The sequence below is a fragment of the Pan troglodytes genome, chromosome 12 (assembly GCF_028858775.2).
Source record: "Pan troglodytes isolate AG18354 chromosome 12, NHGRI_mPanTro3-v2.0_pri, whole genome shotgun sequence".
Classification (NCBI taxonomy): domain Eukaryota; kingdom Metazoa; phylum Chordata; class Mammalia; order Primates; family Hominidae; genus Pan; species Pan troglodytes.
In genome coordinates, this window is record NC_072410.2 from 1613544 (window position 1) to 1685632 (window position 72089).

Here is a 72089-nt window from a genome sequence, read left to right on the forward strand (position 1 = left end):
CTATTCTAACATTGATCTTTGGATTAAACACAATGACCAGGGAATAGAGCACAACTGCACCATTGCAGGACATGATCCAAAATTACTTTTTTTCTAAATTGTTCTTTGACTCCAGTTCATTGTCCTACTTTGGGGACATTGTAAGACATGGCCTTTTAAAACTCTTTGAGAGAGATTTGTAGAGTGTTATTATTATACTGGACTCACCCTCTTGTAGTTTGCAGCATTTTACACTGAATTGCGGTCAGTATCCCCCACTAAACAACACTTTGTTAGAGCAAGCATGTGTTTAGGTTGTTGTCACTATATTCCCTGCATCGAGGACTGTGATCAACACACAGTAGATAAGCAATATATATGTGTTGAATCGTAGGTATAATGTTTACTTTGGTAATATAGCAAGCACTCGGGAGAAGTCTCAGAAGAACTATTTTCAGTTTTGTTTATTTCTCTTTACTTCCTTGAATCTGAACCACATGTGGCCCTCTCTGCATTGGCAGACTCAAATATGTAGGCTGGCCCTCATAAACTTTACTTTGGGATCCAACCTATCTCTGGTTTCAACTACCTTTGTCCTGACTTTCTCATTCATATTTGTAAAACAATCTATGAATTATCTTTTACTGAAGGAATATTAATGTACTTGCAAAACAAGTTGGAGAATTAAAAACAAAAGAAAGATCAATAGATGAACATACAAACTAACTTTGAAAGCAAAAGCTTCATATTATCCATCTTCCTGTATTTAATTGTGAAGTCCTAAAAGTAAGAGATTATGTTACTTACACAGTAACTCAAATATGAAAACTCAGAAAATATTAGTACCCACATTAATCCCCTTCATACTTTACATTTCCTAGTTAATTGTAAACAGTAACAGCATTTCAACAGCAGTAAGATAGAATAGCTTTGGGCTCCCTCGTGTTCTGTTTGTCCTATCTTGTATTTCAAGGAAAAATGCCAATTTTCCACTAGTGGCTGAAAGGACTTTTGAAGCATAAATTAAAGTCCGCATCTTGAACAATGATTAGCTGCAAGAACAATTGTCCATGCTGATGGCATGTGTTGGCCACATATAAAGTACAAGGTAATCCATGCAAAATGGCCCTAAAATCATGCTGTTAGAAATGGCAACTCACGAGAAAGCTCAAGTTGCTTTAAATTCCTTTCAAAAAAAGAAAAAATTCTTAACTGTATTAGTCTGCTAGGATTATGTAGGAAAAAAAAAAACCATATAATTTCAGAAAATGAAGGCTTTAATCATATCAAAGTACCCCACACTGGTTATCTCACTGCTTGACTCTACTACCTTATAATGAAGAACATTGGTTCCATGAAAGCATTATTATTAATACGTTCCAATTCAGAGGATTGGCTAGATTTTCCAGTTACCCAAGAAGGTAAGAATTTGTTTTGTTTGCTTATTCTGTAACTTTTATGTAAGAAAATATCGACCGGGTGCGGTGGCTCACGCCTGTAATCCCAGCACTTTGGGAGGCCAAGGCGGGTGAATCACGAGGTCAGGAGATCGAGACCATCCTGGCTAACATGGTGAAACCCCGACTCTACTAAAAATACAAAAAATTAGCCAGGAGTGGTGGTGGGCACCTGTAGTCCCAGCTACTCAGGAGGCTGCGGCAGGAGCTTGCAGTGAGCCCAGATTGCGCCACTGCACTCCAGCCTGGGCGACAGAGTGAGACTCTGTCTCAGGAAAAAAAAAAAAAAAAGAAGAAAGAAAGAAAAAGAAAATATCACATATTGCCACAAACTTATTTTAAAAATTCATATTATAGTCTTAGAAAAATCCTGAGAACCTTAGCTATGTGTATCTCAGACTATCAATAAAATTCTCCTACAGTCTACTCCTACTTCCTAAACTGGAAAGCATTACAAAGTAACTCAAATATCCTTCCGGCTAACTCAAAGACTCCTAAAATTCAAGCACATAGAGGAAAGCGTGAAAAACAAATATCTATTCTGGCAGTCTGCAGTGGCAACTTGAAACAGTCTCAGTTTTTCAAAAACCAAGGCAAACCATTAAGTCAGTATCCATAGCCTTTAGAGATCAAAGCCTTGGTTTTGAGATAAACTACCAAGCACCCAAAATGTCCATGACAGCATTTTCACTGAGACCCCACCTAAATAACAACCCAACCCCAACTAAGTTACCAATTTAAGCAAAAATTAAGTGTCCTCAAGTGGAACCAATGATAAACTGAAACTCAATCCCAGTGACCACAAATCAATGGCTATCGGGAAGCATACAATGATGGGAAAGGTAGATTACATTTTAAAATCATATACATGCATATGATTTCTCAGTGACTCTAGGTGAGTCATAGGAATTTCTAATACACTCTTAATATCTTCAAATTTCTGTAAAGCAGGCAGAATTAACACATCATATTCCTTTACATTCAATTTTTCTATATATCTAACATTTGTGATCTCATCACTTTAATGTATGACCTTGAATTAAATCTAAGTTAGCTTGTACTTTCAAAGAAGAAGTGCTTCTGGAGTTTCCCCTCAAAAAAAAAAAAACACTCTATATCTATCTTTCTCTTTTTCTGTCTATCTTATAGGATTTAATTAAAATAAAGAGGTGGGAATGGGTAAAAGGCATTTGGATAAAATGGAAATGGAGACCAGGCATTTGCTTTAATTCTTATTCTCACAAAGAAATGGGAAGAAAAAAACACAAAAGAAAGGAAAAGAAAGTATCTTTAGGACTTTAAAAGAAAGTATCTATGGACACCACTATTAAGAACTCAGGGAGGGGGGAGGGGGGAGGGATAGCATTGGGAGATATACCTAATGCTAGATGACGAGTTAGTGGGCGCAGCGCACCAGCATGGCACATGTATACATATGTAACTAACCTGCACAATGTGCACATGTACCCTAAAACTTAAAGTATAATAAAAAATAAAAAATAAATAAATAAATAAATAAATAAAATTTTTATTACAAAAAAAAAAAAAAAAGAACTCAGGGCACTCCCACTTAGACTTATACCAAACTGAAAGTATAATTAGGTTTATACCTCGGAATAATATGTCATTTATCACCAGGAATGCCCAAGTAAACTGCTCTAACACTACACTTACAGGCAATGAATTTACTGTGTGGCACTATTGATCTCTTCATTATTTTCTGATAAGTAAAGACGAAAAAATTAGCTGAAATCCTAAGGGCTGAGAGGCATGTTGGAGCTCTCAAAAGGACTGAAAATAAGACAAGCTGAATACAGACCTCTGATTTAGGTGTTACTTTTATGGAAAGCAAAGGAATTATGTTTACTGAATTAACATTATATTTGGTACATATATACCAATGTTTGGTACAAACATTGTTTACCTACTATGTACCAAATATTTTGCCAGGTGCTTTATTTAATCACATTTTAATCCTTGACATTATTCCATATAATCGTGTATGCTTCCAATGTAAACGCTGACATTTAATCCATACAATCATGTATGTTTCTGGTGTAGACACTGAGTCTCAAAAGGAATATACAATTTGTCTGAGCCACAGTTAGAAAGTGGCAAAAGAGACTTGAACCAAGTCTAACTAGTCCATCCTCTCTAATATGCTGCTGAAATAAAATGGGTATTTCACTCCTTAGTTTGTGTTTGCCTGGCACCAGAGGACTCATTTAAAAAACTCAAATTTCAGTAAATATAATCATTTCCATTTGTCTTTCTTTCAACAAACACTTATTTAACTGACTTTATTTTTCTCAATGTACATTGTTGGCCAAAAATTTTGGCAACACGTATCCACAGCTTTAGATTATTGAAATGACTGTGTGAAAAGAATATAAAATAACAGAAAGCTTTAATAGCCCTCAAAAGAATGGTGCCAGTTATGTGTTACAAATGGTCTTCTAGAAGGACATAGCATTTTGTGTTGAAATAGCGCATGTAAATCTCTTAATTCATTATTAAAGTGCTAGTAAAACATGGCGGGCATTTACTAGCAGAGTAACCCAAGCTCAGCGATTTACAACCACAGAATGGCCAGTGGAAATTCAGAACAGTTGATTACCTGACATGGGGTAGAGGCAGTGAGCAATTTTGTAAGAACAGGACTTCCAAGCTTGGCCACCCCGGGGGAGCGCTGTGCCTCCAAATAAATAAACGATCCTGCAAAAACAAAGGGAAAGTCATACGGATGCAAGTTCTCTTACACACTTAGCTGTTCTTTGCTCCACAATCTTATCCTTGCACATGCTAAACTATCAATTAGATAAAGAAAAGTACATTTTTGACATATTTACTATTATGGTTTGTAGAAAACAAATAGCATTTATACCGGTATAACATTAAATACCTAAAATAACATTTAATCAATTAAAACAAGGTCTTGATCCAAATCACCTAAACAAACATTTCTGTTGGCTTCATTTATGTCATAGAGTTTGACATCAAATTAAATGAAGCTTCTAAGCTGACAATTAGATATTCAACACGCCCTTATGAAATACCCACAAGAGCTTTATTTTTTAGTTTCCTCACAATGTACCGAAGGATATGAGCTTATGGAATGAATTTTAGTTTCTCCCGGGTCTTACGTGTTTGACATTGTTGTCTGTGCTAGAGGGGATCAAAGCTTAATTAAAGATCTAATCTGAACATTAACAAAATCACCACTTTTAGATTTTAACTACGACGGATGTGCGCATGGCAAATGTGCAGGGGATAACATCTCTCAGCAGCTTAAAAGATCACAGGTTCAGAGCTGCTGTCTGGGGTAATTTCATTGAATATTGAAGACTTACAAGGAAGGCTATACCCAACAATGTCAAGATCTGATACTGCCCTTTGATCATCACAGTGATAGGCAATTTGGAAAACCAACTATTTTCATTGGAAAATACCGTATTCAGAGAGTGATTTTCCTAGATACAAGTCAATGCCGACTGCACACAAAGGAAAGGATTTAGAATTAGAATGTATTATTTTATAGACTCCATCACATGTTTAACCAAACAACCAAGGATGTGAGTCAGCAGTGTCATCTTTGAGCGGGAAAAATAGAACCCAGTTTATATTGTTTTTAAATCTCAAAACCTACTTGGAAAGATAAAGTTTACTGTCCCCAAATTCCAAATTACAGGTAATGGAAACAGTGCATGCGAGCAAGTTCATTAAATTCTCTATGCTTCACCTAAAAAGGAAAAGAATGGGAAAAGTTGATTTTGAAAAATTCTTCCACCTAAAAATGCTCAGGTTTAGGTAAAATTCAAATGAATATTTTTAAAAAGATGATCAAAATTCTAAAAACAAATGAACCAATATTCAAAGACCTTACTCCTCCAGTCATTCAAAAGAATATACACAATTTCAAACAAGCTGGTTAATGAAGGTGAGAACATGTACACATTAAGACGCCAAAATCTAAATGAAGCAAAAGGCCTGAATAAATCGTTTAGACAACAAAAGTAACTGAAAAAGTAATGAAAAGAAAATCTAGAGAGAAATGTATGGTCCCACATCTGAGTTAAATTTAATTTTCTTTTCTTTTTTTTTTTTCCTGAGACAGGGTCTGGCTCTGTCACTTAGGCTAGAGTGCAGTAGCATGATTGTGGCTCACTGCTGCCTGGAACTCCTGGGTTCAAACAATCCTCCAGCTTCAGCCTCCCACTGGGTGTACAGGAGCACACTACCAAATACATTTTAAATTTTTTTGTAGGGGCAGAGTCTCAAACTCCTGGCCTCAAGCAATCCTCCTGCCTTGGGCCTTTAAAGTGCTGGGATTTCAGGCATGAGCCACTGCATCTGGCTCCCTATTTAATTTTTAAAAAACAAATATTTGCAACATTATTCGAGAAACCTCAGATCTTAGAAAAATATGGAGAGCTCCCTGATTCATATTAGGTTGCCAGAATATCTTTAATTTTTAATAAAATGGATGAAAATAGGACAAAATTTAAAACTCTAGAGAGCAATCTCACTTGTGAGCATAGGAACAAATATTCTAATTAAAATGATGTCGAATAAATTTGAAATTGTTATCCAAAAATAGTGTGTCTTGATTAATCTGAGCCTTCCAAGAATGTAGGTTTGGTTTAATTTAGGAGCTCAGTCTCCATATTCAGTTACAACAACAAATGAAAGTGTCAAGTCATAGAATCCTATCTAAATGTTGAAAAGACTATGAAAAACCAGTGAACAATTTCAAGTCACAAATCTTAATAAAATAAAAGGAAATAATTAAATAAAGACTAGTGAACAACCTCAAAATAAATAGCATTCTAAATGGCAAATGATATAACAATATTAATTAAAATGGGAAATGACATATTTCTGTCACAACTATCAATTAGAGATAATATTAGGCAATATTTATAATCTTAGACTAATATTATCTTAAAGGTCTGGTGAGTGTAGAAGTCAAGGAAATAAAATATCTAGTAGACATTATAGAAAAAGAGAAGTAAATTTCCCATGTTTTACCAATAATACAATTGTAAAAATAGAAAGCCAAAGTATTCCATTTTTTATAATTATAGTATCATTTAGAAAATTTGGTAAGCTAAATGGAAACAGATATATTACACAATTACTTATCTTATCTTAGCAGTAAGTTTCCAGATACATAAACAGCAAGAAATGTCCAACTCCTGATAGCAAAATTAATTTTTTTAATGTAGGAATAAATTTAACAGAAAAGGGACACGATTCATATGGAGAACATTATAAACTTTGTGAAAGACTGCAAACTCTCTGGTTAGGTGAAAAGAGATAACATGTTTCTAGATGGAAAGATAATAGAATTAAAATATGAAGTTACTGACCATTGATTTGGAAGCTAAATGCTATCCTATGATAATTTTAACCAAATATTTAGAAAGTTGACAATATTGAGTTAAAATTAATATGTGCAGGTAAGGGGTATAGAGAGTCTAAACTCTGACCACAGGCCCACGGACTTCTAGGAACACGTCCCTTGATTTATCTTTCTATCAGCCTGCTCTAAACAATGAGCCAAGTTAGAGAAATGTGGAATTTACCAGTTTTATTCCTGGTCATGGCAAGGAGTTTACTTCTGGTAATCAGAATTGTTTATTGTAAAACTCTTTCACACCCACATACCCCAGAGTGGCTATGTGACCAGCACAATATAAAAATTAAAGGACAGAGTGAATAGTCTCCCTGGGTTAAAGTGTTCACATCTGGCTCGACCTCACCTTCTGCAAAACAGGTACCTTGTTAATGCACTGGCCTAGAAGTAACACCTTACATGTCTTAAGAACGTTAGAGGCCAGTCTCTATAACTTTCACAAATGCAAAAGTTATAAACAAGCATTACCATATAGAATAAAGAAATGAATAATAAATAAAATTACTCCAGTTAGGTTTGGTTCAGGAGTGCAAGAGGGGTTTAATATTTTAAAAATCAATTTACCTTATAGACAAAAAAGATAATCTGACAATCATATCATAATAGATGCTGAAAAATACTGAAAACTTTTAACATACATTCAATTTCTTAATTTTTTTTAAAAAGCACACTCTTGAATAGAAGGGAACATTTTTATCTGATAAAGAATACAATTTTTCAGTAAGCATGGCACTTAAGGTTCAACTATTGACAACTTTTCCTCTGAGAGAGAAATAAGACAAGTCTAGCAGCTACCACCAGTTCTATTCAACACATTCTAGAAATTCTGTCCAGTACATAAAACAACAAAAGGAAGATAGAACTGTTAATATTTAGAAAAAAGGAAATAAAATTGCCATTATTTGCAGACAAAATAATAGTGATCCTAGAAAATAAAATATATATGTATAAGTTCCTAGCTATGATAAATAAAATTAGCAAGGCCACTGGATACAAGGTCAATATTTTCTATAAAAATGCATTTCTATACGTCAGCAATAATCAAAATCAGAAGTTCTTTAAAAGTAACACAAAAACCTAGGAAAATATTAGCAAAAGATTTTCAAAATCTCTACCCTGAAAGCTGTAAAATATTACTTAGTTAAATTAAAGAACACAAATAAATTGAGACACTGGAAACATTTGAAAAACATATTTTTCAGTGAAATGCAAATAAATATTACATATGAGAAATCATTGTACACCCATTAATTGGAAATTTTTATAGAGAATTATAATGCCTCTTGCTGGTAGGAAAATAGGAAAAAGTAGTCCCATTTTGTCACTAAAAATTGGAGTACTAAAGTTTTAGGGTAAATGAATCTATAAATGTTTATTGAAAATATAAATACATATCTTGCTTAAAAAATATAGAAGTCTCACTCCTAGTTATTATCTATTGCATAAAATCGAAAGTATCCTACAGGAGGAAATGTGTACAAGAATAAATTTGAAACATCGTCATGATATTGATGTCACTGGATAGGGGAATAGCTAGATACATTATGGTATATCCAAATCAAATAAATTTAGCTAAATAAACAAACATGAATCCAGTATCACAGACTGGATTTTATCTTCTGTCTTAAATGAGCAAAAGAAAAATATTAGAAAAAAAGCATATTTAGCATGGACTGTCAAATATAGGACAATGGGAATGTAAGATAGTGATAGATCACAGGATAGTGATCTCTGAGAGAGAGGAAACAAATGAGTTAAGTCCTGTAATTCCCACAGCTTACTGCCTAGACAGAGTTTCCAGGTGCCTGTGCAGAGGGGAAACACAGGAGTGTGGTAGTCTCCTCAAGTTGAAACAGATAGAGTCGGTGCTTTGGGGAGACCCACATGGGTAGAATTCATAAGACAGAGTGCCAGCTGCCCCTTTCAGGTACTGGAGCTTTGAAAAGACAGCAAGCTCCCGAGATCTGCAGACAGTCCCCCCTAAATTGCCATGTAAGGACCGATCGTGTGCATGGATTGGAGAAACTACCTGAGTCTGGGGGTAAAATCACCTGAAATGAATAGCTGGAACATTTCCCAAAGGTCACAGAAAGTCAGGAAAGGTAGAGTTCTCTCACCAACCAGAGTGCAAAAAAAAACAAAAACAGACATAGGCATTGGATACAGAACTCAAACCTAATAAACACTTATGTCCAGACGAAAACACGTATGCAAATTTAATGGTGTTTTTACTCATATTTGACAATATTTGGAAACAATCTAAGTGTCCTTCAGCTGGTTAGTGGATAAATGAAGTGTGGCTCATCCACACAATGGACCCAACTATTCAGCAGTGAAAAAGGAAGGAATTGTGGCTGAAGCCAGTGACATGGATGAGTCTCAAGTCCTTTATGCTAATTGAAAGAAGGCAGAATCAAAACGCTACATATGATATGATTCCATTTTCAAGACATTCTGGAAGAAGCATACACTAGGGCTAGAAATCAGATCATTGGTGTCAGTGGTGGGAGGTGGGAGAATTATTGAGTACATAATGGCACAGAACAATGTGTTGGGCAGGAATAGAATTGTTTTATATCTTCATTTTTGTGATGGTTACACAATTGTGTATGTATGTCACAACTCAGTGAACTGTACACTAAAATGGTTGAATTTTACATTTAACCAATACTTTATCATAAAAAAATGAAAAAAAATAGATAGTATTTGATGACTTCGAGCAACTGCCATAAGCTATCTTTAGTAAGAAGATAGGGACAATAGTTACAAGATAATATATTTCTTAAAAAACAAACAATCACAGAAACACATATAATTTTGAATATGTATGTATCTACTATATATATATCTGTGTGTGACTATATGAACATAGATAAAAGTGGAACATAATTAACATGAGTTGCCTATTTCGATGGAAACTTAACAGAGTAGGAATAGGAAGGTAGAAACGAAGCAAAAAAAGGCAGGAAGGAAATTCGAGGCTTAATTACACACATACACACAAAAACTACATAATATCAACATATCCAGCCTGGTCAACACGGTGAAACCTCCGGCTCTACTAAAAATACAAAAACAAAAAACCAGCTGGGCGTGGTGGTGTGCACCTGTAGTCCCAGCTACTTGGGAGGAAAAGGCAGGAGAATTGCTTGAACCTGGGAGGTGGAGTTTGCAGTGAGCATGGATCACACCATTGCACTCCAGCCTGAGCAACTAAGTGAGACTCTGTCTCAGCTAGTTAGATAGGTAGATAGATAGATAGATAGATAGATAGATAGATAGATAGATAGATTTAAAAACTGCAATCTATATGTTCAAGGCCCTAAGAACAAAATGAACTAGAACTCCACTTTCTTAGATATCGGAACTATTAGGCTGCCTCTGACTCTACCAGAAATTTCCATTTCACTTTCCTTTCCCTTCCTGGTCCTTTTTCATTTTTTTAAATTCTCCTCCTCACTTGCAATTTAAAACCACTACTGATTCTCTTTAAGGTTTGATCATGGCAAACATGGGTAAAGAGATGTTGACTCCGTGATCCAGATAGATAGATAGATAGATAGATAGATAGATAGATAGATATTTTTTTTTCATTGGCCCTTTCTAAAATGAGAAAGACTGCGTTTTTGTCCCTCACACTCTGGGTGAGACCAGCTGCCCCTAGTTTTATCAGTCATATTGTTATCTTTCACTATTCTTCAACTCACCGGAAAATAATGGGTCTTTCAACATCTAACACAGGGGCTCTTTTAGAATCTTTTTAATGCAAATCATAGTTATGTAGTAATTATAAGATGGCAAAAGACTAAAGGTGAATTACAAACATATTTTCTAATTGTCTTATCTGGTGTTTTTCCTAGTCTTCTTATTAGAATGGACAACAAATATCTATTAATATTTATGGAGCTCTTACTACATGGAAAAACCTTCACAGGTGTTTTCATTTAATCCTCATGACAACTCCACAGGGAAGCTACTTTTCTTTTCTCTATTTTCTATCTAATAAAACTGAAGCACCCTAATATTTAGACATGGGTGCAGTGTCAACATCGTGTCGGAACCCTGGGCAGCCCGTGCTCTTCCCTAACTGGTTATGGTATGCTCACATCAGACCATCATGACACACTGCCCACACAGCTTCCCTTTGAGAATCACTGCCTTGGCTTAGGCCTTCATCATCTCTCACTGATATTTCTTCAGCACATCCATGTTTTTTTGACTCCAGCCTTTCACCCTCTCCATTCTCCTCATCTCAGACAGAACAGCCCTTTAGAGCAAATTTGATTGGTCACATGCTTTAACATGACTACCTGGGTCACCATCATCCTGCAGACACATTTCCAATTCCTCAGCACTCTCTAGAGTCCCCTTCCTTCCTCTCCTGTTTCATCAGTTCTCTTCTCCCTGTCCAATCACACACGTCTTTCATCCCTAACTACTCCCATCTTTCTGCCCTCTTTGGGGATTCTTCCCTCCAATTAGGACATGATCCCTCCCACCTCTCTTTGGTTCCGTCTTCTCTCAGTAATTCCTTACTTCTGGCTTCCTGACTACTTTTCATTTCCCTTCAGTGCTCAGTTCAAGAGTCATCTCCTTCAACAAGGCATCTCGAATCCATCTGAATCACCTTCCATCCCTCTTAAAGCATCCTTCATAACCGATTGCAATTCCTTGCTTATCTACTTAAGCTACCAGACTGAGACCACCTCAAAGGCAGGGATCGTGGCATCCATCTTTGTGCATCCAGGTATCGTCTATGCTATGTATTTAATAATTGGCTTGAACAGAGAAAAAGAAGTAAAACATTATATGAGTTTAGAGAAAATGTGTTGTTAATACATAGTTCCAATGATTTATAGTCCCCTTTCTATTTTAAACTTTAAACTTAACTTTGTCTGCTACAAAATGTTAAAGAAATGAGTCATGGCACAAAAGCAAAAATTAAGAACTTACCACACTGTTAAACAATTAACTAGGTTTATGGCTGTAGCCAACAGATGGATGGTTGAATTTTCCCACCCCAACCCCTAGCACCCTTACCCACTACCACCAACCCCAATTTCCAATGGCTGTAATTAAAAATATGATCAACACTTATTTTTGGTATAATTCTTTGGAAGTCTGAAAGAAGAAACAAATAGGATAATGTTCAATGAGGTTGAAAGATGATCTACAGTACAAGTACAGTTGTGCTATTGTAAGGTTTGCCAGGTGTGGTGGCTCCCTCTTGAAATCCCAGCACATTTGGGAGGCTGAGGTGAGAGGATTGCTTGAGGCCAGGAGTTTGAGATCAACCTGGGCAACATGGCGAGACACTCTTTACTTAAAACACATACATTTAAAAAGTAAAGTTAACACGATGCTAACGTATATGGGGGATGACATCCGATGATAAATGTGAACAAAAGAAAAAAGAGAACAAACCCTTTCTGTTTTATTGGAGTTTCACAGACACTTATTGGAATACCACAGGTAGTTATGGTTCCTCTATTTTAAGATGATATGTAAACACTGGAATGATGGTTAAAAATATATATGTGGAAGAATAAGACTGTTTATTATAAAGAAGCCCGAAGACTGATTAAATTGCATTCAAGTATTTGTAAATTTATTTCACAGATAGTGCTAAATCTCTGTTCTCAGTTCCCAGAAACAAGATTAGACTATTTTTCTTCCTGTTTTGAAAAAATTGGATTGCTCTAAAAAGAAGGCAAGCCTACTGTACTTGATTCTGGGCAACTTGAGAAAATGATCAGAAAACTTTTCCACCTCTTTATGCCTTTAACCCAACTTATAAAAATTGCAACAACAAACATGTTGGTGATTAAAACAATGCTCCTTTCAGGGAACTCAATTACCCGCCAATTATTAACTTGGTCAGGAGGTTTTAAAGCAAGACAAACCAGAATTCCATGTATACAGTCTACAGAATAGAAATGAAAATACACAGTATCATCATTCCACAACATGCAAGAAAGAAAACTATTTTTTTTAAAGAGGATAATGTCCTACCATGATTTATGTTTGCTGTGTGATCAGCTGCAGGAAAGTGGTGCTCTCCATTATTCAATCCTTTCATCAGCTTCCAGTGGGAATCTTCTGTGAGAAATGGCTCCCAACCGCAGAAACCCGACTCAAAGTCACAGGTGAGATGCTTTGCTGTTACACGTAGAAGAGAAAACAGGTGAGGAGAAATGAAGAGCATGCAGGCAAACACTGCTCTACGCTAGCTAATCATCTTAGGAGGCCTGCAAAATTATTCTGCTTGGTAGTGAATATTCTCTAATGATCGGAATAGCTTTCCTTTATCTAGTCACACACAATATCTCAGGTGCTGTGTGAGGCATGACCCTTCCACATGCTTCCATCTGTAAGTCTGGTACATTTCATTCTGGTTGGCCATCTCCATTTTATTTAATGATGCAAGGTGGAACTCCAAAGCTTTTCAGGGAGTAACTAATTTGCTTGCCCAGTATAAACCTGCTGAGATGGTAGTTTAAATGAAAAAAATCCACTGGGAAGGGGGAAGTTTAAATTAATTCTGGACACACAAATAACTTGAGGCCAGCATCTCAGTATGCATTTTATTATTCTATCCTAACACTTTCTCAAAAAAAAAAAATACCTAGCCATTTTGGAATTGCAGGTAAATTAGATATTCGGAACTGAGCTGGTGTTATCTTTTGTCTTTTTTTTTTTTTTTTTTTAAGGCAGAGTCTCGCTCTGTCGCCCAGGCTGGAGTGCAGTGGCGAAGTCTCAGTTCAATGTCTGAATGCAATCTCCACCTCCTGGTTTCAAGCAATTCTCCTGCCTCAGCCTCCCAAATAGCTGGGATTACAGGCACATGCAACGATGCTCGGATTTTTTTTTATTTTTAGGAGAGACAGTGTTTCACTATGTTGGCCAGGCTGGTCTCGAACTCCTGACCTCAAATGATCTGCTCATTTTGGCCTGCCAAAGTGCTGGGTTTACAGGCATGAGCCACTGTGCCCAGCCTAAGCCTGTCTTCTCTTAATACATAACTCAAAAGTTGCCAAGCACTTAATTTCCTCCATTTATCATAAAAGAACTGGTTCTAGAGAAAGTCGGGGTTTGGAGCATACTTTATAGGCACCTTTCACAGCTTTGACACCAAATTTATGAGAGAAAAATAGATGGTTTCATAAGGCTGGGCATTCAACTAGAAAGTCTAAGAGCTTGATTTGTGCTTTCGAGAAATTCATTTTTATGTGCTTAAATTTCATTTTCCTAAAATAAGAATCATAGTATCAGACTATCTTAGTACTTTTGGGAATAAATTAATACAATCAATTTAAAAGCTTATTCCTAAATATTCCTCTTTATGCTGAGGCAGTTTTCAAACAGTGGGGAAGAAAAGGAGAATTAAGTTGTCAGAAAACACCCATAGTTTTGACAGGATTCCTACGATCTTCATGCTATCACCTTTAATAACAATAAAAACAGCCAAACTACCACTGAGTTCCAAGTATGTAGCAGGCATTTTACATATATTAACCTTAATTCTTACACTCTACATAGTAAATACCATTTCCTAAAAGAGAAAATTGGAACTCAGAACATGAAGCAACTTGCTTGTGGTACATTTTAGTAAATGGAACATCTAGACTTTGAACCTGTCTGACACCAAAAGCTCATACTCCGAAGCCTCCTTAAACCAGGAACTCTGTTTCATAATTAAAAAGACTCCATCACCATGGGTTTGCTTCTGACCATTGTGTTCAACTTGTAAATTTTAATACGGTCAATTTAACCAGCATATCAAATAAGCTCACTATATCTTAATAATCAAAGCATCTTCAAGTCTCTGTAATAGGGACACCTGATTTTATGACCACATATTTTATCACTGACATGTCAACTCTTAAAACATTGAAGTGCGGTATGCAAATGACAATGCCACTTCCGATTTCTCTACATGCAAACTGAACCTTTAGATCTGAAAGCCATGCTTGTTAGACAGTCATAGAATAGACACTGGGTCTTCCATATCTGTGGGTTCCTTCTTGCAGATTCAACCAATAGTGGTTCAAAAATATAGTATTAGCAGGATGTGCAACCTGCAGATACAAGAGCTGACTTTTCCCCGGGGCTCAAGTTCTCCAGGGACTTGAGCATCCATAGATTTTGGTACAGCATTTCTTTCATTACAAATGAATATTATTTTTCCCTCTAAATGGATTTCCCTACAAATAAAAAACAAGAAAGTTGACTACAGCATAATAATAAAAACATGTTGCACATCGCCTAATGGTGCACTGATATGACAAGGAAGTGCAGTTTGCCCATACACCTAGCTGCAAATCTATTGCTCTTGGCTATGTTTTTCTTTTCTCAGGTGTGTCTACATAATTTATAGGATATGGCTCTTGATAAAACATTACTCCACAGGGGAGAGTGCCTTCTGTTTTCTGACACAATCTTGAGCACTTACAACCTAGCCGTGACTTTCTCCCTGGGCATTTACAGAACCCTCTGGCCTAATCCCTCGGTCCTCTGTGAGCTCTGCCACCTTCTATGCCACCTCCAAAATGTTCTGTCAGTTGGTGGAGTATAGAAATATTTAAGACTCAAAGTACATATTTGGCCTCTGAAATGTGCTTCAAAGTTCCAAATTCTTGGCTGTGGATTTGACGAAGGAATCCTTCCACCTCTCTACAAGGTTACCTCCAATTCCTAGAACACACTTCCCTGGAATACAAAATCTTCCATGGGTAGAGTGACCACATGTCTTGCCTGGCCCAGGGTTGCCTCAATGCATGCCTGTTGTCCTAGTATAATAATTAATACTTCATCTCTTCTTTTCCCTCTCTCAGTCCCTGTTTGGGTAATAAACTCAATATTGCACTGTTAGGGCAGCAAATTATGCATTGCTATACAAGTCCATGCAAACAGCAATGTTCTTCATTCAGATAGCTGCTGAAGGCACCATCCTAATTTCCCCAACAAGCAATGGTGTGAAATGGCAATGAGATCGATGAGTGTGAAAATGGAAAGTACCACATGACTGATGCATCCCACACCCTCACCCAGACTCTTCATAATTGAGCTAGTCGCTCAACCGCAAAGACATAAAGAAAGAAGCTCTCAAGATAAAAGCCACTTTTGATTGTATAAATGTTGAAATTTGGCTTTAGGACAAAAGTTCAAACCATTTCTTTCATTACCTAGATGTTTTATTGGTTAAAAAATGTCAATCATTGTGCTTTTTACAGAATGCTAAACACCACCATCCTTTGAAAAATGAAAATTAGCTTTCAAAATCTGTCACCGTAAAGATGTGTGAAAGCAACATGGTGACATGGTGCAACCACCTCTGTAAAAACCTTGGTGAATTGATTGACTGTTTTTACTAATGTGTTCCTGTACACGTAAAAGAATATTTTTTAAAGCTAAATGTTCAAGAACTTCACTGTACTGTAAAATATAAATCAAATTCCGGTAACTAAATTGAAGTTCTTCCATTAATATCTCCCCTGTGTAATTCAAAAACTTTAAAGTGAACTTATAAATATCTGAAGAAAGCCGGGAGAGTCAAATGCATTCTGGCAATTATTAAATGTCTTATCATACTATATGTGTTAAATGTAAACATTTGCAAAATCTAAAAAAATCTATTCATGTTATAAATAACTTTCATTAAAACAATGATTTTGATTACTTAGTTGCTTTTATTTTAACTTTCTGTGATTAGAGAATACGCTTCACCATCTCTAACCGCAGTATGAGATATGGCGCTGTTCACAGTTTTAGAGAAATTTTACTCAGAGTTCATCAGTGAAAGTAATATTTTAAGATTATGACAAAGCTTTCTCTTGCATATTTAACCACTGCAGCATATGGGCAGACAAGAAAGAATTTCATTGTTCAGCTGAGAAAAAATCTGGATCATGAAAAGTAAAATATTTTATGAATCCTCTAGAAGTTAATCAGCTCTCTGTGAAATAAGAAAAAAAAAGCTATGTATGGGAAATGAATGGGGAATATTTCATTTAATGAGAATATGTTAGATTTTAACAGGATTACATTATAAATATTTTGTTAATATGTATTGGAAACCCACACAGATCATTGCTACACTAAATATTTTTATATTGGTATTTCCTTTCCCTTCATTAAGTGTTTTAGCATTCCACTTTTTTTTTTTTTTGAGTTAGAGTCTCGCTCTGAGGCCCAGGCTGGAGTGCAGTGGTGCAATCTTGGCTCACTGCAAGCTCCACCTCCCGGGTTCACGCCATTCTCCTGCCTCAGCCTCCGGAGCAGCTGGGACTACAGGCGCCCACCACAACGCCCGGCTAATTTTTTTATATTTTTAGTAGAGATGGGGTTTCACTGTGTTAGCAAGGATGGTCTCGATCTCCTGACCTCGTGATCCACCCACCTCGGCCTCCCAAAATGCTGGGATTACAGGCGTGAGCCACCGCACCCGGCCCAACATTTTTTTTTACATGAAAGACATCTAGAGACAATATCACACTAAAAATTAATGAATCATACAAGATCCTTGGTTTAAATTTCTTTCATTTGACTATTATACCAATGTCCCCTGTGAAGGTACACAATTCATATTAGCATTTAAAATTGTTTTTAAAGTCCTATAATTTAAAAAAACCCTTTTTCATGGAATTTCCTGAACTATTTTGATTTGAAGATATATCTATCATGCCAACTTTTTTGGAACACAGTGAAGTAGATTCTATATATATATTTTTTTCCTATATGAGTTATTGAAAATTTTATATATAAATACAAATGTGTATTTTATTGTGGTAAAATATACATGACAGAAATGTAACATTTTAACAATTTTTAATGTAAGCTTCTATGGTATTAGGTACATTCCCATTGTTGTACAACCATTACCACCATCCATCTCCAGAACTTTTTCATTCCCAAACTGAATCTCCACCCCCATTAAGCAATAATTTCCATCTCCCCTCCCCTCAAACCCTGGCAACCACCATTTTACTATCTGTCTCTATGAGTTTGCCTACTTTAGGTACTTCATATAACTGGGACCAAACAATATGTGTCCTTTTGTCTCTGGCTTATTTCACTTAACGTCTTCAAGGTTCATCCATGTTGTAGCGTGTGTCTGAAAATTAGATCTATTTCATGTATAAACTGTTCAGGGATCCAACGTGTATCTTTGGACATGTTTGGCATGTTGTATTTTAATTATTTTGATAGAGATTTTTAAAACATATTGCATATATATGTATTAATTTTTTAAGCTTTATTGATGTATAAGTGACAAATAAAATTGTAACTAAGGTACGCAATGTAATGTTTTGATATACATATACGTAGTGAAAGGATTACCACAGTAAAGCTAATTAGCATCATTTCATCATATAGTTACCTTTTGTGTGTGTGATCAGAACATTTCAGATCTACTCTCAGCAAATTTCAAGTATACAATACAGTGTTACTAACTATAGTCACCAGGCTGTACACTAGACTCCCAGAACTTATTCATCTTGTAAGTGAAAATTTGTATCTTTTGACCAACACCTCCCCATTTCGGCCAGGCCTCAGCCCTGGACAACTGCCATTCTACTCTCTGTTTCTACAAATTCAACTTTTTTAGATTCCATGTATAAGTGAGATCGTGCTGTATTTGTCTTTCTCTGTCTGGGTTATTTCACTTTGCATAATCCCCTCCAGGCTCATCATTGTCACAAATAGCAAGTTTTTTTCTTCATTATTGCTGAATAATATTCCATTGTGAACACATATACATTTTACACACACACACACACACACACACACACACACACACCACTTGTTTGATCCATTCTTAGAGAATTCAGTTGTTTTGGCTGGATATTTTGAATAATGCTGCAATGAACATGAGGGTGCAGATATATTTTAATCTTAACTGTCCTCATTTAATACAGGATTATGTTAATAAACATCAAAAATCTATTGTTTGGTTTTAGAGAAATTTTACTCAGAGTTCATCAGTTAAAGTAATATTTTGAGATCATGACAAAGATTTCTCTTGCATATTTAACCACTACAGCATATGAGCAGACAAGAAAGAATTTCATTGTGCAGCTGGGAAAAATTCTGGATCATGAAAAGTAAAATATTTTATGAATCCTCCAGAAGTTAATCAGCTCTCTGTGAAATAAGAAAGAAAGCTATGTATGGGAAATGAATGGGGAATATTTCATTTAATGAGAATATATTAGATTCTAACAGGATTATATTATAAATATTGTGTTAATATACATTACAAATACACATTATAAATATTTTATTAATATTGATGCTCTTAAGGACTAGCAAAGTAAAGAGAGTTTTTGCTTCTACCCTGAGAGAACTCTGACTTGTTTGCCTTTAGTTTTTCTCAATTTTTTTGGATGCCATCTGTTTCTTCCCCTAGCTGTCTTCCTTCCTGAAGCCTCTTTGGTACAGTGGTTCTCAAAGTTTCATATGCAGACAAATCACCTGGGACCTTGTTCCATGTAGCTTTTGGTTCTGTAAGGCTGGGCCAGGGCCTGAGGTTCTGCATTTCCGCTAAGTTCCCATGGTAATGCTGATGCTCTGGTCCATGGAGTCTGCTGTTGCAGCAAAACGCACAGGCCGTTTTTATTAACTGATTTTGAGAAGCCACCGGTCTGGAGGCTATGTTATGCCATATATTAAAATAATACCTAAAAGTAAGGGCAACTTGATAATGAGAGAAGACTTGAGTGAGTCTGCCTTTGGGGAAAAGCACACTGGCTGTGGAATACCAACTGACAATCCTCACGAGTTCATATTTACTCATTCTCCAGAATTTGGTAAGTATTCCTGGTGCTATTCAAACTGCCTGCACAAGCTATACCCTCCTAGAGATTCATTCTAAAGTGCAATAAAAAAAGATATAAAGATATTTTTCTTGTGCTTCATGAACATGGAAGAATCGTTTATGAAAAAAACTTGATATTACAAATACAAATTTGTAAAATACAAATGTTTTCGTATGTGTAAAATGTTTCAATATGGTTTTAAATTTCAAAGGAAAAGCCTCTTTTATTTTGTAAGAATATACATATGCATGTGTCTATATGCACAAATATATTAAATACTTTAGTGCAGCAAATAGTGTAAATTTATATCAATTCTAATAATCCAAATCTATATAATTTCACAGCATAAATAATTGTATATATATTTACATGAAACACTCATTTTGGTATCAAAATACATGAATACACATATATACTATATGCAATATGGCTACATTTTTATGACATATTCCCTATATCAAGTCAATCTCAATCATGCAAACATGACAGGTTTTCTTTGGACAAATGAGGTTACATTATTTAAAAACTTAAAAGATTAATAAGTAACACTGTTTTTGTTGAGAAACACAATTACCCATTCCTGCATTCACCCAAAGAAAATAGCAGAATACGGCATCAAGATCTACTGAATTGGAAAAATATCATATACATAATCAATGAAACTTCAGTAAATGAGAAAATATGTCAAAAATCAAATGCTAAACAATTTTTTAAAGGTGAACATAAAGTATGATTTACTACGGGGAAAACAATGGAGGGGGAAAAGCTAAGCTTCCAAATATACAAGTGCCCAGGTGCAGTGGCTCATGCCTGTAATCCCAGCACTTTGGGAGGCTGAGGCCGGTGGATCACCTGAGATCAGGAGTTCAAGACCAGCCTGGCCAACGTGATGAAACCTGTCACTACTAAAAATACAAAAATTATCTGGGTGTGGTGGCACATGCTTGTAATCCCAGCTACTCTGGAGGCCAAGACAGGAGAATCACTTGAACCCGGGAAGTGGAGGTTGTAGTGAGCCGAGATCATGCCATTGCACTCCAGCCTGGGTGACAGAGCAAGACTCTGTCTCAAAAAAAAAAAAAATTATATATGTGGAAAGAAAGGAAATATATTTTCCTTCAGTTATTGACACTAAGAATTATAGAAACTGTTAGAAAGAAATATTTACCCAACAGAAATGAAGCAAATTGTCTTTAAAAATTTAAATAAAACATAGAAAGAAACTTCACATACATTGGAGTAAATAAATTGCTCTTACATCGCTTGTTTTGAACAAAAGAAGAGAGCAGCCCAAAAGCTCCGTTGAGCTCACACTGGTTAGCCGATTACTTGGTTTAAAGCTAGGAGTCTGAAGTATTAACTGGATTGCTGTTGATGAACATGGCAGAAGGGGATTTTAGCCTTACTTTCTCATCTCCTCTCTCCTGTGTCCCTCCGCATTGCTCTTAATAAAATCCAAGCTCCCCAGGAGAAACCAATTATACAGAGCTTTTCACTTAAAAGGTGGCATTTATCTTATTATAATATTTTCACCTCTGCTCAACAAAACATCTCACTAAAATAAGACACTGCAGTAAAATAAATGTCAAATTTTTAATATCTTTTAAAAACCACCTGTTTGTGATACAGAAATTGGATTCATATCCTTGGAATTCATGTTTTCTAAAGAGACACAAGGATCTCAGTTGCTAAGTTATCTCATATGAGAATTATCCTGTGGATTGTAAATTAAATTATATTTTTGTTGAACTATGACTATGCTTGAATAGTAATGGGATCTCTTGTCATCACTTCTATCAAAGACTCTTCAGAAAAGGCCTGAAAGAAAGGTGTTGGGACACTTTGGCCCTCCCAAATGCCAGTCATGGCTGAAGTGATTTCTTTTTTTTTTTTTTTTTTTTTTTTTTCAGACGGAGTCTCACACTGTCGCCTGGGCTGGAGTGCAATGGCGTGATCTCAGCTCACGGCAACCTCCACCTCCCACGTTCAGGCAGTTCTCCTACCTCAGCCTCCCAAGTAGCTGTGATTACAGGTGCCCACCACCACGCCTGGCTAATTTTTTGTATTTTTAGTAGAGACGGGGCTTTCACTATGTTGGCCAGGCTGGTCTTGAACTCCTGACCTCGTGATCTGCCTGCCTCGGCCTCCCAGAGTGCTGGGATTACAGATGTGAGCCATTGCACCCGGCTGGCTGAAGTGTTTTCTAGGCAAGTAAGAGGAGAGCGGCCCTTCCTCCAGGGCAGCCATGATGGCTGAAGTGATTTCTACAGTCATGGTAGCTGCCCTGGAGGAAGGGCCACCCTCCTCCTACTCATCCCTCCCAGCTACAGCTTCCAAGATGATTGACTAGAGAGGAAAAAAGCATACACAATAAAAGTTAGCAACCCATACTATATGCCTCCAAGGCAAAGGTACAAAAAGTTTCCTTCTACCACCCATCTTCTCTTTAATCAAAGCACACACATTCGCACACCCAGCCAACAATAATCACAACTATTCATTTGTAGAATAAATTGAGAGATGTTGCAGACTTTGCAACAAGCACCAAAACATTAAGTTAAAATAGAGATCCCTGAAGGCATAGTACTAATAGTTTCAGAGCAATAATGCATATTTATCACATTTCATACATATGACTTACCTTTGCCTTGATAGAAACAAAGACTGTTTTAAATCCAACTAACAGTCTTGAATTAGAGCATGTAAACTAGTAAGCCATTCACTCACTTACAGCAAGTTGCTGGGTCTTCATCACTCTCATCGGAGCAGTCCTGCCGAGAGTCACAGACAGATTCTTTGGCAATGCACTGGCCACTAGTGCAAGGGAATTCGTCTGCAGAGCAAAGCTTTCTGGATTGGGTCTGTCCACAGGCATAGACCCAGAGGTGATCAAGGGCAATAAAACTTCTCTGGCTCTAAAGAGTCCCTTCAAAAATAATCTTTAGGAAGAAAAAGATTAATTTATGAGTTTGCAATCTCCTTAATAAGACAAAAAACTAAAGAAGGTTGATAAAGACAAAGTAGTCATTGAGAAAAAGTGTTTAAAGCAACCAAGGCAATATATAACAAAGTTCCTGTTTGATAAGCTCAACCCATGGTCATACGACTGATGTAACAAACCTGCACGTTGTGCACATGTGCCCTAAAACTTAAAGTATTAAAAAAAAAAAAAACTGATGGAAACATTTGCTCCACTAAAGGCTCAGAGAAACCTCCCAGGATCAGGCAAAACACAAGCATCCACTTAACTATCAAAAATGTCCCTGACTGCAAACTTGTTACTTGGTCATCATCTTTACGGCTCTCTTTCTTTCATTTTCAAGGAAAATAAGAAGTATTGTCATTACTTATAGAACAAGAGCTGTAACTGCACCTGACTTATTTTTTAACTAGTGAAATTAGTATTTGAATACATGAAGAAAAATATCAGCCAAATGGAAACAGACACAATATAGGAATAAAAAAATGTAAGGGAATAAACATAAAACTCTATTCAACTTACATAAAAGAGTAACTTCTTTAATGAGAAAAGAAGTGTCAATTAAAGTAAATAAATTTTGTTGTCACCAATTGAATTGCTAGCTTTTCTGGAGATAAGCAATATTAGCAAATGAAACAACCACACATTGCTGGTCAAGTGTAAGATAATGTCAAAGTATTAGCATTCCTTGAGTTTCTACCAAGAGCAATTATTACTTAACACCAAAAGTACAGAAGTACAAATAGCTGACTGTATCACAGATAACTAATTATTTGCTGTCCAGAACATTAGCCATGAGCTACAGAGGACTATTTCAATTCAAATTAATGAAAATAAAATAAAATTTAGTTCCCTCAGTCACAGTAGCCAAATTTCAATTGTTCAATAGCCTCATGTGATGAGTGGCTACCATACTGGACATCAGATATAAAGCATTTCCATTAGGCAGAAAGTTCTATTAAACAGCACTAAATGTGGTTAAAATTCCAGCCAGATACTAAGAATTAAAATTGACTTCCTTCAGTTTCATCCAGCTTAAAGTTTCTGAATAGATTTTCTTTTCAAAACACGAGGGATAGGTCAGGTGCGGTGACTCACACCTGTAATCCCAGCACTTTGTGAGGCCAAGGAGGTGGATCACTTGAGGTCAGGAGTTCGAGACCAGCCTGGCCAATATGATAAAACCCATCTCTACTAAAAATACAAAAAATTAGCTGGGCATAGTGGCACATGCCTGTAGTCCCAGCTGCTTGGGAGGCTAACACAAGAGAATTGCTTGAGCCCAGGAGGTGGAAGCTGCAGTGAGACAAAATCCCAGCACTGCACTCCAGCCTGGGTGACAGAGCAAGACTCCATTTCAAACAAACAAAATACGAGGGATATATACTTGTTTGTTCATTAATAATTACTTAAGGTCAGATTTTCAGTTTGCAAATATGTCTAATAATTTGGTTTAGAAAATAATATTAAATTTAAATCATATCCAACAATAAGAAAACTTTGTATGCTGCTACATACTTTTCCCATAATGAATATCATACATGTAAAAATTATTAATGTATAGCTGTATATTTTCATAGCAGCAAGAGATCAGAAATGCAGAAATGATATCAATTTGAGGTTCAAAAATTGATGGTTTTAAACTTAGATCTCAAAGGCCTATAATTATTGAACAGCTATTTACATTACATATCCACTTGAGAACCTGGAATAACTCTCAAATTCATTTTCTTTACAGTTTACTTTGTTTTATCTTTGAGTTAAAACAAAATTTAATCTTCAGTTTATAAAAAAAGAAACTTGTTTAGTACCTGAGAAGTTATAAAAACAGATATCAGCCTATGAAAATTAAATAGTGTCAAAATGTTAACTCAATAGGCTGTGATAGGATGTATAAATGGAATATCACTATAAAGAAATGAAATTGGCTTCATAACCCACACATATAATCAGTATCATCATTTTATACTCACACTCCAGCATAAATAAACTTACGCATTCCATATATCATGTTGGTGCAAAAATAATTGAGGTTTTGGCCATTAAAAGCAATGGCAAAAGCCACAATGGCAAAAGCTGCAATTACATTTGCACCAACCTAATACAACACAAATATCAATTTAATTTTTTAAGAGAAAGCATTCCTATTGAGCCTATGTATGTTTCATATGTTTCTTGGTGTACATAGAGCTTTCCATGTGTTATATAGATATGAATTATTGCATTCAAAACATTTGCCTATACTCTACTAAGTTTCAATACCAGTTTACTATTTACCTACTTCATAATGCAATTTGTTTCCCTGGGGCAAAGCATGGTGCTGTGGAGCAAGAAAGGAAGGCTGTGGAGAATGAGGAAGCTGTGAACAAGAGTGGATACACTCTATGTCCCCCGCCATGGGAAATTTGGTCTCAGAAGGAAAAGGTACAATTTAAAAAGTAAGCAATCACTCTCCCCAAATATACAAGCACGCATCCCTAACTTAAATGTTAATTTAACTTTAGCAGTGCATGATCAATTTATTACTGCAAAGCTAAAACTTAAACCATGATAAAAAAAAATACTTTTTTTTTCTTTCATACCTTAAATGTCTTCAGATCTTCTGGTATTAACACATCTGCTTTCACCCATTGGCTGTGAGTTGATATGTTGTATGTCCAAAATATTTCTTCTTCCTTTGATTTGAAGAGAAAGACATCACTCATTACCCATATTCTAATCTTCACATTTACATACATGCTCTTTTAATTACATTGTAGTAGGTATTACCTTACCTGTATGATATAAAGTACTAGGAAATCTAAAGTCTTGGTAGTCAAGTTGAAAAAGCTGAATATCATTAAAAAATAAGAAAATGAAGCATGTTTATGTAGTAAAGCTGCTTTTTGTAGATAAACAGTATTAGGATGGAACAAAAATTTGGATGAAATCTTTTAAAAAAACAGTACTGCGTTTCAAAAATAAAATTCTAAATAACAGTTAATAAGATCAGCAATTTAAATGTTGATCTCAATAACATTATTACATTTTGTAATATTGCCATGATACTAGAAAAGAAAAAGATTACAGGCAAACAATATAAAGGTTAAAAATGTTGTCAGATGCATTTTCTGCACAATTTCAATTTATACTAAATATTTTTTCCTGTGGAAACATTTGGTCCAAGTTCCAAACAATACAGTTACATTCTGAAAATTATATTCTTAATTTGGTCATTCTATCAAAGGCCTATTTACATCTTTTAGAGAAATCTATGTTATGTACCTGTACAATGATCATTTTTCAGATTGCAAAATCTATGTAAAATTGTTACTACATGCTATGAGTGTAGTAACAAGCCTTTACTGCATTCAAAACATGTATTGAATGTAAGAAGCTCAATAAAAGTCTATGGTGAAACTCCATCTCTACTAAAAATACAAAAATTAGCCAGGCGTGGTGGTGGGTGCCTGTAATCCCAGCTACTCAGGAGGCTGAGGCAGGAGAATAACTTGAACCTGGGAGGCGCAGGTTGCAGTGAGCCAAGATGCCACCACTACATTCCAGCCTGGGCGACAGAGCATGAATCCGTCTCAAAAAAACTAAATAAAATAAAAAAGTCTATAAGGTACTCAAAATTTTGTCTACAGCATGTATGGCATTGGTCTTTATGATTTATGTTGATGCTTTTATGCTCTGAAATCTTATTTTTATTTACATTTTATTAGACATTCAAATTCACATTTCTTCCCAAAAATAGACCAAATTGTTCATAATGTTTACATATAGAATGCATGAATTTTTAGGTAACAATATGGTAAAAATGTGAAGATTGACATAATTATGTCTCAGGTTGAGCTCTGAGCCTGGCTCTGTCCCACTTTCTAGCATGAGATAGAAAACGGCCCTGAAAGGCAACATCTTGTTTTAATCCAAATGATAAGTGATATCAATATTTGTGTCCTCACTCAGCCTCACATATTTTATGCATGCCCAAGATTTTCTAAAAATGAATCTACTTTCAACTTAGTCCTGCACCCTCAGATGCCTACTCCAAATTTCCAAGACCTAAATATTTCAGAAGATAGTCTAAATCCATTACAATTTGCTTCATTACTTATTCATATCAACTGTGAAGATTTCCACAAGACAATGAAGCACATGGGGTGGACATATTTTCGGCTGATAGCTTTCATGGCGAATCAGGATGAACTGGAGTTATAAAAAGTTGAGACAAGCAACTAATTTTTCTTCTGCTTATTTCTTACACAACTTCAGTTATTTAGCATCAAAACACTTTCACCCTACACAGATGCTTTTAGTGACACCTCTTGGCAAATTGCATTCACCACTTTCCCCCGTTTTCATTTTATGAAAATAATTTAGAGCTATTGTGCTCTTTTTTCACAGTGACTAATTGATTCCCCTCTGCTCCCCCTGAAGATGGGTGCACTTACATTTTTGAAAAGTGAGCAGTGTTCTTTCCAAACTTAAATAGTTTTTCATAAGCCAAGTTCATAGTACACAGTGAATGAGATCTATATTTTTCTATACATTTTCCAGTCTGATGGCACTAGCAATGTTTTGTAAAAAGAATTTATTCTTAGTGAAATCAGGTTTCATTTTATTTCTGTTCTTACTCTTCCACTTTCTAGTTACTTTTCACAGGTGTTAATGTAAAAAAGAAATCTCCAACTCAGCAAAGCTTTGCAAGTGATGTTCTACTTTTATCTTAAAATCAGTAAATAATTTTTTTAAAAATATATCTTTGCTCCGCCGGTCCAGGATCAATAATGCCGATTTACCTTTCAAGAAAAATATTTAACATATTTATTAACACTCTATCTCTTAGAGATGCCAGTCTATGCTTTTCTCTTCCAGTGAAGAAATCAAGGGTACCAAAGTCAATGTTGTTGAGTTTCACTACTTTTGATCGCATCTAGGAATAAGACCATGTAATTTGGTAAAGAATTACAAGTAAATTTGGTTGTAAAGAAAAATTACATGTAAATTTCTTGGTAAATAATTACATGGAAACCCTACACAGAACAAAAGTAGTCTGTTGCTATGAGTATTATTTTATAGATCATGGACGCAGATCTAACCCAAGAATGGTTAGATGGTACAAACTAGAATTGCTACACACTTGAGCTGATTCTAAAGAGTGAACTCTTTATTTAACAACTTGCCTTCACCTGAGTTTTTCACTTCTCAAGTTCTAATGTCCTCTGGAAATAAAGAAAACAACCTTCAGCATTCTTGCTAGATATTTCTTGGCTTACCTCCTCACATTTATAGAGTAATAGATGTTCACAACATACAACAGCATCCTGTTCATGGAAAGATGTAAATCATCATTTTCATCAAGAGCTACTTTTTTAAATGATAGGTTTGTTTGGAGTCATTTTAAGTGTGTGATAAAACATTGTCTTAGGACTTAAATGTACTTTGATGCAGATTTTGCATCAGTGAGTAACATATGTATAGAGGATAGCAAATAGTGTCAGAAAAGACAGGACACCTCGCAGGATACTAACAAATCAAACATCAGTCAACAGTCTCTAAGATGTACATTCATTTGGTTCTGGTTAATACACTAGATCATTTCCCTATGATTAACTTCTTTTCTTATAATATGAGAGACAGAATCTTGATAACTGTATTACTGATTAATAGAGTTAATGATGTGTGGTATCTAACGTCATTTTTATATGATGTAACACTTGAAGCCAATTTGTTTTCACTCTTTTCTTGTATGGTTCTAAAGCCACCAGAAGAATGGCATGGCTCATTTTCAGTAATTCCAATCTATATACATTCATAATCACATACATACTAAATACACACATTCATAATTACATAATACATATACACATTCATAATTACATACACAGTACATACTCACATTCATAATTAAATACACAATTCCATTCTACATGCATTGAAACTTTTAAAATACATCACTCATTTTCAGAGCAGATTAAAATAATCCTCAGGATTAGACCATATTATAATACAAATTTCCACTTAAATTTAGGCTAAAAATTCATTCAATTTTCATGAAATAATTAATTATCTGTCATCTGAAAAGCATTACCATAGGCCCACATATATAATTTAACCATTTTAACTATAATTTAAGCTCATCGAAATTATTCAAGAATTTCTCTACTATGCCTTTATTGAAGAAGGAGTTGGAAATTATAGAATGTTGTAGATTGCATGGAGGCTTGCTGGAATTGGTTCAAACAGCACAGGTGACAGCAACTGAAATATTGAGGCATGAATGGTGGAACATACATGGATACAGTTAAATTTTTTCTCTCTTCCTTTTTGGTAAAATTGATCCCACGTATCTGGACAGTTTGTAATGCTGCAGGAAGGATAGGGAGATGTTGTCCCCTTTTCTTCCTCCCCCCACACCTTACCAAATGGAGTGAAATATATTAAATAGATTGCAGGGCAGTGACTACAAAGTACTATTGCAAAAAACACAAAAACATAACAAGTTCCAGAATGCCAGGAAAATTATATCTCATTCAATTAAAAAAGAATTTATATACATATGTATATTACTTTATATATCTATATGTGTGTATATGGATGTGTGGGGAGATATATATATATATAATCACATCCACATATCTACAGATATGTGATATATATATGACATCCATATTTATCTATCTATATATTTATATCTATATTGATGTGTAGAGATATATATCTATAGATATCTCACATACATATAGATGTAATTATGTGAATCATATAAATCTGGATACATAAAATAATAAATATATTATTTGTTATATATTATATTACATATAATTATACATTATATATTATTTATTATGAATATATTTATTCATCTCCAGTTTCTGGCAGATAGTTCCCAAAAACCTGTTAATTTCCTAATCAGTAGGGATGTTAATAGAATCTTATGGGACTCATCACCAGAAAGATCAAGCTATGATTAGAAGCTTGGAACTTTCAGCCCCACCTCTTGGGGGAAGAAGAGAGGGGCTGGAGATTGAGCTAATAAATGATCATACCTATGTGAGAAATCCTCTATACAAATTCCTGAAGTACAGGTTTCAGAGAGCTTCTAGATTGCTGAACGCATTTTGGTTCCTAGAGGGTGCACACCCGGGAATGCATGGAAGAGAAGCACCACCCCTCTTCCCACATACTTTGCCCTATTCATCTCTTCCATATGGTTGTTCATCTACATTTTTAATAATAAATGGGTAACATGAGTAAAGTGTTTTCCTGAATTCTGTGAGCCATCCTAGCAAATTATCAAACCTAAGAAGGGGGTCATGGGAACTCCAATTTATAGCTGGTAGGTAAGAGGCACAATAGGAAGCTTGTGATTGACATCTGAAGTAGGGGTAGTCTTGTGGGCCTGAGACCTCAACCTGTGGAATCTGTACTATCTTCACGTAGCAGTGTCAGAATTGAGGCAAATCAAACGACACTCAGTTGGTGTCCACTAGAGAACGGAATTGCTGTGTTGGAAAAAAAACATGCATCTGGTGTCAGAAGTGAGATATTGGGAGTGCTGAGTGCGTAAGAGTAGAAAAAGCAGGGTGTTTTCCTATACTATGGAATCAGCTGTCAGTTTGTTTTTATCTGTTATACTAATTGGAGTACTCACCCAGCTTTACACTTTAGAACTCATTGAGCATATTGGACAAGGAGAGAGAAGAAGAATGGACTCACTCTACCCAGTGTGCCATTGTTCAATATTTAATCAATAATTACCAGTCTTAAAAATTATGTCTACTGCTACCCAAACAAGTAAGTTTTAACCATTATATTTATAGTTCTAATGATATGTAGATGTAATGTCCAAAACAGATCACATCAGAGCTTCAATACAGAGCTCACAATACAGAATCTCAGCTATCCCATTTTTATTAGATCTATAGTTTCTTTAATATAATTCCATGAATTTTGAAAACTTTATGAAATAATATTGGGCAAGTTATCACATTAACTTTTGTACATGAGAATGTCCCCTATCCTAGTTTCTTAATCATTCTTTTTAAAAGTACACCAAATAAAGTCAAGTTAAAGAATAAAAGCCTATGCGCAACTGAGAAATCGAAACACAAGTTGCCAAGAGTTAGAAACTTCATTGATTCAATGAATTTGAAATAAATGCAACTTTCTTCTTACCTTATTATTATACAGTCTTACTCTCAGGACACTGCTTTCCATTGCATAATAGAATTGAAGATGACAGCTCTTGCCCAGGCAATGACACACAGAGCTATTTAGGTAAGCCCTGCTGTCTAAATGGTTAAGAGTGAAAGCATGCTTAGCGCCTACCCATACATAATAACCTGAAAGATAAAAGAAAAAAGAAGCAATTTAGGAAAACATTAGCTTCTTTCTGTCTGACTAAAACTATCACATTTCTGAAGTTTTCAAAACCAGACTTAAAACACAAATATTTTACTTAAAAGGATAGTGTTTTCAAATGATTACATCAACTACAAATAACAGGTTTTCATTTTTATATATCATTTCCAATATGTAGAGAAATCTCCTAATTTCTATAATCAAAATTTGATAACACCCTTTTGTAAAAATTCAAGATTCCTGTAAAAGAAACCTACATATACAAATTGCTATAACACCAAATTATTGTCATTTTCTTTTAAATATCACAATTCAATTCTTTTCTAATCAAGAATTTCTCTTCATCCTTCCCAGAATTCTTGCCCCTCTGGATGATTTTTTGATTTACTTTTTGTAGAAAATCCTTTATAGTTTTAGGAAATACAACTTAAAATGTCTTCTTTCTTACCAAGCCACATAGAGTTATGAGATATCTACAGTCCTTTTAAACGTCACCTATGGATTTTGTTTTACATAAAGATATTGTATATAAATTTTTCCCCATCTGATATTTAAAACCAGTTGGAGCTGTTCTTGAACTTAATAACAAGGACAACACAGATTTATAAAGAGATTTCTATAATTTTACAACTTCATTTTTGAAAATAAAGTCTGAAATGCTTCTTCATGCTACTGAAACTGCTGCACGTCTCTGACATTTATTTAAAAAGAAGTCTCTAAGGAAACCCAAATACAACAAGAAAGACAAAAACAAGAACATGAGACCAAATTTTAGCCTCACATATTTACAGCTACAGCAAATACTAAGCATAATATGATCCTTAACTGGATAAACGTAATGTAAAACCTTACACTATTTACATTAATGTCTTTTGCACAGTAAATCATGTCTCACTTTCAACAAAAAATTACAAGGCACCTGCAAGGCAAAAAGCAGTTTGAAAAGAGTAATTCTAAAAAGTAAAGTCTATTAATCTTTTTAAAAATAGTCTGTACACTATTCACAATAGCAAAGACATGGAATCAACCCAAATGCCCATCAATGATAGACTGGATAAAGGAAATGTGGTACATATACACCATGGAATACTATGCATCCATAAAAAGAAATGAGATCATGTCCTTTGCAGGAGCATGGATGGGGCTGGAAGCCATTATCCTGAGCAAACTAATGCTGGAACAGAAAGCCAAGCACCACATGTTCTCACTTATATGTGGGAGCTGAACAACTTGAACACAGACACAGGGAAGGGGAACAACACACACTGGGGCCTGTTGAGGGGTGAGGGGAGGGAGATCATTGGGATAAATAGCTAATGCACGCTGGTCTTAATACCTAGGTAATGGGTTGACAGGTGCAGCCAACCACCACAGCACATGTTTACTTATGTAACAAACCTGCACATCCTGCACACGTAGCCTGGAACTTAAATAAAATAAATAACCATAATAATAATATTACTGCTACCCCCAAAAAATAAAAAAATAAAAAATAATAATCTGCACAGTAAAATATATAAATATAATGCTAAAGACAGCAAAAACGAATTACATTTATAAATTGTACAAAAAAGAAATTAAATTTCATGCAATTCTAATACATTCTATTAAAAACATATTAAGATACACTAGGAAATAAATAAGAAAATATTAGCAAGTATACATTTAAAACAAAAATAAATTAAGACTTTAAATTAAATGCCCAATAGGCAGAATATAACCTAGACTGGCCATAGTGTCAAAGAGAAAATTCATGTACCAGAAGCCCTGAAATGTAACTCAAAATAGAGTAAATTATATAGAAAATAAAAAGGAGGAGTCAGGTTATGGAGTGTGAACATTAGTTGGGTTTAATAGAAACTCAAGATGAAAAGATTAGAGGGAGTAAGAGAGAATTACTTGAATAGAATAACATAATTTCTGCAAGTGATGATATATGTGCATTCTGAGCATTAAAAATTAAACATATACTCATTCCTGCACTCATCATACTGAAATTTTCAAATAACAAAGATAAGAAACATTTTTAAAATCTGCATTAAACTGAAAACCATTACATGCACTCAGACTTCTCCGTCACTACAGCACATATCAGGAGCTAAAGAGGGAAAATCACCCTGTACTTAGAAATTAAAAAAAAAATCTAAAATTGTATGACCAGATAAATTATTATTTCGAAGTGAGAACAATTTTAAAACATTTTAAGTTTACAGGTACTATGGGAGCTCATCACCACAGATCTTTTCTAAATAAAAGAAAAATTGATTAAAGAGTCAACCTTTGCAAGGGGATAAGGGAACCAAGAAGGAAAGCATAAAATCTAAAAAACAATGGTGAGTAAGAAAAATAATGAAATATATAAACTTAATAATTACAAGTATCATAACAAGATATTGACTTTAAAACTCTTTAAAATGTTCAATTGTAACTCAGGACCAAAAAATAATTAAATGATAGTTTGGTCTTTCTCATGTTCAAGAAGGCAGAAGTACTAGAGCACTTTAGGTTTTGTTAAAGAAATTTCATATAAAGAATATACCCTAAAAATTAAGAACAGTCATAACAATAAGATATATAAATTAAAGCTTCCAGATCAGTGAAAAAAATAAAAATAAAAATGTAACAATACTCACCCCTCCAAGAAAAGGAAGAAAGAAAAAAAAGCAAAAAGAATAAAAGTAAACAGAAAATACAAATTAATATGTTAGCAAGAGGAAGAAACTCATTGACAACAGAGCAGTGTTGAAAGAAAGAGAGAAAGAAAGAAGGAAGGAAGGAAGCATGGATGGAAGGAAGGAAGGAAGGAAAGAAAGAAAGAAAGAAAAAGAAAGAAAGAAAGAGAAAGAAAGAAAAAGAAAGAAAGAAAGAAAGAGAAAGAAAGAGAGAAAGAAAGAAAGAGAGAAAGAAAGAGCTGGCTGACTTGGCTGGGCATGATGGCTCACACCTGTAATCTCAGCACTTCAGGAGGCTAAGGTGGGTGGATCACTTGAGGTCAGGAGTTTGATACCAGTCTGGCCAACATGGTGAATTCCTGTCTCTACTAAAAATTCAAAAATTAACCAGGCATGGTAGCACGTGCCTGTAGTCCCAGCTACTTGGGAGGCTGAGACAGGAGAATCACTTGAATCCAGGAGGCGGGGGTTGCAGTGAGCCAAGATCTCACCACTGCATTCCAGCCTGGGTGACAGAGTGAGACTCTGTCTCAAAAAAAAAAAAGCCTTTTAATACTTTTTGTTCACACGATAATAAATCCTGAAGGAAATAATAAAACTTAAAAAATATTGTTAACCTAGTATAATTCTTGTTTTACACTGTTGGAAACATAATTGTTATTTTCACCTTCAGCTCCTATGGCAGAATGTATTTTCAATAAAATATACTCAGTATATTCACCAAGGCCTCCTATGTAATGTCTTATAACTAGTTACCATAAAGCAGAATTCTGAAAGTAATACATAAAAGATATTATTTTTTTTCTACCTTCATCATCACCTCCTTGATCCTGCTGAGGTGTGGATTCGAATGCAGGGATCTCTCTCGCTTTTGTGCGCATCCAGGAAATTTGGCCAGCAGATGCTTCTGACGTCCACTCACACATGTCAAATTCAAACCCACAGGCCTGACACACTAAACGGGAGAAAAAGATCTTGGTGGACTATTAGTCTGCTAGAGTGGCTGCTTAACCAAGTTATGTGTTGTAATCAACCAGAAGGCTTATATACACACATACACATCAGCACACACTAATTTATATCTGGAAGTTGGGATTCAATAAGCCTTAGAGTGTACCAGCAACTCCATTTTGCAAAAATTTCTCAGTTGATCCACCTGTACAATATCCTCTCAAATGTGACCCATTGCCATAAAAAAAGGAGATTCCTAGTTTTTGGATTCCTAGTTTTTGTTGTATGTGTCACCACTTCAGTCACAATATGTTTTAATTTTTTTAAGAGACAGGGTCTTGTTCTGCCTCCCAGGCCAAATGCAGTGTTGCAATCATAGCCCACTGTAGCCTCAAACTCCTGGGCTCAAGCAATCTTCCAGCCTCAGCCTCCCAAGTAGCTAGGACCACAGGTGCATGGCCCCATGCTCAGGTAATTTTTTTTTTTTTTTTTGGTAGAGATGACATCTTGCTATATTGCCCAGGCTAATTTTGAGCTCTTGGCCTCAAGCAATCCTCTCATCCCGGCCTCCCAAAGTGCTGGGATTACAGGCATGAGCCACCATACCCAGTCAACAATTTTTAAAATGGCTTTATATTTTACCTTACCTACTTTATGGGATTAGATTAGTTAGTTTAAATTATTTACTATTCATAATCACACTGAAATTTTATAGAAGAAACATTGCATATCATTCCACAATGGCTTTAGTTTGTTTCACAAAATGACATCGCCTTAAATTGATGTATTTAGTATAAACCACCACAGCCTCCCAATAACACTCCAGCTAAAACTAGGACATTAATGGCAACAAAGGTTGGCGTGTGCACTTTCCTGTGAGTGGTCTCTGAGTCTCACATATTGCATATATACCAGAAAAGTGAATATCTCAGTTTAACACTTACATCTCAACTCTTCATCTGTAGCATCAAATCTGCAGAGATCTGTATCTGGATGACATAGCTCCCTCTCAGCATTCAATGCTTCTTGACACAGTAAAATTCCATCTGTTAAATTTAAAGATTGGCAAGAAGTGAAATGCAGGTGCAACTGGAAAGACTCATGTATTTTGCTTTAATGTTAATATTCATTCTACAAAGCACTCTGTAACCAATTTCTCTTTATGGTATCATCACCCTTTAGGTAACCCTATCTCTCTCTCTCTCTCTCTCTCTCTCTCACACACACACACACACACACACACACACACCACTCAAATAGAGACAGAAAAAAACAGAACAAAACAACTATGCCAATGTTTCAGAATTTTAATCATATCTCCATAATGACAGGCAAGCCCCAAAGCCAATCCTTCATAGGAGTAAAAAAATTGCCCTAATGTTGGAACTCAGAGTCTACTATTTGAAGGACAGTTGTACATGTGTCCAATACAAGATATGGTGCCCCTTAAACGTGGAAGGTGGATCTTCCCTGGAACTGCTTTCTGTGAAGCCTTCCCAAATTGTGTCTGTTGGCCGGCCATGGTGGTTCACACCTGTAATCCCAGGCATGGACTGGCCTTTGGGAGGCCAAGGAGGGTGGATCACCTGAGGTCAGGAGTCCAAGATGAGCCTGGCCAACATGGTGAAGCCCCGTCTCTATTAAAAATACAAAAATTATCTGGGCATGGTGGCATGCATCCATAATCCCAGCTACTAGGGAGGCTGAGGCAGGAGAATTGCTTGAACCCAGGAGGTGGAGGTTGCAGTGAGCAAAGGTCACGCCACTTCACTCCACCCTGGGTGACAGAGCGAGACTCCATCTCAAAAAAAAAAAATTGTGCCTATGTTTTTGTTTTCTTTTCCCCAAGCCCCCCAATATAAGACTTGAAGGTAGACTAGGAGTCCTTTCTGCCCATACCACTTGCAGACAATTCTCCCTCTGACCTTCCTAAATACCCAAGCTTTGACTCTCATGTCAAATGGCACCCCTCATTGTTCCAGCTTGTTACAATCACCTACAGACACTGTAGGTGAGCCCTGAGGATGCCCTGTCCCTCAACCCCTGAAGATTCTAGCTCTGAGCTCACTGTCATTCTCTGTCATGTAAATATTCACTTTTATTTGCTTCTCAGTTTCTTGATCTCTTCTTATTGATGACTTTGAAGGAGAACTTTGATGAAAAACAACCTTTGCCATCACTCTTCAAAAGAAGTATTACCATTACTAATGATGATAACGTTTCCTTGTCTTCATTTCAAGTGGTCCACTCACCAACCATCATCCTTATCTGTCCAGCTCACTTCTTTTCATATCTCTACTCTAAGAATATTTCAGCTGCGCCAGCTTCTACAAGCCCAGGATCCTAAATTATTTTCAGTTATTTCCCTCACCTATCTTGTCTTCATTTCCTTCATTAGAGATGTCAGACAAGCAATCACTCCCTGGCCATGCTCATACTTCTCCATACTCTCATGGAAAAAACTCTAGAAAATAAATCCCTTCACTTACTCTAGCCTGTATCTGTGCAGCTGAATGAGTGAAGAAATCATGCAGATTTCACTTTGTCCACAATCATGCAGACTGAAATGACTTCGTATTCATGACTACTCACTCCATTGGCATCAGGGTGACCCTCATTCTTTCCTTTTCCGCATTCCTAGACAACTATTCAAAGCTTTCTATTCCCTCTTTTAACTTCCAGCTCTTCCTTCCCTATTGTCATTCTCAGCTCACCACCTTGCTTCACATTTCATTGGGAAAATGAGAGAAATCAGAATAAAACTTTACAAGTCGCATCATCAATCTCACTGGCCAGCTGTCCACACGCTTTGCCCCCTGTAGGAGCGGGTCAACTCTCCATGCCCTTCTCTGGATGACGTCTTCCATTTAGACAGAAATTTCATCTCTGCTCGGCTATTTAAGGAATCATGCTGCCAATTTCCTCTCCTCTCATTTACAACGATGTGTTCTCTTTCTCTACAAGATCATTTCCTTCAGGACCTAAATGGCCAAAACTTCATCCATCTTAGAAAAACATTCTCCTGATCCGACAACCTTCTCCAACTAACTTCTCAAAGTTCTGCCTATTCTCACACTGACTCAAACACCAGTTCTTTCCTCTCCTATTCTCTCTTGAATCTATGTCAATAACAGTTTTTTTAATTGAGATAAACTTCACAAAACATATCATTAACCATTTCCATTTTATCTATTTTAAAGTGTACAAGTAGGCTGGGCACAGTGGCTCACAACTGTAATCCCAGCACTTGGGAGGCCGAGGCAGGTGGATCACTTGAGTTCAGGAGTTCGAGACCAGCCTGGCCATCATGGTGAAACCCCATCTCTACTAAAAATACAAAAATTAGCAAGGCATGGTGGCACACGCGTGTAATCCCAGCTAGGAAATCTGAGGCAGGAGAATTGCTTGAACCCAGGAGGCGGAGGTTGCAGTGAGCCGAGATCGCACCACTGCACTTTAGCCTGGGCAACAGAGTGAGAGTCGAACTCAAAAAAAAAAAAAAAAAAAGGCCGGGCACAGTGGCTCATGCCTGTAATCCCAGCATTTTGGGAGGCTGAGGCAGATGGATCACCTGAGGTCAGGAGTTCAAGATCAGCCTGGTCAACATGGCAAAACTCCGTCTCTACTAAAAATACAAAAATTAGCCAGGTGTGGTGTTGCATGCCTGTAGTCCCAGCTACTCAGGAGGCTGAGACAGGAGAATCAATTGAACCCGGGAGGCAGGGTTGCAGTGAACTGAGATCGTGCCACTGCACTCCAGCTTGGGCAACAAGAGCGAAACTCTGCTTCAACAACTACAACAAAAAAGTGTACAAGTCAGTGGCTTTTATTAAATTTGAAATGTTGTGCAATCATCAAACTACCTAATTCCAAGACATTTTCATCACTTGTACCCATCAGTCACTTCACCATTCTCTCTTCACCCCCCTACCCTGGCAGCCACTACATCTGCTTTCTATCTCTATGGATTTGCCGACACTGCTATTTCACATAAATGGAATCATGCAGGCTGTAGCCTTTGTGCTTGCTTCCTTTCACTCAGCAAAATGTTTTTGAGGTTCATCCATGTTGTAGCATGGATCAGTACTTTATTCCTTATTTGTTTGTTTGTTTTTTCATCACCTTTACCACTCCCCTGAAACTGCATATATCAAGATTGACCTCTATATTGCTAAATCTCATATTTAATTTTTTTCATCAACATATTTGACCTATCACTAATATTGGACAGAGCTGATCCCTCCCTTTTTCTTGAAATATTTTCTTCACCAGGCTTTTGCATAGAACTCTTTTCTGGTTTTCTGATTGTGTTACCACCTATTTTTTTTCTCAGTCTCTCTTGTGGTTTTCCCTCATCTGCTCAACATGAGACTGCCTGGAAGCTCAGTCCCTCCATCTCTTCTCCTCTCTACACACCCACAACCTTGTTAATATCACCTAGTAACATGCTATTAAACCCTTTCCTAAATGCTGGGGACTCATAAAATTATACCTCAGGCCCAAAATTTTTGTGGACTCCAACTCTACACTCCAGCAGTATCCTGATACTGACTTAAGCCTCTTCCCTCGGGTCACAGAAATAGGTCTAAATCTTGAAACCACCTTTGCAAAAGTATGACTGAGACAGTGAAACAGACCTAATTTAATCGACTCCATCTTGCTTCTAACTTCCAAGCTGTCCTTGCTCATTCCTGGGTGGAGACTGGACTAACTTTGGGAGGAACTTAGTTTATAGTTTAAACAAGGATGGTAACAGCCCTTTCCCAAAGCAGACCTCTTTCTTGTCTGGGGACTAGATTGCCTTTATAGGACTAACATTAGCCACAAGAATAGAAATTATAGTTTAGGAGTCATGCAGCTGGAGGCTACAAGATTCTGACCCTCCCTAAACTGCTTCTAAGATCAGTGCTTGACATATTTCACAGAACCTGCACTTGATGGATCAACTGGCACCATCCAGGTCAATAAATTGGCTCATCTGATCTTGTGGCCTCAACCCAGGAACCGACTGAGCACAAGAAGAGAGCTCCAACTTCCTATGATTTCATCTCTGACCAGTCAGCACTCCTGGCTCACTGGCTTCCCCCCACCCACCAAGTTATCCTTAAAAACTCTGATCCCTGAATGCTCAGCGAGACTGATTGCATGATAATATAACTCCAGTCTCCCACATAGCTGGCTCTGGATGAATTACTCTTTCTCTATTGCAATTCCCATCTTGATGAATTGGCTCTGCCCAGGCAGCTGGCAAGGTGAACCCCTTGGGCGGTTACTATCTCAATAAACTTCTGATTTTTCTCAACGTAAACTTTCTCTTCCCAAAGCCTTTCTTATCCCAGTTAATTAAACTCCATCCTTCCAGTTAAGGCGAGAAATTTGGGGTCTTCCAAGACTCATCTCTTTCTCTCTCTCTCACCAAACATGCAATCCATCAGCAAATTTCTGCATTATCAATAAAACACATCCAGAATCCAACTACATCTTACGACCTCCACTACTGCTACCAACTCTGGCTCAGGAAACATCATCTCTTTCCTGATCATCTTAGTAACTTCTTAATTTGTCTTTCTGTCCTTGTCCCTGCTCCACTATAATCTTGACGGTCAGATCATGTCTCCTCTGCTTAAAGCCCTTCCAAGGGTTTTCTTCCTACATGAAGTAAACATCAATGCCTTACTATGACCTTCCTCATATAAACCAAAGCCTCTTTCCTCAAGGCCTCTGCATTTATAGCTGGATATATAAATAAAAAAATTAAATCCTAAGCCCCCAACCATCTGAATGGACTCCTCCTCTCATCTACAGACATTCCGAAGTTAACCTGTAAAACTAGTTCATGCCATGATGGGAAAGTGAAGGCAGACATGCCTCATTATACCCTCCTCCCTTTTGCAATTACTGGTAGAACAAACTAAGTATGATAAGAAACATCTACAGTCTATTTTCTCTGAAGCTTGCTATCTGGAGGCTTCATCTACATGGTAAAACCTTGGTCTCTACGAGCTCTTATTGTAACCTAGACATTATTTTCTATTGATTCCAGGTCTTCAGATAATAACTCAACCAATGGTCAACCAGAACATCTATGAATCTACCTATGACCTGGAAGCCCCCTCTTCCAGTTGTTCTGCCTTTCTAAACTCAACCAATGCACATCTTGCATTCATTGATTGATATTTTATGTCTCCACAAATTGTGTAAAACCAACTTGTAGCCCAACTACCTTGGGCACCTGTTCTCAGGATCTCCTGAGGACTGTGTCATGCGCCATTGATCACTCATGTTTGGCTCAGAATAAATCTCTTTTAATATATTACAGAGCTTGACTCTTTTTGTCAACATATGTAATATTCACATGGCTTATTTCCTCTATTGTTTAGCTATTTTTCTCAGATTATATGTTGTAATGTGACCATACTGACTATTTAAACATCACCATCTCATCCTCATTTCTAGAACTTCTTATCACAGTTTCTTTGTTTTACTGTTCTCCATAGCAAATATCACCACTTGACATAAACTATATTTTTTATTTATTTGCTTAGTATCATTTTTCTCCCTGACTAAATTGTAAGCTTGGTGAACGCAATGATTACTATTTGCTTTTTCACTGCTATCACACGACTATCTAAAAAACTTATTGGCATAATAGGTGCTCAATGTATACTTGTTTGATAAATGAATAAATGGCCTAAGAACAACCTGACGAAAAATTTTAAAACATTGTAGACTCAATATACATCATGTTCACTTTTATTTGTGATAAAACTGAAGCAATTGGTTATGGAAATGATTTATGAATGCATCCACAATCTGGTTTCTCATAATGGGAGTTTACAAATGATGAATATGCAAATCCTCTTGAATGTAAGATGCACTAAAAACAAAGCTGCATATGCAATTAAGGGAATGTTGGCAATAAATGAAGCTAAGATTGCACAATAACGATTACCATGACACAATTAAAACTGTAATTTTTGTAGATTCATATAATAGCTACAAATCTTCTGTCCCTAGAGCTACATAACTAAATATTGGCCATAGTTCAGTTAAATGTTGCATATTATCTCTAATTCATCACTATTTACACAAGACAAAAAAAACCCCAGAAGCACTATAAACAAAAATAGCAAAACAGTTGAGTACAAATTGCATGGAATTAAAAACGTAGCTTTTGTCAAATGTATTACATTTCTTTCACCAGTGTCTACCACTTTAACTACCTTTGGCCTGAAAACTGGAATTTACAACCATAAAACCAGTGGTATATGAGTAAGTATTTTGGCCTGGTATGCATAAATTATCAATTAATAAATCTGGACAGCTATTTTTATTTTAGTGCATTCAATCCCAGAGCTCAAAGTTATTAAAGATGTCAGTTATTTATACTCATATTAATTCTCCCTTCTTCCCTCTCTCCTCTCACTCTTTCTTTCTTTCTTTCTTTTTTTTTGAGACAGAGTCTCACTCTGTTGCCCAGGCTGGAGTGCAGTGGCACAATCTCGGCTCACTGCAACCTCTGCCTCTCAGGTTCAAGCGATTCTCCTGCCTCAGCCTCCCCAGTAGCTGGGACTACAGGGGCCCACGACCACGCCTGGCTAATTTTTGTATTTTTAGTAGAGATAGGGTTTTGTCATGTTGGCCAGGTTGAGGCTGGTCTCGAACTCCTGACCTCAGGTGATCTGCCCACCTCAGCCTCCCAAAGTGCTGAGATTACAGGTGTGAGCCACTGTGCCCAACTCTCTTTCTCTTATTCTTACATTGTACCACAATCTGGCAGTACAATATGATTTTAGGGGTTTTCAAATCCTCCAACAATGATACATGATTAGTGGAATAAGGCTTTGCCAACCATTTCAAGGTGTCTGTACCACTGAAGTCACATGTCTAGGGCCTGCCATCCTTCCAATCTTATCTTGCACAAACAGATTAAATGAAATTGTCCAGACTCTCTCAGAGGGTAGAAAATGAAGTCCAAGTCTCAAGGCCATTGTGGTAAAAGTTATAATTGACACCCAGTTTTTACTCCACAGGTTTTAGACAATGTGTCAGTTATCCTTATTTGTAGTGGATTTCAAGGAAGGAACAGTTACTGTCTCTTAAAAGAGAACTGGAAGCTACTAAAATAAAAAAGGTCCTTAGTTATTTAACTGGATAATATATATGCATCATTCAGATTCTAATAAAGGGATGATTGGTATATTTGAGGGCTTTACAAATGAGACTTAGGCAAAGTCCTGAAAAACCAATCTAAAAATATTCACAGAATATTCAAAATATTCTGATTGTGAGCCACAGCATGAAATCGTTATACAAAATTATAATCAGCTGTTTCTTTAAGAATCAGTGTTATTCAAGAATCAGTGATTAAACATGTTCTTATTTAATCACAATAGCAAGGCTTGATTTTTTTTTCATACTAGCTACTTTGGTAAAATCTAAAGTGATCCTCTTTTCAATAAATGTACAATAAAATTTCATATCTTGGAAGGGGCAGAGGTTAGAACGGTATTGTTTGAAAATCTGGAAATAGGCTAAGCAATTTCTTTCATATTAAAAATTAGTTTTATTGTCCAATTTGCAAAGTGTTCAGAAACTGTGAACATACCTAATACTAAGCAGTTTTATAAATAAAATAGCTTATAAGTATTTTTTTCTTTTTTCTTTTGTTTGAGATGGGATCTCACCCTGTCACCCAGGCTGGAGTGCAGTGCCGTGATCTCAGCTCACTGCAACCTCTGCCTCCTGGGTTCAAGCGATTCTCCCATCTCAGCCTCCCCAGTAGCTGGGATTACAGGTATGTGCCACCACACCTGGCTAATTTTTATATTTTTAGTAGATACAGGGTTTCACCATGTTGCCCGGGTTGGTCTTGAACTCCTGACTTCATGATATATTTTTAGAGTAAAGAGAAATATATATGGTAAAATAATAGTTTCATTTTCATAAATAACGGTATAATAAATAAGCCATATATTATAAACTTCCTCATCTCAGAATTTTTCAACTTTAAAAGTTGGTCATTTCATTTTAAAATTTATTTATAAATTTACATATGGTAAAGTTCCTATTTTCCAGTATTCAGCTCTATGAGTTGTTTTTTACTTTTAAAAAAAAGCTTTTATTTTAACTTCGGGGTACATATGTGGGTTTGTTATATAGGTAAATTCGTGTCATGGGGGTCTGTTATACAGATTATTTGGTCACCCAGAGTATAGACCTCCTCTTGAGTGTCTCTAGACACCTCCTCTCCAAGAAGAGGGAGCACGTGGGAAAGTCCCAGCGTCAGTCAGGAGGCAGAGGAAGAGGAGTGAAATGTGGGTAAGAAACTTTCTTCTGGTTTCTAGGAGAAGAAGCAGGGGAGGCAGGGTAAGCAAGCCTAGGACTGGCTAGTTTTAATGATGTCAGCAGGCCCTAGAACATAGAAGCTGTTTCTAGTTGTCTGGAACTTGGTTATTATGGGTTAAATCATGCCTCCCAAAATTCCTATGTTGAAGTGTTAACCCAAAGTACTACTGAAAGTGACTGTATTGGAAATACAGGCTTTATAGAGCTAACTAAGGTAAAATGAGGTAACCAGGGTGGCCCTAATCCAATATGGCTGGCGTACTTAAACTAGAGTTTAGGTCATAGTCAGGTATAGAATGACCATGTGAAGACACAGGGAGAAAACACCATCTATAAGTCAAGAAGAAAGGACACAAAACTCAATCAATCCTGCTGACATTTTGAACTTGGATGTCTGGCCTCAATAATCAAGAAAAAATAAATTTCTATTGTTTGAGTAACACAGTCTGAGGTACTTTGTTATGGCAGCCATAATAGACTAATATACTAGCCCTGGGGTGTGTAGGGCAGGTGCATAGTTGCCCACGTATGTGAAAAGAAGTCTTTTTAGGAAATCTAAATATCATTTTTTTTTTCCAGGACAGAGTATTTTTCTGTCACCCAGGCTGGAGTGCAGTGGTGCCATCTCGGCTCACTGCAACCTCCACCTCCCAGGTTCAACCCTCTGGAGTAGCTGGGATTACAGTGGCACACCATCATGCCCAGCTAATTTTTGTATTTTTAGTAGAGATGGGGTTTCACCATGTTGGCCAGGCTGGTCTTGAACTCCTGACCTCAAGTGTTCTGTCCACCTCAGCCTCCTAAACAATCATTTCTATAAACCAAAAAGACTTACCACAAGACGGCTATGTTACAACTTAAGTCCACTCATTTTCTTTAAGTCCACTCATTTCTAAATACAATAATTCTGTTATAATATGGCAAAATTACCTGTATGTCTATTAAAATATGGGAAATGCTTGGCCCAGATTAATTCTTCTTCAATAAAGCCTCATTATATAGTTTGAGGACTTAGCTTCATTTTTCATAATAAAACAAAAACCTAGAAATAATATAACATACTTAGCACAAATGTAAGTAGTGTTAAAAACTTCTTCCCTTGATATTTTATTTAAATCTGCTTTTTTATGGAATAGAGCACATGTATCTCACAAGGAAGAAGAAATAATCCAAAATCTCAAATATTTGGCATTTGAATAACTGCACATGTTCTTGTTCAATCATTTGGTCAATCTATATTTATTCAGTGCTTGTTCTGTTCTAGGGTCCACAAATGAATTAGACAGGGTAGGAACTATGCCTCAAGGCACTTAGAATTTAGTCATGGAGATAAATCAATACACGTGTGTCTGTGTGTGTGTGTCTGTGTGTGTGTGTGTGTGTAGGGTGTGGTAGTGGCAATGTGGAGGGATAGTCTATAAGGGAAAATTCCCTGCACAAGAAACCTCAACTCACAAGAAACTTTTGCTCAGAATCCTGAGCATAAATGGTGGAAGGACATATCAAAAACAAAGAAAAGAAAGAAAAGAAAGAAAGAAAGAAAGAAAGAAAGAAAGAAAGAAAGAACGAAAGGGAAGGAACAAAGAAGGCAGAAGGGAGAAGAAGGAAGAAAAAGGAAAGGAGAGGAAGAAGGCAAGGGAGGTGGAGGAAGGAGGGAGGAGAAATGTAGGAGGAGGACAGAGGGGAGAGGAATGGGGAGAAAAGAGGGAAGAGAAGGTGGGGAGGATAGGGAGAGGATGAAGGAGAGGAAAAATGAGAAGAAGAAGAAAAAGAAAAGTCATGGAATGAGGTTTTCGGGCAGAGGAAAAGAGGTTTGCATAATACCCAAGAATTAGAGGACACTGTGTCGCTGAACTCACAAGTAATTTGTTTTGACCAGAGTATGGGATTCTTGGGGGAAATGTGAAGGAGGACATTAGACTATTGAAAAAGAGCAGTATCGTGAGGAGCTAATATCATGATAAAATATTTGAATTCTGTCCTGGAGGCAGTAAGACATATTGATGGATCTATGAGAAGTGGATACCTGGCCATAGCTGTCTGTTATAAAGTATAATCTTTTGAAAGTAGATTGTTGAGTAGAATACATTAAAATTGGAAGAAAAAATATCCCATAGGGGGAAAAAATGTGGGATAGAACAAAGTCAGGCTTGGATAGATAGTAGTAATAAAGAAGAGGGGAAAATTTAAGAAATAAGGTAGGACATTCCCTCCATAATATTTTTTAGCCAAATTGATATAAAGGTGAAAAAAAGAGAAGAATATGTAAAAATTACTCTTAACTTTTTGAGTGAGAAAAAACAACTGTCAATGACTAAAACAGGGAATGAACGAGAGGGAACAGATTTTGAAAGAAAGTTGGAGTTTACTTCTAAACATTGTTGATTTCCAGTTTCTGTAGCAAATATATTTGATTATTCCACTACTAAATCTGTTCTCCTTCCTTACCTCTATTCCAAAGGCTAAAAGCTAAATATTCAGTTTTGTTAGCCTGCCTAGCAAATAAAGTTACCCAGATAAAATAGTCAAGACAACGATATGGCCAAAAACATTGCCACTTCTTATTTCTACCTTCTTCCTGCCCAAAATAAACATGGAAATATATACACCGCTATCGGTATAAACGTGGAAATATCTACACCGCTGTCTCTGTAATCGCGGAAATATCTACACCGCTATCTACATAAACGTGGAAATATCTACAATGCTGTCTCTATAAACTTGGAAATATGTACACCGCTATCAGTATAAACGTGGAAATATTTACACCGCTGCCTCTATAAACGTGGAAATATCTACACCGCTATCTCTATTAACGTGGAAATATCTACACTGCTGTCTCTATAAAAGTGGAAATATCAACACCGCTATCAGTATAAGCGTGAAAATATCTACACCACTGTCTCTATACACGTGGAAATAACTACACCGCTATCTGTATAAACTTGGAAATATGTACACCGCTGTCTCTATAAACGTGGAAATATTTACACAGCTAAGTGTATAAATGTGGAAATATCTACATCACTATCTGCATAAACATGGAAATAGCTACACGGCTATCAGTATAAACGTGGAAATATCTACACCGCTATCTGCATAAACATGGAAATAGCTAACACTGCTATCTGTATAAACGTGGAAATATCTACACCGCTATCTGTATAAACATGGAAATATCTACACCGTTATCTCTATAAACGTGGCAATATCTACACCGCTATCTCTATAAACGTGGCAATATCTACACCGCTATCTGTATAAATGCGGAAATATCTACACCGCAACCTCTATAAACGTGGAAATATCTACACCGCTGTCGCTATAAACGTGGAAATATCTACACCGCTATCCGTATAAACATGGAAATATCTACACCGCTATCTCCATAAACGTGGCAATATCTACACCGCTATCCCTATATACATGGAAATATCTACAGCGCTATCCGTATACATGTGGAAATATCTACACAGCAAGCTCTATAAATGTGGAAATAACTACACCGCTATCTGTATAAACGTGGAAATATCTACACTGCTGTCTGTATAAACATGGAAACATCTACACCGCTATCTCTATAAACGTGGAAATATCTACACTGCTATCTGTATAAACGTGGAAATATCTACACCGCTATCTCTATAAACGTGGAAATATCTACACCGCTATGTGTTTAAACTTGGAAATATCTACACCGCTATCTCTATAAACATGGAAATATCTACACCGCTATCTCTATAAACATGGAAATAACTACACCGCTATCTGTGTAAACATGGAAATATCCACACCGCTATCTGTGTAAACATGGAAATATCTACACCGCTATCTGTATAAACATGGAAATATCTACACCGCTACCTGTATAAACATGGAAATATCTACACCGCTATCTGTATAAACATGGAAATATCTACAACGCTATCTCTATAAACGTGGAAATATCTACACCGCTATCTGTATACACATGGAAATATCTAAACCGCTATCTCTATAAACGTGGAAATATCTACACCGCTATCTCTATAAACATGAAAATATCTACACCGCTATCTGTATAAACCCGGAAATATCTACACCGCTATCTGTATAAACATGGAAATATCTACACCGCTATCTGTATAAATGTGGAAATATCTACCCCAAGATCTGTATAGACCTGGAAATAACTACACCGCCATCTGTATAATCATGGAAATATCTACACCGCTGTCTGTATAAACATGGAAATATCTACACCGCTATCTATATAAACATGGAAATATCTATACCGTTATCTGTATAAACATGGAAATATCTTCATCGCTGTCTGTATAAACATGGAAATACCTCCACCGCTATCTTTATAAACATGGAAATATCTACACCGCTATCTGTACAAACATGGAAATATCAACAACACTATCAGTGTAAACCTGGAAATATCTACACAGCTAACTGTGTAAACATGGAAATATGTACACCGCTATCTGTGTAAAGATGGAAATATCTACAACGCAATCTGTACAAATATGGAAATATCTACAATGCTATCTCTGTAAACATGGAAATATCTCCACCGCTATCTCTGTAAACATGGAAATATCTGCACCGTTATCTGCATAAACACGGAAATAACTACAACACTAACTGTGTAAACATGGAAATATCTACACAGCTATCTGTGTAAATATGGAAATATATACACCGATATCTGTGTAAAGATGGAAATATCTACACCACAATCTGTGCAAAGATGTAAATATCTACACTGCTATCTGTATAAACAAGGAAATATCTGCACCGCTATCTGTATAAACATGTAAATATCTACACTGCTATCTCCATGAACATGGAAATATCTACACCACCATCTGTATAAACATGGAAATATCTACACAGTCTTCTGTATATACATGGAAATATCTACACCACCATCTCTATAAAAATGGAAATATCCAAACTGCCATCTGTATACACATGGAAATATCTACACAGCCATCAGTATAAACATGGAAACCACTGCATTGCTATCTCTAAACACATGGAAATACCTACACCGCAATCTCTATAAACATGGAAATATCTACACCGCAATCTCTATAAACATGGAAATATCTACCCCGCCATCTCTATAAACATGAAAATATCTACACCACCATCTCCATAACTTGGAACTATCTAAAATGCGATCTGTGTAAACATGGAAATATCTACACCGCTATCTGTATAAACATGGCAATATCTTCTCTGACTTCTGTAGAAAGATGGAAATATCCGCACCGTGAGCTGTATAAACGTGGAAATATCTACACCACTATCTGTATAAACATGGAAATACAAACACCACTATCTTTATAAACATGGAAATATCTACACCGCTATCGGTATAAACATGGAAATATCTACACCGCCATCTGTACAAACATGAAAATATCTACACAGTCATCTGTATAAACATGGAAATATGTACAATGCAATCTGTGTAAAGATGGGAATATCTACACCTCTATCTGTATAAACCTGGAAATAGCTACATCGCAATCTGTATAAACATGGAAATATCTACACTGCTATCTTTATGAACATGGAAATATCTACACCACTATGTGTATAAACATGGAAATATCTACAACACTATCTGTGTATATATGGAAATATCTACACAGCTATCTGTGTAAACATGGAAATAGGTACACAGCTCTCAGTGAAAAAGTGGAAATATCTACACCACCATCTGCATGAACATGGAAATATCTACGCCGCGACCTGTATTAAAATGGAATTATCTACACCGCCATCTGCATGAACATGGAAATAACTACACCGCCACCTGTATTAAAATGGAATTATCTACACCGCTATCTGTACAAACATGGAAATATCTACACCACCATCTGTATAAACATGGAAATATCTACAACGCCATCTGTATAAACATGGAAATATCTACACCGCCATTTGTATAAAAATGGAAATATCATCACGGCCATCTGTATAAACATGGAAATATCAACACTGCCATCAGAATAAACATGGAAATACTTACAGCACTATCTGTATAAACATGGAAAATCTACACCGCTATCTGTATAAACATGGAAATATCTGCAAAGTTATCTGTATAAACATGGAAATATCTACACCGCTATCTGTATAAACATGGAAATATCTAAACTGCTATCGGTACAAACATGCAAGTATCAACAACATTATCTGTGTAAACATGCAAATATGTACACTGCTGTCTGAGTAAAGGGGCAAATATCTACAATTCTATCTTCATAAACATGGAAATATCTACACCGTCATCTGTATAAAGATGGAAATATCTTCACCATTATATTTATAAAGATGGAAATACCTACACCGCTATGTGTATAAACATGGAAATGTCTACACCGCTATCTGAATAAACATGGAAATATCTACACCGCTATCTGTATAAAAATGGAAATATCTACACTGCTATCTGTATAAACATGGAAATATCTACACCGCTATCTGTATTAACATGGAAATATCTACACCGATATCTATGTAAACATGGAAATATATGCACCACTATCTGTGAAAACATGGAAATAACTACTCCGCTATCTGTATAAACGTGCAAATCTCTACTCCGCTATCTGATTAAACATGGAAATATCCAAACCGATATCTGTATACACATGGAAATATCTACTCTGCCATCTCTATAAACATGGAAATATCTACACCGCCATCTGTATAAACATGGAAATATCTACACCGCCGAGTGTATAAACATGGAAATATCTACACCACCATCTGTATAAACATGGAAATGTCTACACCACTATCTCTATAAACATGGAAATACCTACACTGCCATCTGTATAAATATGGAAATATCTGCACCGCCATCTGTATAAACATGGAAATATATACACTGCCATCTGAATACACATGGAAATATCTACACAGCCATCTGTATAAACATGGAAGTATCTACACCGCTATCTCCATAAACATGGAAATAACTACACCACAATCTGTAAAAACATAGAAATATCTACACTGCTATCATCATAAACATGGAAATATCTACACCGCTATCTGTATAAACTTGAAAATATCTACACTGCCAACTGTATAAACATGTAAATATCTCCACCGCTATCTGTATAAACATGGAAATACCTCCACCGCTATCTGCATAAACATGGAAATATCTACCTCGCTTTCTGTATAAACATGAAAATACCTCCAACGCTATCTCTATAAACATAGAAATATCTATACCACTAACTTGATATACATGGAAATATCTATTGCGCTATCTGTATAAACATGGAAATATCTACAATGCTATCTGTGTAAACATGGAAATATCTACACAGCTATCTGTGTAAACATGGAAATATGTACAGCACTATCTGTGTAATGATGGAAATATCTACCCCACAATCTGTGCAAATATGGAAATATCTACACCGCTGTCACTGTAAACATGGAAATACCTAAACCGCTATCGGTATAAACATGGAAATATCTACACCGCTATCTGTATAAAATGGAAATATCTACAGCATGATCTGTATAAACATGGAAATATCTACACCGCTGTGTGTATAAACATGGAAATATCTACACCGCTATCTGTATAAACATGGAAATATCTACACTGCTATCTCCATATACATGGAAATATCGACACCGCTATCTGTATAAACATGGAAAGACCTACACAGTTATCTGTATATACATGGAAATATCTACAACACCATCTCTATAAACATGGAAATATCTAAACTGCCATCTGCATACACATGGAAATATCTACACAGCCATCAGTGTAAAGATGGAAATATCTACACCGCCATCTGTATAAACACAGAAATATCTACACTGCCATCTGTAGACGATGGAAATATCTACACCGTGATCTGCATAAACATGGAAATATCTACACCTCTACCTGTATAAACATGGAAATAACTACACGGCTATGTGTATAAATATGGAAATATCTACACCGCTATCTCTACAAACATGGAAATATCTACACCGCTATCTGTATAAACATGGAAATATCTACATGGGTATCTCTATAATCATGGAAATATCTACACCGCCATCTGTATAAAAATGGAAATACCTACACAGCCATCTGTATAAACATGGAAATATGTACACCACTATTTGTGTAAACATGGAAATATCTACATTGCCATCTGTATAAACATGGAAATATCTACGTAGCCATCTCTATAAGCATGGAAATACCTACACCGCCATCTCTATAATCATGTCAATACCTACACCGCTATCTGTATAAACATGGACATAACTACACCGCTGTCTCTATAAACATGGAAACATCTACAACACCATCTGTATAAACTTGGAAATATCTACACCGCCATCTGTATAAACATGGAAATATCTCCACCACAATCTTTATAAACATGGAAATATCTCCACTGCTATCTGTATAATCACTGAAATATCTACAACGCTATCTGTATAAACATGGAAATATCTACACAGCCATCTGTATAAAGATGGAAATATCTACACCTCTATCTGTGTAAAGCTTGAAATATCTACATCGCTATCTGTATAACCATGGCAATACCTACATCGCTATCTGTATAAACACGGAAATATCTCCACCGCTATCTCTATAAACATGGAAATATCTACACCACTATCTTTATAAACATGGAAATATCTACACCGCTATCTGTATAAACATGGAAATATCTACAACACAATCTGTGTAAACATGGAAATATTTACACAGCTATCTGTGTAAACAGGGAAATATGTACACCGCTATCTCTATAAACTTGGAAATGTCTAAACCGCCATCTGTATAAACATAGAAATATCTCCACCGCTATCTGTATAAACATGGAAATATCTCCACCGCTATCTGTATATACATGGAAATATCTACAACACTATCTGTGTAATCATGGAAATATCTACACAGCTATCTGTGTAAACATGGAAATATGTACACCGCTATCTGTGTAAAGATGGAAATATCTACAAAGCAATCTGTGCAAATATGGAAATATCTACAACGCTATCTCTGTAAACATGGAAATATCTCCACCGCTATCTCTGTAAACATGGAAATATCTGCACCGTTATCTGTATAAACATGGAAATAACTACAACACTAACTGTGTAAACATGGAAATATCTACACAGCTATCTGTGTAAACATGGAAATATCTACACCGATATCTGTGTAAAGATGGAAATATCTACCCCGCAATCTATGCAAATATGGAAATATCTACACCGATATCTCTGTAAACATGGAAATATCTACACCGCTATCTGTATAAACATGGAAATATCTACACCGCTATCTGTATAAAATGGAAATATCTACACCGCTAACTGTATAAAATGGAAATACCTACACCACGAGCTGTAAAAACATGGAAATAGCTACATCACAATCTGTATAAACATGGAAATATCTACACCACTATCTGTACAAATATAGAAATATCTACACCGCTATCTCTATAAACCTGGAAATATCTACACCGCTATCTGTATAAACGTGGAAATATCTACAAGGCTATCTCTATAAACATGGAAATGCCTAAATGGTCCTCTGTATAAACATGGAAATATCTACACCACTATCTGTGTAAACATGGAAATATCTACACTGCAATCTGTATAAACATGGAAATATCTGCACAGCCATCACTATAAACATGGACATATCTACTCAGCCATCTCCATGAACATGGAAATATCGACACCGCTATCTGTATAAACATGGAAATATCTCCACCGCTATCGGTATAAACAAGGAAATATGTACACCGCTATCTGTATAAACATGGAAATACCAACAACGCTATCTGTAGAAACATGGAAATATCTTCACCGCTATCTGTATAAACCTGGAAATATCTGTATCGATATCTGTATAAACATGGAAAAATCTACACCGCTAGATCTATAAACATGGAAATATCTACACCGCTATCTATATAAACATGGAAATATCTACACTACTACCTGTGTAAAAATGGAAATATCTACAACACTATTTTTATAAATATGGAAATATCTACACAGCTATCTGTGTAAACATGGAAATATGTACACCGCTATCTGTGTAAAGATGGAAATATCTACACTGCCATCTGTATAAACATGGAAATATCTACAAAGCCATCTGTATAAACATGGAAATATCTACAAAGTCATCTCTATAAACATGGAAATTTCTGCACCGGTATCTGTATATACATGGATATAACCACACCACCATCTGTAAAAACATGGAAATATCTGCACAGACATCTACATAAACACGGAAATATCTTCACCTCCATCAGTATAAACATGGAAATATCTACACTGCCATCTGTATACACATGGAAATACCTACACAGCCATCTGTATAAACATGGAAATATCTACACCGTTATCTCCATAAACATGGAAATATCTACACCGCGATCTGTATAAACATGGAAATATCTAAACCGCTATCTGTGTAAACATGGAAATATCTACACCGCTATCTTTATAAACATGGAAATATCTACAACACTATCTGTGTAAACATGGAAATGTATACACTGATATCTGTGTAAACATGGAAATATGTACCCCGCTCTCTGTGTAAAGATGGAAATATCTACACCGCAATCTGTGAAAATATGGAAATATCTACACCGCTATCTCTGTAAACTTGGAAATATCAACACCGCTTTGTGTATAAACATGGAAATATGTACACCGCTATCTGTGTAAACATGGAAATATCTACACCACGATCTGTATAAACATGGAAATATCTACACGGCCATCTGTATAAACATGGAAATATCTACACCGATATTTGTATAAATATGGAAATATCTACACCACTATCTCTATAAACATGGAAATGTCTACACCACTATCTGTATAAACATGGAAATATCTACATGGCTATCTCTATAAACATGGAAATATCTACACCGCCATCTGTATAAACTTGGAAATATCTACACCGCTACATGTATAAACATGGAAATAGCCACACCGCTATCTGTATAAACATGGAAATATCTACAGCACTATCAGTATAAACATGAAAATATCTACACCGCTATCTGTTTAAACATGGAAATATCTACACTGCTATCTGTATAAACATGGAAATATCTACACTGCTACCTGTATAAACATAGAAATATCAACAGCACGATCTGTATAATCATGGAAATATCTACACCGCTATCTGTATAAACATGGAAATATCTACAACGCTATCTGTGTAATCATGGAAATATCTACACTGCTATCTCTATAAACATGGAAATGTGTACACCACTATCTGTATAAACATGGAAATATCTACATGGCTATCTCTATAAACATGGAAATATCTACACCGCCATCTGTATAAACATGGAAATAACTACACAGTCATCTGTATAAACATGGAAATATCTACACCACTATCTGTATAAAAATGGAAATATCTACACTGCCATCTGTATTAACATGGAAATATATACACAGCCGTCTCTATTAACATGTAAATATCTACACTGCTATCTGTATGAACGTGGAATTAGCTACATCGCTATCTCTATAAACATGGAAATATCTCCACCGCTATCTGTACAAACATGGAAATATCTACATCGCTATCTTTATAAGCATGGAAATATCTACACCGCTATCTATATATATATGGAAATATCTCTACCGCTTTCTGTGTAAACATGGAAATGTCTACACCACGATCTGAATAAACATGGAAATATCTACACCGCTATCTGTATAAACATGGAAATATCTACACCGATATCTGTATAAATATGGAAATATCTACACCACTATCTCTATAAACATGGAAAGGTCTACACCAATATCTGTATAAACATGGAAATATCTACATGGCTATCTCTATAAACATGGAAATATCTACACCGCCAACTGTATTAACTTGGAAATATCTACACCGCTACATGTATAAACATGGAAATAGCCACACCGCTATCTGTATAAACATGGAAATATCTACACCACTATGAGTATAAACATGGAAATATCTACACCGCTATCTGTTTAAACATGTAAATATCTACACTGCTATCTGTATAAACATGGAAATATCTACACCGCTATCTCTATAAACATGCAAATACCTACACCGCTATCTCTATAAACATGATAATATCTACACCGCTATCTGTATAAACATGGAAATATCTACAACACTATCTGTGTAAACATGGAAATATCTACACAGCTATCTGTGTAAACATGGAAATATGTACACCGCTATCTGTGAAGATGGAAATAACTACACCGCTCTCTGTATAAACCTGGAAATATCTACACCGCTATCTGTGTAAAGATGGAAATATCTACACCGCAATCTGTGAAAATATGGAAATATCTACACCGCTATCTCTGTAATCTTGGAAATATCAACACCGCTTTGTGTATAAACATGGAAATATGTACACCGCTATCTGTGTAAATATGGAAATATCTACACCATGATCTGTTAAAACATGGAAATATCTACACGGCCATCTGTATAAACATGGAAATATCTACACCGATATTTGTATAAATATGGAAATATCTACACCACTATCTCTATAAACATGGAAATGTCTACACCACTATCTGTATAAACATGGAAATATCTACATGGCTATCTCTATAAACATGGAAATATCTACACCGCCATCTGTATATACTTGGAAATATCTACACCGCTACATGTATAAACATGGAAATAGCCACACCACTATCTGTATAAAGATGGAAATATCTACACCACTATCAGTATAAACATGGAAATATCTACACCGCTATCTGTTTAAACATGGAAATATCTACACTGCTATCTGTATAAAAATGGAAATATCTACACTGCTACCTGTATAAACATAGAAATATCAACAGCACGATCTGTATAAACGTGGAAATATCTACACCGCTATCTGTATAAACATGGAAATATCTACAACGCTATCTGTGTAATCATGGAAATATCTACACTGCTATCTCTATAAACATGGAAATGTGTACACCACTATCTGTATAAACATGGAAATATCTACATGGCTATCTCTATAAACATGGAAATATCTACACAGCCATCTGTATATACTTGGAAATATCTACAACGCTTTCTGTATAAACTTGGAAATAACTACACCGCTATTTGTATAATAAGGAAATATCTACACCGTGATCTGTATAAACATGGAAATATCTACACCGCCATCCCTATAAACAGGGAAATATCTACACCCATATCTGTATAAACATGGAAATATCCACAACGCTATCTCTATAAACATGGAAATATCCACACCGCTATCTCTATAAACATGGAAAAATCAACACCGCTATCTCTATGAACATGGAAATATCTATACCGCCATCTCTATAAACATGGAAATATCTACACCACGATCGGTATAAACATGGAAATATCTATACCGCTATCTGTATAAACATGGAAATATCTCCAATGCTATCTCTATAAACATCGAAATATCTACACTGCCATCTGTATAAACATGGAAATACTTACAAAGTTATCTGTATAAACATGGAAATATCTACACCGCCATCTGTATAAACATGGAAATATCTACACAGCCATGTGTACATACATGGAAATAGCTACACCGCTATCTATATAAACATGGAAATAACTACACCGCTATCTGTATAAACATGCAAATATCTACACCGCCATCTACATATCCATGGAAATATCTGCGCCGCCATCTATATAAACATGGAAATATCTTCACGGTCATCTGTGTATACATGGAAATATCAACACCGCCATCTGTACAAACATGGAAATATCTGCACCGCAATCTGTATAAACATGGAAATATCTACACCGCGGTCTGTATAAACATGGAAATATCTACACCGTGATCTGTATAAACATGGAAATATTTACACTGCTATCTGTATAAACATGGAAACTTCTACACCGTTATCTGTATAAATATGGAAATATCTACACCGCTATCTCTATAAACATGGAAATATCTAAACCGCCATCTGTATAAACATGGAAATACCTATACAGTCATCAGTGTAAACATGGAAATATCTACACCACCATCTGTATAAACATGGAAATATCTACAATGCCATCTGTATACACATGGAAATACCTACACGGCAATCTGTGTATAGATTGAAACATCAACACCGCCATCTGTACAAACATGGAAATATCTACACTGCTATCTCTATAAAAATGGAAATATCTACATTTCGGTCTGTAAAAACATGGAAATATCTACACCGGTATCTGTATAAACATGGAAATATCTACACCACGATCTGTATAAACATGGAAATATCTGCACCGCTATCTCTATAGACAATGAAATATCTACAAAGCCATCTGTATAAACATGGAAACACCTACACAGTCATGTGTAGGAACATGGAAATATCTACACTGCCATCTGTATAAACATAGAAATATCTACACAGCCCTCTGTATAAATATGGAAATATCTGCATAGGCATCTGTATAAACATGGAAATATTTGCACCGCTAACTGTATAAACATGGAAATACCTACACGGCTGTCTCTATAAACATGGAAATATGTACACCGCTATGTGTATAAAGATGGAAATATCTCCACTGCTGTCTGTATAAACATGGAAATATCTCCACCGTTATCTGTTTAAACATGGAAATATCTACAGTGCCGTCTCTATAAACATTGAAATATCTACACTGCCATCTGTAAAAACATGGAAATATCTACACAGTCATCTGAATAAACATGGAAATATCTACACTACCATCTGTATAAACATGGAAATACCTACAATACCATCTGTATACACATGGAAATAACTACAGAGACATCTGTATAAATATGGAAATATCTACACCGCCAGCTGTATAAACATGGAAATATCTACACTGCCATCTGAAGAAAGATGGAAATATCTACACCGCTATCTCTATAAATATGGAAATATCTACACCGCCATCTCTATAAACATGAAAATATCTACACTGCCATCTCCATAAAGATGGAAGTATCTACCCCGCCTTGTGTATAAACACGGAAATATCTATAGCACCATCTGTGTAAACATGGAAATATCTACACCGCTATCTGTATAAACATGGAAATATCTACACCGCCATCTGCATGTCCATGGAAATAACTACGCCGCCATCTGTATAAACATGGAAATATCTACACGGCCATCTGTGTATAGATGGAAATATCAACACCGCCATCTGTACAAACATGGAAATATCTACACCGCTAACTCTTTAAACATGGAAATATCTGCACTGCCATCTGTAAAAACATGGAAATACCTATAAGGTCATCTGTATAAACATGGAAATATCTACAATGCCATCTGTATACACATGGAAATATCTACACAGCCATCTGTATAAACATGTAAATATCTACACTGCTATCTCTATAAACATGGAAATATCTACACCGCCATCTCTATAAATATGAAAATATCAACTCTGCCATCTCCATAAACATGGAAATAACTACTCCGCCATCTGTATAAATATGGAAACATCTACACCGCCATCAGTGTGAATAAGGAAATATCTACAATGCCATCTGTATAAAGATATAAATATCAGCACCGCGAGCTGTATAAACATGGAAACATCTACATCGCTATCTGTATAAACGTGGAAATACCAACACCGCTATCGGTATAAACATGGAAATATCTAAAACGCCATCTATATAAACATGTAAATATCTATAACGCCATCTATATAAACATGGAAATATCTACACCGCTATCTGTATAAACATGGAAATATCTACACCTCTATCTGTATAAACATGGAAATATCTACACCGCGATCTGTATAAACATGGAAATATCTACACCACGATCTGTATAAACATGGAAATACCTTCACCACGATCTGTATAATCATGGAAATATCTACACCCCTATCAGTATAAACATGGTAATATCTACACCACCATCTATATAAACATGGAAATATCTACACCACCATCTGTATGAACATGGAAATATCTACAATGCCATCTGTAGAAAGATGGAAATAACTACACCGCAATCTGTGTAAACATGGAATTATCTACACCGATATCTGTAGAAAGATGCAAATATCTACACCGCTATCTGTATAAACATGGAAATATCTACACCGCGATCTGTATAAACATAGAAATATCTACACCGCGATCTGTATGAACATGGAAATATCTACACTGCTATCTGTATAAACATGGAAATATCTACACAGCTATCTCCATAAACATGGAAATACCTACACAGCCATCTGTATAAATATGGAAATACCTACAAAGTCATCTGTATAAACATGGAAATATCTACACAGCCATCAGTATAAACATGGAAATATCTACACAGCCATCTGTATATACTTGGAAATATCTACAACGCTTTCTGTATAAACTTGGAAATAACTACACCGCTATTTGTATAACAAGGAAATATCTACACCGTGATCTGTATAAACATGGAAATATCTACACCGCCATCTCTATAAACAGGGAAATATCTACACCCATATCTGTATAAACATGGAAATATCCACAACGCTATCTCTATAAACATGGAAATATCCACACCGCTATCTCTATAAACATGGAAAATTCAACACCGCTAACTCTATGAACATGGAAATATCTATACCTCCATCTCTATAAACATGGAAATATCTACACCACGATCAGTATAAACATGGAAATATCTACACCGCTATCTGTATAAACATGGAAATATCTCCAATGCTATCTCTATAAACATCGAAATATCCACACTGCCATCTTTATAAACATGGAAATACTTACAAAGTTATCTGTATAAACATGGAAATATCTACACCGCCATCTGTATAAACATGGAAATATCTACACAGCCATGTGTACATTCATGGAAATATCTACACCCCTATCTGTATAAACATGGAAATATCCACACCGCTATCTCTATAAACATGGAAATATCTACACCGCTATCTGTATGACATTGGAAATATCTACACCGCGATCTGTATAAACACGGAAATATCTACACCGCGATCTGCATAAACATGGAAATATCTTCACCAGGATCTGTATAAACATGTAAATATCTACACCGCTATCTGTATAAACATGGTAATATCTACACCACCATCTATATAAACATGGAAATATCTACACCGCCATCTGTATAAACATGGAAATATCTACAATGCCATCTGTAGAAAGATGGAAATATCTACACCGCAATCTGTGTAAACATTGAAATATCTACACCTATATGTGTAAAAACATGGAAATATCTACACCGCTATCTGTATAAACCTGGAAATATCTACACCGTGATCTGTGTAAACGTGGAGATATCTACACCGTGATCTCTATAAACATGGTAATATCTACACCGCTATCTGTATAAACATGGAAATATCTCCACTGCTATCTCTACAAACATAGAAATATTTACACCGCAATCTGTATAAACATGGAAATACTTACAAAGTTATCTGTATAAACATGGAAATATCTACACCGCCATCTGTATAAACATGGAAATATCTACACAGCCATGTGTACATACATGGAAATATCTACACCGCTATCTATATAAACATGGAAATAACTACACCGCTATCTGTATAGACATGGAAATATCTACACCGTCATCTACATATCCATGGAAATATCTGTGCCACCATCTGTATAAACATGGAAATATCTACACAGTCATCTGTGTATAGATGGAAATATCAACACCGCCATCTGTTCAAACATGGAAATATCTGCACCGCTATCTGTATAAACATGGAAATATCTACACCGCCGTCTGTATAAACATGGAAATATCTACACCGCTATCTCTATAAACATGGAAATATCTACACCACGATCTGTATAAACATGGAAATATCTACACCGCTATCTGTATAAACATGGAATTATCTCCACTGCTATCTCTATAAACATCGAAATATCTACACCGCCATCTGTATAAACATGGAAATACTAACAAAGTTAACTGTATAAACATGGAAATATCTACACCGCCATCTGTATAAACATGGAAACATCTACACCGCCATCTGTGTGAATAACGAAATATCTACAATGCCATCTGTATAAAGACATAAATATCGGCACCGCGAGCTGTACAAACATGGAAATAGCTACATCGCTATCTGTATAAACTTGGAAATACCAACACCGCCATCGGTATAAACATGGAAATATCTTCAACACCATCTATATAAACATGGAAATATCTACACCGCTATGTCTATAAACATGGAAATACCTACACGGCTATCTCTATAAACATGGAATTATCTACACCGCTATCTGTATAAACATGGAAATATCTACATCCCTATCTGTATAAACATGGAAATATCTACACCGCGATCTGTATAAACATGGAAATATCTACACCGCGATCTGTATAAACATGGAAATAGCTTCACCACGATCTGTATAAATATGGAAATATCTACACCGCTATCTGCATAAACATGGTAATATATACACCGCCGTCTGTATAAACATGGAAATATCTACACCGCCATCTGTATAAACATCGAAATATCTACAATGCCATCTGTAGAAAGATGGACATATCTACACCGCAATCTGTGTAAACATGGAAATACCTACACCGATATCTGTAAAAACGTGGAAATATCTACACCGCTATCTGTATAAACATGGAAATATCTACACCGCAATCTGTATAAACATGGAAATATCTACACCGCGATCTGTATAAACATGGAAATATCTACACCGCTATCTGTATAAACATGGAAATATCTCCACTGCTATCTCTATAAACATCAAAATATCTACAACGCCATCTGTATAAACATGGAAATACTTACAAAGTTATCTGTATAAACATGGAAATATCTACACCGCCATCTGTATAAACATGGAAATATCTACAGAGCCATGTGTACATACATGGAAATATCTACACTGCTATCTATATAAACATGGAAATAAATACACCACTATCTGTATAGACATGGAAATATCTACACCGTCATCTACATATCCATGGAAATATCTGCGCCGCCATCTGTATAAACATGGAAATATCTACACGGTCATCTGTGTATAGATGGAAATATCAACACCGCCATCTGTACAAACATGGAAATATCTGCACCGCTATCTGTATAAACATGGAAATATCTACAACGTGGTCTGTATAAACATGGAAATATCTACACCGCTATCTGTATAAACATGGAAATATCTACACCACGATAAGTATAAACATGGAAATATCTACACCGCTATCTGTATAAACATGGAAATATCTCCACTGCTATCTCTATAAACATCGAAGTATCTACACCGCCATCTGTATAAACATGGAAATACTTACAAAGTTATCTGTATAAACATGGAAATATCTACACCGCCATTTGTATAAACATGGAAACATATACACCGCCATCTGTGTGAATAACGAAATATCTTCAATGCCATCTGTATAAAGATATAAATATCTGCACCGCAAGCTGTATAAACATGGAAATAGATACATCGCTATCTGTATAAACTTGGAAATACCAACACCGCTATCGGTATAAATATGGAAATATCTTCAGCGCCATCTATATAAACATGGAAATATCTACACCGCTATGTCTATAAACATGGAAATACCTACATGGCTATCACTATAAACATGGAATCATCTACACCGCTATCTGTATAAACATGGAAATATCTACTCCCCTATCTGTATAAATATGGAAATATCTACACCGCGATCTGTATAAACATGGAAATATCTACACCGTGATCTGTATAAACATGGAAATATCTTCACCACGATCTGTATAAATATGGAAATATCTACACAGCTATCTGAATAAACATGGTAATATATACACCGCCATCTGTATAAACATGGAAATATCTACACCGCCATCTGTATAAACATGGAAATATCTACAATGCCATCTGTAGAAAGATGGAAATATCTACACCGCAATCTGTGTAAACATGGAAATATCTACACCGATATCTGTAAAAACGTGGAAATAACTACACCGCTATCTGTATAAACATGGAAATATCTACACAGCCATCTGTATAAACATGGAAATATCTACACAGCCATCTGTATATACATGGAAATATCTACACCGCTATCTGTATAAACATGGAAATAACAACACCGCTATTTGTATAAACAAGGAAATATCTACACCGTGATCTGTATAAACATGGAAATATCTACACTGCCATCTCTATGAACATGGAAATATCTACACCCATATCTGTATAAGCATGGAAATATCCACACCGCTATCTCTATAAACATGGAAAAATCAACACCGCTATCTCTATGAACATGGAAATATCTACACCGCCATCTCTATAAACATGGAAATATCTACATCGCGATCAGTATAAACATGGAAAAATCTACACCGCTATCTATATAAACATGGAAATATCTCCACTGCTATCTCTATAAACATCGAAATATCTACACCGCCATCTGTATAAACATGGAAATACTTACATAGTTATCTGTATAAACATGCAAATATCTACACTGCCATCTCTATAAACATGGAAATATCTACACAGCCATGTGTACATACATGGAAATATCTACACCGCTATCTATATAAACATGGAAATAACTACATCGCTATCTGTATAGACATGGAAATATCCACACCGTCATCTACATATCCATGGAAATATCTGCGCCGCCATCTGTATGAACATGGAAATATCTACACGGTCATCTGTGTATAGATGGAAATATCAACACCGCCATATGTACAAACATGGAAATATCTGCACCGCTATCTGTATAAACATGGAAATATCTACACCGCGGTCTGTATAAACATGGAAATATCTACACCGCTATCTGTATAAACATGGAAATATCTACACAACGATCAGTATAAACATGGAAATATCTACACCGCTATCTGTATAAACATGCAAATATCTCCACTGCTATCTCTATAAACATCGAAATATCTACTCCGCCATCTGTATAAACATGGAAATGCTTACAAAGTTATCTGTATAAACATGGAAATATCCACACCGCCATGTGTATAAACATGGAAACATCTACACCGCCAGCTGTGTGAATAACGAAATATCTACAATGCCATCTGTATAAAGATATAAGTATCTGCACCGCGAGCTGTATAAACATGGAAATAGCTACATCGCTATCTGTATAAACTTGGAAATACCAACACCGCTATCGGTATAAACATGGATATATCTTCAACGCCATCTATATAAACATGGAAATATCTACACCGCTATGTCTATAAACATGGAAATACCTACACGGCTATCTCTATAAACATGGAACTATCTACACCGCTATCTGTATAAACATGGAAATATCTATACCCCTATCTGTATAAACATGGAAATATCTACACCGCGATCTGTATAAACATGGAAATATCTACACCGCGATCTGTATAAACATGGAAATATCTTCACCACGATCTGTATAAATATGGAAATGTCTACACCGCTATCTGTATAAACATGGTAATATATACACCGCCATCTGTATAAACATGGAAATGTCTACGCCGCCATCTGTATAAACATGGAAACATCTACAATGCCATCTGTAGAAAGATGGAAATATCTACACCGCAATCTGTGTAAACATGGAAATATCTACACCGATATCTGTAAAAACGTGGAAATATCTACACCATCTGTATAAACATGGAAATATCTACACCGCCATCTCTATAAACATGAAAATATCTACACTGCCATCTCCATAAAGATGGAAGTATCTACCCCGCCATGTGTCTAAACACGGAAATATCTACACCACCATCTGTGTAAACATGGAAATATCTACACCGCTATCTGTATAAACATAGAAATATCTACACCGCCATCTGCATGTCCATGGAAATATCTACGCTGCCATCTGTATAAACATGGATATATCTACACGGCCATCTGTGTATAGATGGAAATATCAACACCGCCATCTGTACAAACATGGAAATATCTACATCGCTATCTCTATAAACATGGAAATATCTGCACTTCCATCTGTAAAAACATGGAAATACCTATACAGTCATCTGTATAAACTTGGAAATATCTACAATGACATCTGTATACCCATCGAAATATCTACACAGCCATCTGTATAAACATGTAAATATCTACAATGCTATCTCTATAAATATGGAAATATCTACACCGCCATCTCTATAAACATGAAAATATCTACACTGCCATCTCCATAAACATGAAACTAACTACTCGGCCATCTGTATAAACATGGAAACATCTACACCGCCATCTGTGTGAACAAGGAAATATCTACAATGCCATCTGTATAAAGATATAAATATCTGCACCGCGTGCTGTATAAACATGGAAATATCTACGTCGCTATCTGTATAAACGTGGAAATACCAACACCGCTATCAGTATAAACATGGAAATATCCACAACGCCGTCTATATAAACATGGAAATATCTACACCGCTATGTCTATAAACATGGAAATACCTACACCGCTATCTGTATAAACATGGAAATATCTACACCGCTATCTGTATAAACATGGAAATATCTACACCGCGATCTGTATAAACATTGAAATATCTTCACCACGATCTGTATATACATGGAAATATCTTCACCGCTACCTGTATAAGCATGTTAATATCTATACCACCATCTATATAAACATGGAAATATCCACACCGCCATCTATATAAACATGGAAATATCTACAATGCCATCTGCAGAAAGATGGAAATATCTACACCGCAATCTGTGTAAACATGGAAATATCAACAACCGATATCTGTAAAAACATGCAAATATCTACACCGCTATCTGTATAAACATGGAAATATCTACACCACGATCTGCATAAACATGGAAATATCTACACCACGATCTGTATAAACATGGAAATATCTACACCGCTATCTGTATAAACATGGAAATATCTACACATCTATCTCTATAAACATGGAAATATCTACACCGCCATCTTTATAAACATGGAAATACCTACAAAGTCATCTGTATAAACATGGAAATATCTACACAGCCATCTGTATAAACATGGAAATATCTACACAGCCATCTGTATATACATGGAATTATGTACACCGTTATCTGCATAAACATGGAAATAACTACAACGCTGCTTGTATAAACAAGCAAATATCTTCACCGTGATCTGCATAAACATGGAAATATCTACACCGCCATCTCTATAAACATGGAAATATCTACACCACGAGCAGTATAAACATGGAAATATCTACACCGCTATCTGTATAAACATGGATATATCTCCACTGCTATCTCTATAAACATCGAAATATCTACGCCACCATCTGTATAAACATGGAAATACTTACAAAGTTATCTGTATAAACATGGAAATATCTACACCACCATCAGTATAAACATGGAAATATCTACACTGCGATCTGTATGAACATGGAAATATCTACACCGCTATCTGTATAAATATGGAAATATCTACACTGCTATCTCCATAAACATGGAAATATCTACACCGCCATCTGTATAAAGATGGAAATACCTACAAAGTCATCTGTATAAACATGGAAATATCTACACAGCCATCTGTATAAAGATGGAAATATCTACACAGCCATCTGTATATACATGGAAATATCTACACCGCTATCTATCTGTATAAACATGGAAATAACTACACCGCTATCTGTATAGACATGGAAATATCTACACCGTCATCTACATATCCATGGAAATATCTGCGCCGCCATCTGTATAAACATGGAAATATCTACACGGTCATCTGTGTATATATGGAAATATCAACACCGCCATCTGTACAAACATGGAAATATCTGCACGGCTATCTGTATAAACATGGAAATATCTACACCGCGGTCTGTATAAACATGGAAATATCTACACCGCTATCTGTATAAACATGGAAATAGCTACACCATGATCTGTATAAACATGGAAATATTTACACCACTATCTGTAGTAACATGGAAACTTCTACACCGTTATGTGTATAAATATGGAAATATCTACACCGCTATCTCTATAAACTTGGAAATATCTACACCGCCATCTGTATAAACATGGAAATACCTATACAATCATCTGTGCAAACATGGAAATAACTACACCACCATCTGTATAAACATGGAAATATCTACAAAGCCATCTGTATACACATGGAAATACCTACACGGCAATCTCTGTATAGATGGAAACATCAACACCGCCATCTGTACAAACATGGAAATATCTACACTGCTATCTCTATAAACATGGAAATATCTTCACTGCGGTCTGTATAAACATGGAAATATCTACAACGGAATCTGTATAAACATGGAAATATCTACACCACGATCTGTATAAACATGGAAATATATACACCACTAACTGTATAAACATGGAAATATCTGCACCGCTATCTCTATAAACATGGAAATATCTACAAAGCCATCTGTATAAACATGGAAATACCTACACAGTCATGTATAGGAACATGGAAATATCTACACTGCCATCTGTATAAACATAGAAATATCTACGCAGCCCTCTGTATAAATATGAAAATATCTGCATAGGCATCTGTGTAAACATGGAAATATCCACACAGCTATCTGTATGAACATGGAAATACCTACACCGCTGTCTCTATAAACATGGAAATATGTACACCGCTTTGTGTATAAACTTGGAAATATCTACACTGCTCTCTGTATAAACATGGAAATATCTACACCGCCATCTCTATAAACATGGAAATATTTACACAGCCATGTGTACATACATGGAAATATCTACACCGCTATCTATATAAACATGAAAATAACTACACCGCTATCTGTATAAACATGGAAATATCTACAGCGTCATCTACATATCCATGGAAATATCTGCGCCGCCATCTGTATAAACATGGAAATATCTACACGGTCATCTGTGTATAGATGGAGATATCAACACCGGCATCTGTACGAACATGGAAATATCTGCACCGCTATCTGTATAAACATGGAAATATCTACACCGCGGTCTGTATAAACATGGAAATATCTACACCGCTATCTGTATAAACATGGAAATATATACACCGGTATCTCTATAAACATGGAAATATCTACATGCCTATCTCTATAAACATGGAAATGTCTACACCGCTATCTGTAAATACATTGAAATACCTAAACGGCTATCTCTATAAACACGGAAATATCTACACCCCCATCTTTATGAACATGGAAATACCTACAGAGTCATCTGTATGAAAATGGAAATATCAACACCACTATAATTATAAAAATGGAAATATCTACACCACGATCTGTATAAACATGGAAATGTCTACACCGCTATCTGTATAAGCATGGAAATATCTACACCGCTATCTGTATAAATATGGAAATATCTACTCCGCTATCTCTATAAACACGGAAATATCTACACCCCCATCTTTATAAACATGGAAATACCTACAGAGTCATCTGTATGAAGATGGAAATATCAACACCACTATCATAATTAAAATGGAAATATCTACACCACGATCTGTATAATCATGGAAATGTCTACACCGCTATCTGTATAAACATGGAAATAACTACACCGCGATCTCTATAAACATGGAAATATCTACACCGCTATCTGTATAAACATGGAAATATCTACACCGCTATCTCTATAAACATGGAAATATCTACACCGCCATCTGTATAAACATGGAAATACCTACACAGTCATCTATATAAACATGGAAACATCTACACTACTATCTGTATAAACCTGGAAATATCTACACTGCCATCTGTATAAACATGGGAATATCTACACCACTATCTGTATAAACATGGAAATATCTACACAGATATCTCTATAAACATGGAAATATCTACACTGATATCTGTATAAACATGTAAATAGCGACACCGCTATCTGTATAAACATGGAAATATCTACAACAATATCTGTGTAAACATGGAAATATCTACACAGCTATCTGTGTAAACATGGAAATATGTACACCGCTATCTGTGAAAGATGGAAACATGTACACCGCAATCTGTGCAAATGTCAAAATATCTACACCGCTACCTCTATAAACATGGAAATATCTACACCACGATCTGTATAAACATGGAAACGTCTACACCGCTATCTTTATATACATGGATATATCTACACCGCTATCTGTATAAACTTGGAAATATCTACTCTGTTATCTCTATAAATATTGAAATACCTACAACGCTATCTCTATAAACATGGAAATGCCTACACCGCTATCTTTATTAACTTGTAAATATCTACATGGCTATCTCTATAAACATGGAAATGTCTACACCACCATCTGTATAAACATGGAAATGACTACACAGTCATCTGTATAAACATGGAAACATCTATACCACTATCTCTATAAACATGGAAATATCTACACAGCTTTCTCTATAAACATGGAAATAGCTACAGTGCTATCTGTATAAACATAGAAATAGCGACACCGCTATCTGTATAAATATGGAAATATCTACACTGCCATCTGTAAAAACATGAAGATATCTACACAGCCATCTGTATAAACTTGGAAATATCTACACCTCCATCTGTATAAACATGGAAATATCTACACTGCCATCTGTATACACATGGATATATCTACACAGCCATCTGTACAAACATGGAAATATGTACACGGCTATCTGTATAAACATGGAAATATCTACACCGCTATCTTTATAAATTGGAAATATCTACACTGCCATCTGTAAACATGGAAATATCTACACTGCTATCTGTTTAAACATGGAAATAACAACAACGTTATCTGTATAAACATAGAAATATCTACACCGCTATCTGTATAAAGATGGAAATATCTACAACGCTATCTGTGTAAACATGGAAATATCTACACAGCTATCTGTGTAAACATGGAAATATCTATACAGCTATCTCAGCAAAGATGGAAATATCTACACCGCTATCTGTATAAACATGGAAATATCTACACCGCTATCTGTATAAACATGGAAATACCAAAACGGCTATCTGTATAAACATGGAAATATCTACAATGATATCTGTATAAATACGGATGTATCCTCACCACTATCTCTATAAACCTGGAAACACCTAGAACGCTATCTGTATAAATACGGAAATATCTTCACGACTATCTCTATAAACATGGAAATACCTACACCGCCATATCTATACACATGGAAATACCTACACCGCCATCTCTATACTCATGGAAATATCTACACCGCTATCTCTATAAACATAGAAATATCTACATTGCAATCTGTATAAACATGGAAATATCTACACCGCCATCTCTATAAACATGGAAATATCTACATCGCTATCTGTATTAACATGGAAATATCTCCACCGCTATCAGTATAAACATTTAAATATCTACACCGTTATCTGTATAAACATGGAAATACCTACACCGCTATCTGTATAAACATGGAAATATCTACAACGCTATCTCTTTAAACACGGAAATATGTACAACGCTATCTGTATAAACATGGAAATATCTACAACTCTATCTGTGTAAACATGGAAATATCTACACAGATATCTGTGTAAACTTGCAAATATCTGCAGAGCTATCTGTGTAAAGATCGAAATATCTACAGCGCAATCTGTGCAAAGATGGAAATATCTACACCGCTATCTCTGTAAACATGGAAATATCTACACCACAATCTGTATCAACATGGAAATATTTACACCGCTATCTTTATAAACATGGAAATATCTACACTGTTATCTCTGTAAACATGGAAATATCTACACCGCCATCTGTATAAACATGCAAATATCTACACAGTCATCTGTATAAACATGGAAATATCTACACAACCATATCTATAAACATGGAAATATCTACATTGCCATCTGTATACACATGGAAATATCTACAACGCCATCTGTAGAAACATGGAAGTATCTACACCGCTGTCTCTATAAACATGGAAATATCTACACCGCAATCTCTATAAACTTGGAAATATCTACACTACCAACTCTATAAACT

General features: G+C 35.8%; 1 protein-coding gene across 1 annotated transcript; it reads right to left on the reverse strand.

Annotated features, from left to right (window-relative positions):
- Window positions 1-3826: 3826 nt before the first annotated feature.
- On the reverse strand, window positions 3827-36144 carry LOC129141848 (MAM and LDL-receptor class A domain-containing protein 1-like). Its single transcript, XM_054677611.1, has 8 exons — window positions 36054-36144; window positions 35567-35668; window positions 34480-34626; window positions 30814-30980; window positions 25233-25325; window positions 22402-22609; window positions 12865-13011; window positions 3827-4151 (listed from the first exon to the last, which is right to left on the reverse strand). The coding sequence occupies exons 1-6, from the start codon at window positions 36142-36144 to the stop codon at window positions 22586-22588; spliced, it is 624 nt and encodes a 207-aa protein (XP_054533586.1). The 3' UTR covers window positions 3827-4151; window positions 12865-13011; window positions 22402-22585.
- Between the last annotated feature and the right edge of the window lie 35945 nt (window positions 36145-72089).

What these genes read in the sequence shown, in the direction of transcription:
- LOC129141848 (XM_054677611.1), bottom strand. Translation starts at nt 36,144, where the DNA reads ATGGCCGGCCAACAGACACAATTTGGGAAGGCTTCACAGAAAGCAGTT. An exon ending in TTTAAGGGGCACCATATCTT is followed by an intron (nt 35,669 to 36,053) that starts GTATTGGACACA and finishes TAAATTTAACAG; the next exon opens with ATGGAATTTTACTGTGTCAA. An exon ending in TACAGATGAAGAGTTGAGAT is followed by an intron (nt 34,627 to 35,566) that starts GTAAGTGTTAAA and finishes TCTCCCGTTTAG; the next exon opens with TGTGTCAGGCCTGTGGGTTT.